At 34.5% G+C, this 72,089-nt stretch overlaps 2 protein-coding genes across 12 annotated transcripts in view; both read right to left on the minus strand.

Moving 5' to 3' along the window:
• Positions 1 to 17,690: 17,690 nt before the first annotated feature.
• LOC134250043 (EF-hand calcium-binding domain-containing protein 6-like) lies at positions 17,691 to 59,929 on the minus strand. Of its 9 annotated transcripts, none has more exons than XM_062732392.1 (24): positions 59,414 to 59,929; positions 46,177 to 46,395; positions 45,113 to 45,186; positions 43,118 to 43,215; positions 42,859 to 42,933; positions 42,555 to 42,621; positions 41,176 to 41,202; positions 36,328 to 36,488; positions 35,121 to 35,255; positions 33,299 to 33,680; positions 29,023 to 29,171; positions 28,405 to 28,512; positions 27,455 to 27,577; positions 27,192 to 27,368; positions 26,506 to 26,683; positions 24,860 to 24,913; positions 24,301 to 24,371; positions 23,985 to 24,139; positions 23,559 to 23,833; positions 22,024 to 22,110; positions 21,759 to 21,844; positions 21,446 to 21,545; positions 19,571 to 19,627; positions 17,691 to 18,483 (listed from the first exon to the last, which is right to left on the minus strand). In XM_062732392.1, exons 1-24 carry the CDS (start codon positions 59,664 to 59,666, stop codon positions 18,265 to 18,267), a joined length of 3,330 nt encoding a protein of 1,109 aa, XP_062588376.1. In that variant the 5' UTR covers positions 59,667 to 59,929; the 3' UTR covers positions 17,691 to 18,264. The 9 variants fall into 9 exon arrangements, with proteins under 9 accessions (XP_062588376.1, XP_062588377.1, XP_062588378.1 ...); XM_062732393.1 differs by having other exon boundaries at positions 23,559 to 23,830; positions 59,414 to 59,927; XM_062732396.1 differs by lacking the exon at positions 19,571 to 19,627 and adding an exon at positions 20,199 to 20,280 and having other exon boundaries at positions 18,323 to 18,483.
• A 5,611-nt stretch (positions 59,930 to 65,540) lies between these two features.
• The window catches only part of LOC134250045 (EGF-like and EMI domain-containing protein 1), an 11,208-nt gene continuing 4,659 nt past the window's right edge, over positions 65,541 to 72,089 (minus strand). Inside the window, exons 2-3 of one of the 3 annotated variants that reach the window (XM_062732401.1) lie at positions 71,237 to 71,306; positions 65,541 to 66,767 (exon numbers count right to left, since the gene is read on the minus strand). In XM_062732401.1, the coding sequence (XP_062588385.1) occupies positions 66,205 to 66,767; positions 71,237 to 71,306 (633 nt within the window). In that variant the 3' untranslated portion in view covers positions 65,541 to 66,204. Of the gene's footprint in view, positions 66,768 to 68,003; positions 68,419 to 71,236; positions 71,307 to 72,089 lie in introns of those variants that run through there. The other 2 variants (XM_062732404.1, XM_062732402.1) reach the window with 2 other exon arrangements.

A 72,089-nucleotide genomic window follows, 5' to 3' on the forward strand; every position in this document is an offset into this window, starting at 1 on the left:
CAATTAGTCGTTCAATATTGTTGCTGCTTACCTTCCAATAAGCCATATAGAAAAGTTTTATTATCAAAATAAAAAAGATGTAGGATACGGAGATAAAAATACTATATAAAGAAACAAAAAAGATTTTGAACAAATACCTTAATGACCCATGGCACATATAAACACCTAAGAATTCCGAGAAGACAAAGAAACTGGTTTTAAGAACATTGATTATGATTTGCTATTATTTCCTTAAGACAAAAATAACTTTAACTAAACGCAAAAAAATATCTTTGGAAATAAAATATGAAGATTACAAACAACCTCAAACTCCGAGATCCATTCAAACAACACAGATCAGGATCTGAACATCATTATTTATAAACACTAATAAGAGTTGAAGTGTAAAGATTAGATGGAACTGGTATATACCGCTATACAAACATATAATCTAAATCACCTTTCCGGAAAGTCTCCTTTTGTGTGACGTCACAGGGTTTTAAAACATTTATAGAAGTAAAGTTCATTGAGAATCACGTTTATTCACGAATGATAGCAGCAGTGAATATAATAGATTTTAATATGCATTAAAGACAGGTTCATACCCGTGCTTGTGTACTTTTAATAGATATTTTATTGTTTTTAAAAAGATGCGAAGATAGTGTGTTTTCAAGTTCAACCCCTTATTTTATTGTTGCTCAAACAAACTTAAATCATTCTACATTTGCTTTTATTCATGTGTAAATAACACTAATTATTTAAAATTGAAAAGAAAACAAAAATGTTGATATCATTAGAAAAATCGCACAACATTCAAGACTTGCAGTTTCTCCCATCACTAAGTCCTCCATAAACACTGTAGACGTACTTTTTCCACGGGGTCATAATATATAATCCGCGGGTAGAAAATTACCGGATTTTCAAGATTGTCACTATATGTCTTACTTTTATATTAACTACGCTTGGACAAATTCCCGCGGAGAATTTGTGACCGCGTACTTAGCGTAAATTAATACCACGCGGAAAAAATTACTTCTACAGTATATCGTTACCTCACTGTTAAGATTCGTCTAGAGACATTTTCTTGTCTTTTTAACTTTTGTATATTAAATATTCTATTAAACTAGAAAGAGAATAAAATTGAATTTCTGGGCAGTAGTTTATGGGTTTTTTTTAAAACCCTATAGCATTTAGAAGAGTTTAACACCGAGCTTGAGTACACGTGAACCTTGGCAACTTTCGATATCACTGGATTTTACAGCGACAAATAACGACACGCAAAAGTCATATAGGAAACAATTTTACATTTAAGAATGATTTTCAGATTTTTATGATGTGAAAAGTAACTCCCTTAAGGGAACCATTGGAGAAGGTTTTTTACTCATTTAAAACGCATAGAAACGATAACTTTATAGAAATAGGAAGATTTACGACACTTTTGCTTGTTTTCTAAAAGTAAATCGATTGCTCATTGAAGGTCTTAAGACAACTTTCAAAAAAGTTCTTTAGTAGAATTTTTAAAATAGATCCCTCATTACATTTGAATAAAAAAAAATTAAACAAGAGGTACACAGGTCTTATCTTGCACATCGCCATATTTCCTTATTGACTCAGTAATTTTTCGCTGCCATCTCACTATTATTCGATACGTTAGAGCATGCTCTACGTATGATCAATTTCTAAAACGAGGTAAATTATTGACAAACAAGTAGATAAAACAAGATCATCAACAGTCTCGTTTAAAGTCATCATTTCGTAAGTTCTATGGTCGATACAATGTCCTTGTTAGCAAATATAATTTATCATTGAGTCAAATGCTGACTGACGTTTTTCATGCTCATTGTTAGTCTATTATTTATACACTGAATTGACGACGAATTTTCCCGTTATTTCCCAATCATGACAAGGAGTACAAGGCAGGTGTGACCCGTCAGCAGGGGATGCTTACTCCTCCATGGCACCTGATCCCACCTCTGATTATTTGAAGGTCCGCGTTTGCTCTGCTCCAATTTTGTATTGTTTAGATGACTTTTGAGCTTGAATACTGTTCGTTATCACCACATATTTCATCCAATAAATGTAAAGATGTATTACTATATTTTACATGTGTTATCGGAAAAGTATCTATACTGGTAATATATAATTATTGTAATTATATTTATTTATAAGGGTATAATTGTTCACCTGTTTTTAAATTCGCATTTCGCAAAATTTTCCAAAAACATTTACATGAGAAGAAAACACATTTTTGTGATATTTATTTCAACATTAATTCATATTCCAGTGTACTTACGACGTTTTGAAATGTACATTTCTATTTATATATGTCGACTCGATATACTAGAGAGCTTTGATGTTTGTTTGAGCTTCCATATTTGGATGTTTTATATCTGCAGACGGCAACGGACAACTAACAACCCAACTGCATGACAAAGAAGATGACTACAGGTTTTCAACCGGCAACATTTATTTTAATTAGTAATATTTCGCTAACATATACTTGTTGTGTTAATATTTCTCAATGTATCCGCTACAATTGTAGCGTGAAACCTAATAATATGATAACAAATAACAGAGGCGGCTGAATCCCCTCAGTTAACTTTCTGAGGACCTGGCAGGTTCAATATATACAAATATATGATTAAGCAATATATATAAATAAATGTTAGACTACTTGTCTTTAATCAATTATATACACAAAATCAGTGATGCTGGCTCATAAGAGATCGGCTCTTGCGGCTCCTACAGTCTCTTTTCTTTGATACTGGCTCTTACAGCGCAGTTCATACAGTTCGGCTCTTGCTGGCTCCTGTAGTACAGCTCTTGCTGGCTCCCACTGTCGCTTTTAATGACAAACAATATCTAAAGCCAGGAAAGACTTGTTCAGTCACGTCTGAAAGCTTTAAATATTTATTTTTTATCATTAACTAAAATTACCTCTCGTAACAAATGGTCCGCTTGTCTTACTCCTTCAGCATCAACTTCGCAATTTAATTAATTTGCCGCTTCACCTTTATTTATAGTCTCTGTGCTAAAATAACGCCACCTAGCGGAACATGACTAAAACAAGACTTGTACCGGAATATCTTTTCCCGGATTGTCTCATTACCCACGCCTCAAAATCCATGCGACCTCGCATGTTTGTTTTTGTTTGTTTTTTGCTTTTTTTTCATTTTTAAATATTATAAAACAATTTAGCTAGCTGCTTTATTGATCGTTACAAGAAATCATTAATCATGTATATACATCCAACAAAAAAAAAAATGAGCATAAACTACAGTAATTTAACAAAGCAACATCAGCTCTTCTTGCACAGAGTCTTGTGTCTCTCAACTTCAATCTTCTTCAACCATAACGATGTTCTCCATCTCTTTTTCACCCTCCTTCCACTTGGCAATGGTCCACTCTACTCTACGAACCTTCCTTTCTGTCTGGGTTCCAGCCTCAGTAACTTGGGGTATTCTTATGGAAGGACGTGCTGGGAGTCCAGAAGATGCAACAAGAGGATCCTTGCGCTTAGGAGCAAATATAGGCATGGGGGTGGTAGGTTTTCGAAAGATTCTCCCAATGTTTGCATCCTCATTATCGTTTTTTGTACTTGGCTCCTCTTCCTTCTCGTTATCTGTCTCGGAAACATCGCCTAATATGCTCCGTAAATCCCCTGGATCTGCTGCTATCCACTCTTCATCAGACTTTCCTCCATCAGTGTCCTGTGAGGTACTATTCTTATCTACTGAAGTCACCTTACTTGATGTTTCTTTGTCACTTTCTTGATTCTTGTATCGTGAAGATGTGATCTGTTGATCATCTTTATTCTGGACTTCCAGCTAAATGTGCCTCTTCTTGTGTCTGGTAAGATTTCCCATCTTATTAGTGGAAAAGCTGCAATCTTCCCTATCACAAGAAAATTTTCTCTCAAGATGTTTCAAGCCACATTCCGTGATGTGCTTGGTCATCTCTGTCATATCATAGGTCTTAAATGGACACATTGGGCATTTTGCTTCTTTTCGAGGCGTAAGTTTAGTTTGAGGCATTGTCTAAAATGAAACAGAAATATTATATATTTTTTTTGAATGGTGCCATAGCATAAGGATATAATATGTACGTCAAAAGATATTAGAGTAACAGACTAAAATATACACAACAATTCTTTCTAGCAAATACTGAGTTATATATCAACAACGTAATCGGAGAGATATCTTGGTTTTCGTCTCTCTCTGCGATTTTCGGGTTCAATGCTACTATTGCTCTCTAGTGTCAAAGTTTCCTCCTCTGGAATATCATCATTACATATCTCTTGAGTATCAAAAGTAGTTACTCGTTCTCCCCTCAACACTTGGGTATTCTTTGGCCTCATACGATTGACATGTATGACCTGAGATTTTCCGTTTGCACCACATTTAACTTTATATGTGACATCTGAAAATCTTTCCTGTACTATGAATGGACCTCGCCAAAATTGTGTAAGTTTAGGAGATTTCCCAACAGCGTATCGTGGAAAATACACGTAAACCTCATCTCCTTTTTCAAATGTCTGCCAACTTAACTTTTTTGTCATGTAGACTCTTTTGTCTGAGCATGGAGCCTATTGAATTGTTTCTCACGAAAGAATGTGCTAACTCCATTTTCTCTTTGAGCTCCCAAACCCACTTCTGAACAGGAATTTCCTTTAAAGTAGATGGCATTTCAAAAAGAATATCCAGAGGTGTACCAACCTCTCTTCCCAACATTAAATAATTGGGGCTATACCCAGTGGTCTCATTTTCCACTGATCTGTAAGCCATTAGGACATAAGGTAACAGATCATCCCAGTTTGACTGATTCTCATCCACAAGAGTTCTCAACATCGTGAGCAAGGTTTTATTAAACCTTTCAACAAGTCCATCACATTCTGGGTGATAAGGACTCGTACGTGTTTTCTTTATATTCAATATTTTACACATTTCAGTGAAAATTTTCCCTTCAAACTGCTTCCCTTGGTCTGAATGCACAGAGCCTGGCACTCCAAATCGTGATATCACCTGCTCAACCAACAGTTTGGCAATAGTGATCGTTTCCATATTTGGTATTGCAAATGCTTCGACCCACTTTGTGAAATAGTCACAGATTATAACTATGTATCTGTTGCCTTCCTCCGTTCGAGGCAATTCTCCCACGATATCAATACCAATCCTTTCCATTGGCATACCAGCTCCCAATGTTTTCATTGGAGCTCTCTTCGTTTTTGTAGGACCTTTAGATCTGGTGCATATTTCACATCCTTTCACATAATGTCTCACGTCTCTTTGCAAACCAGGCCAATAAAATCGTTGTCTAACTTTACTTAGTGTCTTCCTCACTCCTAAGTGTCCTGCCGTTTTGTGATTATGACAGTATTCTAGAACTTTGCGTCTGTCCTGAAATGGAATGATCGCCTGCAAGGTGGTTCCTTTGTCATCTGTCCATTTCCTATACAGCAAGTCTCCTTTTATCTCCAGCATATTTCTTTGTGCCCAAAGAGACTTTGACATGACTCCGCTATAACTTAGATCAGTTTGAGTTGGTTTGTCGTTGCTCATGAGCCAATGTTTCACTAGGCCGATTTCCTTGTCCTTATTCTGCAGATCTTCATTGTCATTAGTTGCACCATCTTTGTTTCCACTGCAGATACCAAGGACTTTATTAGGCTCCGTTTCTATTCTAACCTTAAGATGAGCCTCCCAGTCTGGATCATATTTGCATTTCCCACAGGGACGTCGACTGAGTGCATCAGCATTCTTATGTTGAGCTCCTGGGCGATGTTCGACAGTCATCTCATACATGCCCAAAATTTCAATCCAACGCGCTAGTTGGCCTTCTGGTTGTTTGAAATTGAGGAGCCAACGTAGCGAGCCATGGTCAGTACGAACCACAAATTTCCGCCCATACAGATAGTGTCTAAAATATTTTACAAAAGAGACGACAGCTAATAGCTCTTTCTTGGTGACACAGTATTTTCGCTCTGCCTTGCTGAGTGTTCGACTAGCATACCCTATGACTCTCTCTGACCCGTTCTGGCTTTGTGATAAAACAGCTCCTATGGCCATGTCGCTCGCATCTGTGTCGAGAATGAAAGGTTTACTGAAGTCAGGGAAAGCTAGTATAGGTGCATTAACTAAGAAACTTTTCAATTGATCAAATGCACACTGGCATTCCTCAATCCACTTAAATTTGGCATCCTTGTTTGTAAGCTTGTGCAAAGGTTTAGCAATCTTTCCAAAATCTTTCACAAACCGCCGATAGTAGCTGCATAACCCAATGAATGATCTTACTTCCTTAACAGTTGTCGGTTCTGCCCAGTGTTTGATAGTTTCTACCTTTTTAGGATCTGTTGCCACTCCGGCCTTGGAAATAATATGCCCTAGGTATTCAACTTGCTCTCCGAAAAGAGTACATTTCTTGGCTTTTAACTTGAGTCCAGCTGAATGTAATCTGTCAAAGACCCTCTGCAACCTCTCTGTCATTTCGTCAAAGGTTTTGCTGAACACTATAATATCATCAAGATATATAAGACATATGTCCCATTTGGAGACCACACAGGACTGTCTCCATGAGCCGTTCGAAGGTCGCCGGGGCATTGCACAGTCCGAACGGCATTACCTTGAACTGCTATAAACCCTTCTTTGTAATAAACGCTGTCCTTGGTCTATCGACGGGATCTACTTCAACCTGCCAATATCCCGATGAGAGATCAAGGGTTGAAAACCAACAGGATCCTGAAAGATGATCCAAGGACTCATCTATCCTCGGAAGAGGATAGGCGTCCTTGATGGTAGCGTCGTTCAATTTTCTATAATCTACGCAAAATCGTAGGCTCCCATCTTTCTTTCTGACAAGAACTACTCCTGCAGCCCATGGACTTGTTGATTTTTCTATGACATCAGACTTTAGCATCTCTTCAATATGTTTGTCTATACTGTCCTTCCAATGTATGGGAGTTCTTCTAAGAGCTTGCCGTATTGGTACCCTTGATCCTGTATTAATGGCGTGTTTTACAATATCTGTCCTTCCAAAATCCCTGTCATCTTTGGAAAACAAATTCATATTCCGCAAGAGTAATGACCTTAGTTTTTCGGTCTGTTGCGAATTCAGTCCCTTGCTTGATCTATCGAGCAATTCTCTGAGAGCTTTGGGTAACTCTTTCAGCTGCTTAGTTGGCGCTTTATGAGATTCCTCTACTATGCCATCAACTGGTGTCAAATTTGCAACAACAGTTCCATTACTAATAACTTGTACATCCGGACTAGGATTCATCAGTCGACAAGGAACCGAATTTTGGTTCGTGACAAGTACCTTGCCAATTATCCCCCTTTCAGATTTTAAAAAGTCTGCATCGCCTTCTAGTATCCCCAAACCTTTTGGTAATGGCTCCTTGTCAGGTATACACACGTTACACCTTGTGACTATTTCAGACCTAGGTGGTATATAAATGGTTTCTGCCACAGAAACACGGTAACATCCAATATGGCCCGCTTTATTCAAAGGTGATGGTCTCCCATTGACTTCTAAGTCTGCGTTGTTAAGTCGACAACACATTTGTTTCCGATCAAAAAGTCTAATCCCAAAATGGCATCAACAGTCAATTCTGTAACAACAACTTCGGTGCTGTACAAAATATTACTTATTTGGACTGGAACATTCAGTTTCCCATATATCGTAAGAGGATCATTCTTTGCCGATAGTACTGGCTGGCTGACTTTCTCTAAAGTCTCAAATGAACTGTTGCTTTCGAGAAGTCTATCGTATACATGTTTAGCCAAAAGAGAGACAACGTAGCTCCTGTGTCAACCAGCATGTTTACATCAAAACCATCAATAAATGCATTAACAAAAATACCAGCATCCCCAGTAATCCCTACTTTTTCAGAGGACCCTGTTTTGACTGGCACTTTTGGTTGTTTTGTTCCTCTCTGCGCTGGATGAAATGCGTTAGTACTATTCTGAGGATTTTGTTTTGAGCGACATTCTTTTTTGAGATGCCCTCTCTTGCCACAATTAAAACAAGTAGGGTTTTCTTCCATTCGGGTTTCTTTGTCCATTTGTCTTTTTGTAGATCACCATGTTTTTGTTTAAGCTCTTTCAGCTCCTCAACGATGGACGACATCGACTTTTGAAGATTCAATATGGTACTGTTAACATCTTTTAATTCTACTGCCAACTCATCCCTTGATGTTTCCTGACCAACAGCTCTCAAAGATGAATTCACGCCTCCTAATCTTTGTTCAGTCTTCAGAAAAGCCTCTAGTTCGATTGCATTTCTTACAGCCTCATTTAAATTCTTTGGTCTGGCTTGTTTGATCCTCAGCCGAATATCAGATATGGCTAATGCATCAATAAAATGATCTTTAGCTAGAGTTTCCTTTACATCTGCAGGTACTGTAGGATATGCCAAGTTTACAAGGCGCCTGATTTGTTGGCCAAGTTCTGGTAACGATTCCGAAACTCTTTGTCTCCGCTCTCTCAGTTGAGCTCTATATAAATCTACTTGGTCTGGTGGAGCAAATCTGTCACTCAATGCAGATATCAGCTCTTGGTAGCTCATTTCTTTACCATCAAACAAATTCCCAAGAACTCCTTGAGCACTGCCTCTCAGAGAAACAGACAAGTATAATCCCTTCTCTGTTTCGTCCCAATTACCCAACTTTGCACATGCTTCGAAATGTGATTTATAGTTAAGCCATGACGTGGAACCATCGTACGTTGCTGGTTTTATGTGCTGAGAATGTTGACGGCTCCTAGATTGTTGAATTGGGCTCTGCTCACGTGTACTGGAAGCATACTGGACTCCTGTATTGGGAGACGAGGCTCTTGATTTTCTCCTAAAAGTTACATTGGACACTGGCTCTTCTAGAATTCGTCTGGGCGTCTGCCTCTCATTCTTTATTAAGTAAGGACTAAGGTCAAATTCATCTTTCTTTGATTCCTTTGCAGTGCCCACACGATCCTCGAATCTCACAGATTTTCTTTTGGCTCCAGTTTGTTCCCCTAAATCAACATCATCCACAGTATGTGAGGTTGCAAACCCTGAGTCTGTAACGTGACTATTTTTATTTTCCGTTCTCACAGGTGTTGAGTGGCTCCTTTGTGAAAGCTCTAGCTCAAATGAGGCAATCTGGCTCTCTAGCTCCCGAATTGTAGCATTGACCTCATCAATATTCATGACTGATAGTTATTCTTTTTTTTTTTTTACAAAGAAAACAAATTAATAACGATATCACAAGGAGGATTCCTACCAGGTAGAATCCCACCGCTGCCACCAAAAACATGTAGCGTGAAACCTAATAATATGATAACAAATAACAGAGGCGGCTGAATCCCCTCAGTTAACTTTCTGAGGACCTGGCAGGTTCAATATATACAAATATATGATTAAGCAATATATACAAATAAATGGTAGACTACTTGTCTTTAATCAATTATATACACAAAATCAGTGATGCTGGCTCATAAGAGATCGGCTCTTACAGCTCGGCTCTTGCGGCTCCTACAGTCTCTTTTCTTTGATACTGGCTCTTACAGCGCAGTTCATACAGTTCGGCTCTTGCTGGCTCCTGTAGTACAGCTCTTGCTGGCTCCCACTGTCGCTTTTAATGACAAACAATATCTAAAGCCAGGAAAGACTTGTTCAGTCACGTCTGAAAGCTTTAAATATTTATTTTTTATCATTAACTAAAATTACCTCTCGTAACAAATGGTCCGCTTGTCTTACTCCTTCAGCATCAACTTCGCAATTTAATTAATTTGCCGCTTCACCTTTATTTATAGTCTCTGTGCTAAAATAACGCCACCTAGCGGAACATGACTAAAACAAGACTTGTACCGGAATATCTTTTCCCGGATTGTCTCACAATGATATGCTCTTAGTACGATTAATTTTTGAATTGAGGCAGGCTTGTTACAACGCACTTTGAAAAATTACGCACTTTGAAAAATTTTTCAAAGTGGGTTGATTTTGTCCCAAATTTAACGCACTTTGAAAATATTTTTCAAAGTGCGTAATTTTTTCAAAATGCGTTGCCTCAAGGCTACTCATGAATTAGCTGATGTTACTGGGATTTCAGCAACATGGTTAAAAGTCAGTATTTCGAAAATACAATGGTCTTTATTGTTTTCAAGTGTATATATGAGCAAATATACTAGTAACCATATCACTAGTACTGGGTCGTATTTTGGTTGAACTGTTTCATACCCACTGTTAACCTTTTGTTTCTGTACTTAATTTGACTATGGAAAGTTGCAACTACGTGATCGATATAAAATTCAGTGAAGGTAACTGGTCAATAGAGTATACTCACTCGTACTAAGCACTTGATCCAACATTTGAAATTTTCAAGGGTCCAAATTTATGTCCTGTATTTATAATGTTTTGCTTTTTTATGACTTTATCAATTTATTCATTCTAAGTTCTTAAGAACAATGTCAATTGTTATCTACATGTTGTTTAAAATCTTTGAATTCTAAAACTTTAATACATTATAGATAAAATACCTTGTTTGTTTAAAATAATAAACATATTAAAAATATATAATTTGAAAATAAATATCTTGTTTTTATGGTAATCAAAGGTTGCAATATATGGAAAAATAAACAATTAAAATGCTTTCCTTTTGGTTTTTAGTACAACAAATTAACATTGCAGCTATTACAAAGTTGATTCTAGTACTAACAAACAAAAATATATTTTATTTTTTATATTTACATCTGAATAAATAATTGTTTAAAGTAAGATTTATCAGATGAAATATTGTATATCTGATTTGTATGTGATTGTACGTTTCATTATGGAACAGTCACTTCTCAAGAAATCATAACAGTGTTGTTTATTGACTTATAAACGGCGATAGTTTTCACAAGAAATAAAGGAGACAATATTCAGTGAATGTAAAGATTATATTCAAATCTTTAACTATTTCAAACATTTGATACATCATCGATATAGCATTAGAGAATGTTCTCTTTTTTCACATTTTATAAGACTGTCGTTTTATTTCAGTTAAGCTAAAATACTTTTTACATTTTTGTGTTCATAATGTATTGGAAGTGAATACTAGTAGTTCCTGCTGTTCCTTCAGCGCCGTTTAGTTTGTAATTGAGTACCAGAAATTCAAATGTATTTCATAAAGAAAATTTCAGTGAATGTATATAACAAGTTACGTCATTGCTGTATTTTCATTGAATGTTAAAATTTTACCAAACATGTTGATTTATCTGTGTCTGCAATGGATTTAGATAAAAAAAAATGAAGAAACAATAAAATGACTTAAATGGAGTTATGACGTTTGCTACACCAAGCAGCGGACCACATAAGACGGGCAAAAAGAGAGATAACTCTCTTTTTAAATTTATTTTTTATTATGCTCCTATGAAGGGAAACATAACATAATCAGACTTCTTTATATACTAGCAATGCCCTGTCTAAATGTGTTCTTTCATTCATGATTCAATTAAAGCATTTTATTAAAAAGGCTATCCTTTACATGTCATGTTCTGTTGAGAAATAAATAAATCTATGCATATAAAATATAGATGAATTGAAATAAAAGATACCACGGATGAGTCTGACACATATTTAGATATTTTGCTTGTAAGGGCAATCTTACAACCAAGCTTTACGATAAACGTGATGACTTTAACTGTTCAGTTGTCAATGCAACTTCATTCAATATGCAGCAATATACCTTCAACACCTGCATACGGTGTTGATCTCTCGGTTGATTCCATACGCAAGAGCATCACAATGTTCTATGTATGAACAATTTCATAAACGATATTATAGACAAACAAGTTGATGAAATAAGAATATCGGCAGTCTCGTTATCTTTTCGTAAATTCTATGGTCGACACAATGACAATGTCAGCAAATACAATTTATCATTGAGTCAAATGCTGACTGACTTTTTCTTACTAATTGTTAGTCCATTATTTATATACTCGTTTATATTTCCCGTTATTTCCCGATTATTACAAAGAGCACACTGCTGGGGTGACCGTTCAGCAGGGGATGCTTACTCCTCCATGGCACTTGATCCAACCTCTGATTTTTTGTGGAGGCCCGTGTTTGCTCTGCTCCAATTTTGTATTGTTCAGAGGACTTTTGAGTTTGAATACTACTCGTTATCTCCATATATTTTATTTCAGGCTAAGGAGAGCTATGAACATTGGCTTTAGGAATATTTTGTTCTGGAAGTAGTAAAATAGTATGCTAGGAACACACCGTTAGTAAAAATTTGAGATGGCAATATAATTATTAGATAAACATAAATCGAGAAAACATCATACTTTTGTGGCAATAACTTTACATTTTTTCCGAATGGGTGGCACTGAAATATTTATAACCTAAGGTTGAATTGAAGGCCGTAGTAAAAAACTTTTTCAATAAAAATTGTTTGAATGAATTTTTGCATTTACCTTGAAACTACCCTATATATATATTGGATTCCAAATCTTCATAAACATCCTTACAAAGATACACTGCGGGTTCCAGTAAATGTTCAACCAAGCCTCTTTCTTTACTCCTCACTAAGATATTGACAGTAGTGAAAGAAATCTTCAAGAGTATTGTGCAACAATATATTCAAGAAGTGATGTGAATCAGATGTGGATACTCAAAAACTTCAAAGAACTTTTGAACAATTTAAAATCATAAGAATTTACCAAAATCAAGTTTAAAAACGTACGACTTTTCAACTTTATACAAAGCCATTCCACGTGATGAATTAAAGTACAGGTTTATTGCTATCATTGACATCTGCTTTTTCAATAAATATGGAACTCCTAAATTTACTTACCTGGTCAATGGTCATTTGCAAAATTATTTTGTTAAAACACATTCTGATTGCACACACAAGTACTCTGAAGTTGATATCAAAGAGATGCTTGAGTTTCTGATTGACAATATCTATGTGGTTTTTGGAGACCAGGTATTCTAACAATCTATTGGAATTCCCATGGGTACCAATTGCACTACGTAATTAGCAGACCTATTTTTATATTTATTTGAAGCAGAATTTGTGCAAAATCTTATGCGTAAAAAGAGGAAAACACTTGCTGTGGCCTTCAACTCGACATTTAGATATATCGACGACGTATGGTCAATTAACAATGGTCATTTCCATTGCTACGTCGATACGGTATATCCTGGTTAGCTTGATATAAAAAATACCACAGAGTCTGACGCTTCTGTTTCATACTTGGATATTTTACTTGAAAAAGACGTTAATGGTAATCTAACAATCAAGCTTTATGATAAACGTGATGACTTTATCTTTTCTATCGTCATCTTCCTAGCTTACCTATGCAGCAATATACCTTCATCACCTGCATACGGAGTGTATATATCTCAGTTGATTCGCTACGCAAGAGCATGCTCTACGTATGAACAATTTCTTAAACGAGGTAAACAATTGACAAGCAAGTTGATGAAACAAGAATATCAACAGTCTCGTTTCAAGTCATCATTTCGTAAATTCTATGGTCGATACAATGACCTTGTCAGCCAATACAATTTATCATTGAGACAAATGCTGACTGACGTTTTTCATACCAATTGTTAGTCCATTATATATACACTGAATTGACGCCGTTATTTCCCGATCATGACAAGGAGCACACGGCGGGTGTAACCGGTCGGCAGGGGATGCTCACTCTTCCATGGCACTTGATCCCACCTCTGATGTTTCAGAGGTCCGTGTTTGGTCTGCTCCTATTTTGTATTGTTTTATAGGCTTTTGATATTGAATACTGTTCGTTATCTCCATATCCTTCTTTCATTGTCTATAAAAGTTTGTTACGTCAGTTCAATTAATAATAATGAATAAAGAGTCCATTATCATTACCTTGTTCGATTAAATGTATATTATTATAAGCAATGTGAAAAAAAATCCATTTAACCATAATATTGAAACAGATATTGCCTTTAAAGGAACGAATGGCATGGGATATTAAAGTTGGCATTATAAAATATATTTGTAATTATAAATTTTTAATCATTATTATTACATATAAATTTGAAATCATTGATATTTACTCCACACTATTATAACAATACATGTATTAATAGTAGAACTTCAGGAGTGTTGTCTGAAAAATATTCCATAGGTGTAAATTAAATGTAGATACTATAGTACGTGAAAATTCAGAAGAACTTTTGGACAATTTGAAACCCTGGTCACCACTCTGCACAGTGTACTGTTTCTGCCCACAGCCACTTAATAAAGCAAAGGACTAGATTGTTTCATGGTAGGGGAAACAGGTTATTCCATATCAAAACCCTTTATTTCTCAATTAAATTTGGGTTTTCACTGGGCAATATTTGGCGCATCATAATAAAATGAAGCGTATTTATTGTTTTAAAGCAATTTTTTCACTTTATTAAGAAAATTTAATAAAATTAAGAAATTACAGGTTTAAAAATGTAATTACGATTTTGTATATTTACTGATTTTAAACCGATATTGCAACTGATAGGTAGGTTGATAGTTATGTTATGATAAACTGAAGCTCTTAAAGAAAGGGGTAATAAAAATCGTATTAAAGAAAATGTAATAAACATACGCTCTATAGATTTAAAACATAAATTTGAGAATCTCTCCATTATTTTTACAATGTTATAATATATTTTTTTAAAAATCCTTTGTGTCCGTCATATTTGGTAGTACTCTATAGGAACAGGGAAATTAGCTGATTTTTGGCATTTTAAGATGCTCCTCTGGAAACAAGACGGAAGAATTTTGTGTTTCTTACATATAATGTACAATATAGTATTACTAATCGTATTTTATAGTTTGAGCAAAAAGTATTTGTATAATTTGCTATAAAGTGCTAAAAATTGGCACTTTACTATTATATAATACATGTATAATTCTGTATTTTGAGACGGACCCTTGAAAATACCTGAACAGTAGATTTCCCCCAAATTTAGCATAAACACTAAAGTTAATGTAAACTAGTGCTAATTGTAACGGGAACCGTTACAGATGTTCCCCAAACGCTCCCCAACTCCCTTTTGGTGCCATATTCCCTGTAAGCCTTGTTACATGTAAATAAGACAATATCTGTGCATTTTTGACTTTAACAACGTTTTCCCAAAAGGATACCAATTATATTCAAATTTTAACATTGCACGCGTGCCCATGTGAATGCACGTGCTTAATGATCATATAATCTTGTCTACACTTTCTATATATTAAAATATACTTTTTATGAAAGCATTTATCCAAAAGTATTAAAAATCACTCATTCAAGTGTATTTTCAATTTCACTCGTTCCAAATGACGTGCGTGCACGTGCATAATGACCATACCTTCTTGTAGGAGGCCCTTATATCTATCACTCTAAATCCCATCCTGTTTGGTTGAAAACCAAGGGAATTATAGCCATTTCAAGTTTTGGCCAATCAGATTGCAGCACACGTGCATCCACGTGATTTCAAGAATTTTTTTCTAAATCATGTTGTAGAATATCCTAATGCATAACTATGTTTTAAATTTCAAAGCATTTCGTCAAAAATCAAAGGAGATATGGCCATTTAAAGTTTCAGCCAATCAGATTGCAGCACACGTGCATGCGCGTGATTTCTTGATTTTCTTTTTGTATATCATATTGCAGGATATCCTAATGCATGACTATGTTTTAAATTTCAAAGCATTTCGTCAAAAAACAAAGAAGATATAGCCATTTAAAGTTTCAGCCAATCACATTGCGGCACGCGCGCATGCGCATGCTTTCATGAAAACTTTTATATATCATGCTGTAGATCTTCATAATGTAGGACTATTTTCAAACTTTCAAAAGATTATGACAAGAAACAAGAAAGATATTGAGACTTTAGTTTCAGCCAATCAGAGCGAAGCGCACGTGCATGCGCGTGAGATCTTGCTATTTTGATCATGCCATCTTGTCTATACTACTAATGTATCCTTACATTATGAGTTTCAAAAAAATTCATCAAGAAAAAGAAAAGTTACAGCAATTTCCATTATATGGGTCATTTTTCGTGTTGCACGTGTGCGCTCTTGCAAGCACGTGCGCGCAAAATGACCTTCGTTCGGCAAATCTACATAACATGTCTACTGACCCTAAAAACATTTTACCTTAGTCGGATGTGTAGTTTACAAGATCATTTGGACAAAATTTTCCCAGGAAGAAGAAAAATAATAATAATAATAATAAGAAACAGAGTAAAAACAATATGTTCCCCAACTTCGTTTGGGGAACATAATTATATATGGTATAAAAATGAAGAGATTTACTAGTTTTCACACAATAAAACCCCTGTAGGCCCCCTTAATTCGTACAACTCCGATGCATCAAAGACATGACCGTTTCATATTTTTATTTTTTACTTGAAAAACGCGTTAATGGTAATCTATCAACCATGTAAGCTTTATGATAAACACCATGTAAGCTTAATTCATGAAAAACGTAATGACTTTATCTCTTCAATCGTCAACTTTCCTTACTTATACAGCACCTTTATCGCTTGCATAAAAGATACATTTCTCAGTTGATTCGATATATGCAAGAGCATGCTCTACATGTACGTATGGGCGATTTCAACAACGAGGTATTATATTGACTAACAATTTAATGAAGCAAGAATATCAACATTCTCGCTAAAAGTAACCATTTCGTACGTATTATGGTCGATACAATGACAATGTAAGCAAAAACAAACAATATATCATTTAAGTCAAATGCTGATTGACGTTTATCATAAAAGTTGTTAAACCATTATTTACACACTGAATTATCGACTGGTTTTATCATTATTTCCCGATCATATCTAAGAGCACACGGCGGGTGTGACCAATCGACAGGGAAACTCATTCCTCCATGCCATCTGATTCCACTTCTTATCTTTTAGAAGTCCGTGTTTGTTCTGCTCCAAAATGTGTATTGTGTAATGGACTTTGAGCTGTTTGTTATCCCCATTTATTACACACTTAGTAATAAATACAGGTTTTTTGCATATGCGATATGGCTGACGTCACAATAGCCGTATCAACCCTGCAGGGCTGATATGGATTTGCGGGGCTAATATCCGTATCAGCCCTGCAAATCCATATCAGCCCTGCAGGGCTGATACGGCTATTGTGACGTCAATATCACACCCTTAGTAAATAAAACCACAATAACAGTACTTGTACTCATACACAATTTTTGGTGGGTTCATATTCTCTTAATTTTAACTTTTTGAAAATAATAATCTTAATTTACAAATACATGTAATACTATAGAATATTTTCAAATTACGGATCAAGTGCATTGAAATAGAAATAGAAACAAACCCAAATCTTATAAGACATTAGACTATGTACAGGTATGTAAGAAGTCCATGCATTATTATTTACTTATTTTCTTCTCAACTGTATTTTATTACTAAGTATGTAATAAATATAATAAAACATACCCTTTTCCACATCACATCCTGTATCAGCCCTCGACCAAAATAAAAATCAGCCCTCGGGCCTTCGGCCCTCTGGCTGATATTGGTGTCTCGGGCTGATACAGGATGTGATATGGAAAAGGGTATGTATTATTCTCTATATATTTCATAGTAACCTAACATGAAAACATTAGTAGAAATATTGATCTTTTTAATCAATATTTTGTGTATTCCTTTCTATATATAGAAATCATTTTTTTTAACTAACATTTTAAGATATTCCAATAATCAATCAAAAATAAGATTCATTTTATCTTCCTTTGCTTTATTTTAGTAAAAATCTGGATGGTTATAATTAAATTTTGCAAAATCTATATTCTGAGACATTTTTATATCACATTTTAAAAGATACAATGCAGTATAAAAATAAATCTAAATATACATTTTATGATGCGTTTGTCCACCATGTTAATGTATTATGCAGTTTTCTAAAGAAATGAAATGTCATAAAATGGTATTAATTTCTCTACAATATCCTGATCTAAACAAAAAATACAATAATCTGATTATATAGAACTTAACGATAACATTATCATCTTCTTATCACAGAAATGCTTTAACTATAAAACAGAACAAAATAAAAATAAGTCAATTCAACTTTCAATTAAATAAATTCTATAACAAGGATATATGTTAATTGCTATACATTGTTTAATTGAGCCACGCATTAATTAACAGTCAGGCATTCAATAATATAACCAAAATAAAATTTCTAGTATCACAGGTAGTTGAATTAGGAGAATGTCTAACAGTATAAAATAATCTATAATTTATCTTTCGCACTTTAATTTTACGAGTCTTGTTACGTTAGGACTATATAATCTACAAATTGTCCATGAAGGTAGAGAGGAAATCTGTGTATGACACCAGTCCCCTCATGTCTTGGTCGAATTCACTGAGGATGTGGTAGAAGTCTTCATTTGATACCTGTATATTACAACCTGTCAACGCCCGTCGGAAGTCAGAAACTCCCAGCAGTCCCTGCCGATGGACGTCCAATCTACGAAATGCTCGACGCAAGTTTTTGTGTTCGGCCATCAACTGAAAATATCAGGTTACAGTGTAAAGCCAGGTAAAGGTTTACTTATAAGGCATACATATAATGATAATAAAATGTTTTAAGATATCTTGAAATAGATTTGAGAAACAGAAGCTTTATTTGATGATTTATAATACAATCATATATGATAGTCAAAACTGCACAATGAAAATTAAGACAAGAAAACTACTCACAAAGTCAACAAAAAAAAACAAACAAACATAAAACTCATAGTGATAAATCATACTGAAGAATAACGTTGACAAAAATTCATTTTTTCAGTGAATTAAAAGTCAGGTGAAAAATCTACTGTGCAAACATTGAATGTCACCAGTTAAACATAATTAATTAAAAATAAACAACATAAGTGTATACTGTTTTCTTCATTTTCTTAAGGAACTGTTGGTATAGAAAAGAGTGCAATTAAAGATTGCTTTAGAATTTTGTTTTGGTAAAAAAAAGAAAACAAGCCATGCTGCTATTGGTTTTTAACTTCTTGAACTAAAAAACAAAAAACAAACAAACATAAAACTCATAGTGATAAATCATACTGAAGAATAACATTGACAAAAATTCATTTTTTCAGTGAATTAAATGTCAGGTGAAAAATCTACTGTGCAAACATTGAATCAGTTAAACATAATTTATTAAAAATAAACAACATAAGTGTATACTGTTTTTTTCATTTTCATAAGGAACTGTTGGTATAGAAAAGAGTGCAATTAATGCATGCTTTAGAATTTTGTTTTGGTAAAAAAAAGAAAACAAGCCATGCTGCTATTGGTTTTTAACTTCTTGTGGTAAAGAATAACTTAAAATGAGTAAAGGTTTAATTTTTTTTTTATATTTGCATTGAAGCAACATAAACATAAAGGAAAATAACATATTTAAAATGAATCCTGATCCACATAAAAGGCAATCAAAAATGTTTCAAAATGAGTAATTTAATATATGTATACATCATAATCGTTGTTAATTTAACTTTTTGTTTGCCTGTTAGCTTTGGATTCAGAGAAGAGTGAGCTCTTTTGACAAGTAAGGGAAGAAAAGTCCCCTGAATAATTTATTGCTATGGTAACATTGTATCACCTTGTGGTGTATATTACTGATTACTGATCCTACCGTCGCTGACTGAATATCACGCTGCTGTTTAAAGAACAAATACCAGGGTTAGTACCATTACATCATAGGTCAACTCAATTATTGTATAGAACAAATACCAGTGTTAGTATCATCACAATTGAATCATTAAATCATTGTTGGTCATTTCAAATCTCATACAGCTGTCCAGCATGCAAGGATATTGAGTGTTAGCAGACCCATTTAGTGGCAAATATGTGTACAGAAAATTCCTTATACTGCACATATTATATAACATATATTTAAATCACATTCAAATATTGATAAATACCAATATCAAATAACTTTTTTTATGAATCAAGAAAAAAAATTTAAAGGTATTTTAGGGAGCACTTTTTTTGGCCAAATGATACACTAATTAATCATTTGATGCAATTAAACAAAACAAATGTCAACCACATCATTAAATTTTCACACAAGTTAATTCTTTTAAAAACCTCAAAACAGATTAGTTGTGAAATCAACATGTGTGAGTTTTTTTGTTTATGTTTGTTACCAAGGTAAGTTGTTTGTTTACATGTGTTACTATGGTAAGTTGTTTGTTCACGTTTGTTACTATGGTGAATTGTTTGTTTACGTTTGTTACTATGGCACTGGATGTCTGGGAGATTCCATAGCATAAATGAGGGAGTAGGGGACACACTTAGTCGCCTTGGTAACTGAAACACACAAAGATTTGTTTCTTTTTTAGTCACCTATCTGTAGCATCCTCATTTGAAATCAAAGAAATTTGCTTATCATTACTTTGATGAAAATAGATTCGGTTGTGTTTATTCTTTGAAATGTGCATGACTGTTTCACTGAAATGAGGTAGCAGCTAGGGTACAATGTTAGAAGGGGTATATTCAAATTTAACTTTGCTACTTCCAATAACAAGTCAGTAGTTTGATGTCGTGGTTACATGGTGACAATAACAACAGTCTGTTTGTGCATGTTAACCGGATCAGACTTGTACCTATAAATAGCTATGTGGCCTTCACCTTTGAAGGTCATCTGGATCGCCTTGACCTCTTTGAAGATTTTGGTCGCTGGAATATTTGACATTCAAGTAAAAAAATCACAGCAAAATTTCAACTTTTGTATATTATATGTCTGGCAACAATAACAACTGAAGCATTAGCCAGCAGTATTGACAAGGCGGTGATAGTGTGCTTTATAATGATACACTGCTTGTTGGAGTTTATATGAGGCTTGCTTGTAGCTACATTTTGTGTGTGTGATATGGCAATCAATCACTCATTACTTACAGCATTCAGTTTGCCTTGGAATATAACATCACAAATCATACTCAAGCTTCTGTGTCAAGTTTAAACATAATGGCAAAACTATTATTTTATAATGTGTTCATCAATGCAACTTTGTCCTATTTTATAATTCAAAATTTCACCTTCGTTCTATCTTGTTGGAATAGCATTAAAAAAAAAAGCTGTACTTGAAGTAAATCAGCACTCTGTAGTGATATCAAACTAAAGGACCTCCAACATGCTTAATGTTTGGAGATCAGTAAAAAGGATCTTATGTATAGGGATTTTATGTCACACCCCTAGGACCTATGTAGCCTGTTCTGTAGTACAAGGTTACCTATTACATTAGACCTTGTCTAGCTTTCTTTCCAGTTCATTGCACACCTGGGATTTTATTTTTCTACATTTGACTATTTACTGCCTGTCTATATGATTAAGTTAGCTATAAGATTAAACCTCATTTACCTCTCTTTCCAGTTTGTGTGTTTGTTTGTTGTACACCTGGGATTTTATTATTTGTCTATATTTGACTATTTACTGCCTCTCTATATGACTAAGTTAGCTATAAGACCTGTTTTACCTTTCTCTCTAGTTTGTGTGTATGCTTGCTGTACACCTGGGATTTTGTTGGGTTAGGGGAACTTTGAGAGTAGCACTTCATAAACTCCAGGTAATGAAATCTACAAGAAACATATACACATGTTTTATCAAAATTTATTATAAAAACATGGTCTCTTTTAATTATCAAGAAACATGAATATTTCAATTTTTTTAGCATTACAGAGATGTGCCCCTACACATGCCATTACACTTTTTGTGTAAATACCATCACTGAGAAATTGTTTGAGCATCTAGTTTGTTCCAAATATGCGAGATAGAGATATTTGTGTTACCTCCCGTTTCGTTGTATGTCGAATCTTTGACAGAGGTCTCGCTTCTCATCCTCAGACAATGGAAACTTCATAGTGTTTAAAATATCCTGGAAAAAAAGAGAAGTTCATATTTCAAGACATCTTCTTTCAAGTACAAAAGATTTAAGAATAATCTAATTGTAAAAATGTGCTATTTAAAAGAATTTTAAAGTACCGGTATCAAAACATTAAAAGTTACTTTGGATCAATCAACACAAGTCATATGATTATTCTATCTTGAACAAACCTTCATGTCTGAAATGGATATGGTAGAGCTGCCATTTTTGTCAATGAACTTGAAGACGGTCTTTAATCCTTCCCAATTTCCAATCACCTAAAAAAAATACGCAATTTATATCTAATATAAATAAAATATTGAAAAAGACGAAACTTCCTTTATATTTACAACAATTAACCAATCTAGAGTTTCTCTTAAGGTGGCTCATTACATCCACAGTTTATTTTAGATTTCAATACAGCACCACTTATAATGTAGATGTCAAATATCCAGATGGGGGTATTGATATCATAAATATTTTTTATAGAATTTTTTAGTTTTTGTTTTATTTTAGTGAAATGTTTTATTTCAGGTTTATCATTCACAGAATTTCAGAACTTTCAGTGTCAAATAATAGGCATCTTCTTAAGACAAGTACATACAGTGAAAATACCTCATAATACCTAATAATAATTTTATTAGAAAAAATAATTTTCTCCTAGAAAACAATTAATGTCATTATCTTTTTAATCTATGCATAAAACATTTTAAAAATGTGTTCTGAAGAGACAAGGAATGTATTTCAATGAATTACATGTGTCAAATTGAATGAAGAAAGTTTAAACGAAATGAAAAATCAAATTTAAAAAATATTTGGTATAGAAAGTCCACTTTCAAGAGTTATCTTTCCTAATTAGCCAAGACTCAAAACACTATGGAACGTTTGATATTACATTTAAAATTCAGAATATAGCTTTAAATTGCCAGAGTATGCATTTAAATCAATAAAACAAATACATGTATATAAATTAACACCAACACAGTAAATAGCGCAATTAAATAAAATTTTAATTCCAACAAGGTTGAGATTTCCACATACATACATGTCAGTGATTGATAGAGTTCGCTGCATGCATGGCTATGAAATTGACATTACTTGTTTGGCGAAGATTTGACTGTTGCTTTCTTTTGTTTCTGCCTAAAAGCAATTCTTCTTGGTTTATGCATAATGAATCTGCTACTTTGTTTTCACTGTTTACAACACCGCATGTTTCATCTATTTTTAAAGCGTTTTAAAGGTCAGGGTCATATTATAGAGGTAAGACAGCAAACCGGTCGACACAATGGAGGTTTATTTTTTTGTGTAGTACGTCATCAAAAAGTGGTGTAATGAGCCTCCTTAAAAGGACCAATTCCTCTTAGTGCACAACTTAAATTTCTACTCAAGAATCATAAACTATTTATAGGCTAACTCTCTGTAGCCTCAGGTGACCTTGACAAGGTCATGACACATACACCAGTTAAGGTCAGATATGGGTTGTTCTCATTTAGAAAAGTAGGAACCAGACATGAATTTCGTGCATCAAGTTGTTTCACATGATCTTGGTTTAATTTCAAAATACCCTCAAGGATCATAAACATTCTCTGTCTCAAACTTCTTCTGGCAGTAAGGGGCTTAATTAATCAATCTGATGAAATCTGAGGGGAGAAGGTTTAACCTAAGAACTTATTTGCAAGGCAAAAAACTGGAGACACACAGACTACCTAGAGTGTTACAGTCTCACCTTTGCCTTTATTTTGTTGAGTAGATCGCGAGTTTTCTGGCTTTTATTGGACTGTGCCGTCTGTGGGGGTTTCTCCTGGACCACACCATTAACTTTTGTGGTTTTTGTGGCGGTCTCTGTAGAAGACACCACCTCAGTGGTTTTGGTGGTGGTCTGTTCCCCGTTATTAGTCGAGGTGACGGTGGTGGTGTTCCGCTGTAGGGATGACATGGTCCTCTCTCGCCTCTCCCTCTGGACTCGCTTGGCTGTCTCTATTAATTCCTTTGTGTCACCTACTGTTAAAGCAACGAGGATCAAATACATTTTTATTTTTGTTTGACTTTAGTCTATATTATGTTTGACTTTAGTATATGTTATGTTTTACTGTAGTCATATATTTTATGTCTGTGCCAGACAGAACCCTCCGCTGACTGGAGGTTAACCTACCATTACTCTGGTCCCGTTTCATCTCCTGACTCTGACTGACCCTGTTCTGAGCGAATGCCTTGATTAAGGACTTGTAGCTGTACATTCCATCAGCAGAAATGTTCAGTCTGGCCCACACTCTGTCTAGCTCAGAGTTTGTTAGGTTTACTCCAGACCTGTAATCATAGATAGCATATTTAATACATCATCAGCAGCAACTGATGAAATAAACTTACAATTTTAAGAGAGCGTCTGATGAAAAAATTTACATTTGTAGGAGAGCACCATATGAAATAAATTTACAATCGTAAGAGAGCACCAGATGAAAAAAACTTACAATCGTAGGAGAGCACCAAACTGCCACTTGCTCATTCTGCCGGTCTTACGACGGTCCATGTCCTGGAAGTGCTGGAATCCAAGACAAACAAACTGTATAACTCTATAAATTTTAACATGTTTCCATGGAGAAGCTCATTTGTTAAGATTTCTGGTTCAGATATAAAGGCAATGATGAGAACTAATAATAAATACTGGTATATCTCACATAATTACTGTCCATGAAACAATGTACAGGACAATTATTCATTAGAATTTAAAGCTAAATGTGGATAATGAAACAAAATATTGATTGTATTGTTGTAATTGGCCATTCAATTAAAAGTGTTCACAATAAAACAACAAATTAACAAAGAGAAGTAAACATCATTTCTGAGTAAATGTATTAACTTTCAAACAGAGGTTTATTGTTGCTTTTGTCAACAACTTCAAAGAAATGTGCAATTATTTGAACAGCCACCCGCAGTTATCATCAAACATAATACCTCCCTTTGGTTTGATATACATGAATATAGTAAAGGTTTCCTGAGCTATGATACACATAACAATAAATATCCTACCTTGTCAAAGGTGTGGAATCTATTGCGGAAGAGATCCTCTAGTATTTTCATCACCTACAATGTACCACTGATCATTAAAATCAGTATTTAATTGTAAATATCATCTACAATATACAAAACCAGGACAAGAAATGATGAGACAAGAACTTAATTATTATCCTCATGTAGCGGATACTGTAACATTTTATATCAGCTTCAAAATCAACAGAATGAGAAGGGTTCAATTCAGTGTAGTAGATCTCAGTTAAAAAACCATAACAATAAAGATGGAAAGATGGAGCTCTATTCCTTTACTTTCTAGATTAACGGAGATTAAGGACTGGAAACGAGATTTAATGGTTTGCAAAATAATTAAATTTGTACCCACAGATATCAAATGAATAAAACAGACTACATATAAAATGCAATTAACATAAAACTAGCTTGTTATTGATATAGTAAGAGGGAATGGGATACATAGTATTACGTGTACTGACTTCATTTCATAAATCTACAATATTCTTGACCTCATCAATCATGTAAATATGACTCTTTTTCTATAAACTCTGTCATTAATAAAAAAAATCTGTAGCTAAACTCAATGTTTATAAGTAATGACAATTTAACTTGTTTCTTATAGTTACATACTGTTCACATGTACACTTATTTACAGAAGATTGATTGAGCATTGAACGGCTTTTCCCTCTGTCCCTTTCCAGTGAACATTTAATGTATGATTACAATAAATTTGCATAAAAATATTTAGAAGCATATATATAGTGCAAGAAGTCATATTAATACCAATGGTGATCACACATAATATGAAAGCATCAGTTTAAAACACAGTGTTGTAATGTTAGATCTGGGTGAGGTTTAAATATACAAGTATTCTATCCTATCTTTCTCCACGGTGAATCAAACATAGTAAGGTTTGTATACATTAGAAACAGACCATTATTTGAATCCATAGAAATTTTTAAAATGTTATGAATTGGGTATCTTAATTAAGTGTGTATTCAGTTAAAACCAAAAATAAAACATGCAGTACCTCCCCTGGGGATCCCTGAAAACCAAATTTGAGTATATACATATTCATTAAATGCACAAAATATAAATAAATCATTAATGAAACAACAACAATGATAGCAAATAACAAATCGAATACCTGAGAGGTTTCATGGCATGGAAAATGAAAAACTATTTCAAAAGAAGATTTTCATCTTTATATACCATTCCTCTCTTCTTTTCTAACCTAGGCCTTTTTCTTTAAATTGTTGTTGTTGGAGGGGGGTTACTAGGAATGAATAACTTAGGTCAGCTTTTGTTCTGATATTATTTAATTGTGGTATACCCTTGATCAATCATTACAAAGTTTAAGAATGACTTACATCAGCTATAGTTCTGACATTGTCCTGTGGTGGTAATATTAAGCCCTTGATTGTTATGACGTTTAATAGACTTACGTCAGCTATAGTCCTGACATTGTCCTATAGGGGTGGGCTGGGGGTGGGGATAACAATGATAGACTTACATCAGCTATAGTCCTGACATTGTCCTATAGGGGTGGGCTGGGGGTGGGGATAACAATGATAGACTTACATCAGCTATAGTCCTGACATTGTCCTATAGGGGTGGGCTGGGGGTAGGGATTGGAATGATAGACTTACATCAGCTATAGTCCTGACATTGTCCTGTGGTAGTAGACCCTCTACTTCTGTCTGGGGATGCATGAACGTCTTGGCTTTCTCCTTGAGTCGGTCGACCGCGGAGGAGTGGACCATTGTCGTGGGAATCACCTGGTAGACGTCCAGGCCACCCTCCTGTCGCCTGTTCCAAGAGCCGGGTCTGTAACAGGTTATAGGTTACTGGTTACAGGTTATAGGTCACTGATAACAGGTTAGAGGTAACTGAAAACAGGCTAGAGGTCACTGATAACAGGTTAGAGGTCACTGATATTATTATTATACACAATACTGGAGTAAGTATCAAGCAACACCCTCCAACAAAGATTTTTTTCTATGGATAATTGAACTTTGGCATCTCAATGACCAATTTCTTCAACATCATAAATACACACCCACATTATAATTTTTTGACAATTCTATCATATTCCATCATGCATGTACATTTATCAAAATGTAAGTTGATATTTCGATCAATATTCTTTCTCCAAGTGCAATGTATTTTAACATCATTATCTTATATCCTCTATAAACTAGTTTTTTCTCAGCCCTTTCAAGTTTGATATACATGTAATGCTGATTAACTGAGACTGTGGAAAGGGACTAGATTACTTACAGAATATAATACATATGCAGGAATTAATGTAAGAAATGAGTCAGTGTTTACTTACGGAACATCAAACATCTGTAAGAATTTATTGTATGGAATCAGTCCATCACTGTCCTGCCCTACATCAGTCTTGAGTTGTTCCCACTGTTTCTCAGACATGGGGTATCCTAGGCGTTTCTCTATACCGCTACGGAACTCGTGTGGTGTAATGACACCCAGGCCATACTTATCACAGGACCTGTAAAAAGATAAAAAATATTATTCTGAAATGTTACAAAAATTCTATGTACACTATATACTACAAAATATCATCCTAATACTTACTTGAAATAGCCGATTAGTTTGAGGAAGTCCCCATGCAGTAAATCGACCAATCGGATGTCAAGTTGTTCTGAGGTTAAGGTGTTTTTTGGAAGAGGCCATGAGGGCAGTTTGTTATCCTGGAACCTGGAAATAAAGAAATTGTTTTAATGTGTATATAAGAAATTTGTATGACATTCTTTAAAAGATACCGTACAGAAAAATTATGGCAATGCTGTTTTAATGTTACAATCAATACTGGATACATATATTATGGTAAGTGTTCTTTCAGACAACTACCAGTTCTGTGTTACTTAATGCTGACTGGTTCAGTAACAATGCCATTTGTTAAGTAATACTGTTGACTGGTTCACTGTTACTTATTCTTATACCCTTATAAATAACTTTCTATATATTTATTACTAATAAAAAGTCCAACAAAAGAAATGTTTATTACGTCAGTCCAACAATTTCACTATTGACCGGCCTGCCGGTCCAACATAAGAATTGTTAGACTGCAACGTCACTGCTACGTCACAATTCATCATCGTTCAATATCGGCGACACGGAAATAACCGAAGTTAAGAGCTGCAAGAGTTGTTGCTACTAGCAAGGAAGAAGGGAAGAGTATGTTTTGTGATAAATATCTTTTGTGATATAATAAAAATTAATTTTGTTTTTTCTCAACTATTTTTTTATATTTATTGATTAAGCCATAATTGTCCATATTAAGTAATTGATAATATAGTGTGTATTGATAATATCTTAAGTGAGCACTGAAGGGTATAACAAAACAGTTACAGACTGGGTATGAGGGCAACATATGATTTGTTGAACCTGAGGGTGAAAATGTTGCCCGAGGCCGCAGGCCTCGGGCAACATTTTCACCTTCAGGTTCAACAAATCATATGTTGCCCTCATACCCAGTCAATAACTGTATATTGTTAGTTACGTATTACTTAAGTATTACTTACTGTTGACTGCTGACCACTTTATTGGTGATGCTGTTTTCTGATTTACTCTGGAACTTGTTAAGGAACTCCTTGTAGTTGATCTGACCACGAATTGTTCTTACACCATGTCTGTTAAAAATAATCCAAAACTGACATCAACAGAACAAATTCTGAATTAATTTGAAATTAATAAGTTAAAAAAAGGCATCTGGGTTTGGTGTCCTGATATGGCAATTTGCAAAAGTGTTATTTGTTAGAAACAAAGCCCAAGCATGATGTGACAATGAACTGTTAGCCCTAGTGTATTGTCACTTGCAAAATTGTAACAACACATTAGGAACAATTTGTAGAGTTTTAATTGACACTAGAGTACTGTTACACTTAATATAAATGGTCTTAATGGGCACCATGTCAAACTGTATCTATTTGCCATTTAGATATACCAAATGCAAGTATCATTGATTTGTTGTGATCATTATTTCAAGAATGGTGTTCTTAAATCATGAAAATGAAGGGAAATGTCTATGGCTAACTCTTAAAAAAACATTGAACCTATAAAACTGTAAACCTCACAAAATCTCACTTTTCTTGAAAATCTCACATTACATAAATACAGATTTTTTTTTTTCATTTCCTTACCTTGCTAAGAAGTTATCGAGATCAGTAACTGAGATATTGAGACCAAACTCCTGTAGAACCCGGCGAAAGTCGACTCGAGCAATGTAACCATCACTCAGATAATCAAAGAGGTCAAAGGCTGCCAGCATTGCATTGTATGACTCCTCAAACTGAAAAATAAAAGAGTAAAAAGGCTCATATGCAAAACAGCAACAAATAACAACATAGGTAGATATTTCACTCAGCCAGATAATCAAAGAAGTCAAAAGCTGCCAGCATCACATTGTAGGACTCCTCAAACTGAAAAAGAGTGAAATGGCTGTTTATATAAGCATAGGATGCTTTTAACTAACAAGATAAACATTAAATGACTTGCAATCATACAACAATTTTAAAAAGATGATGGGAGTAAAATGACCGATTTAGGTAACTTAAATACAAACATCAATGGTAAACTAGAGACTCAACAGAATAACTTGCTCTATATAAAACGGAAAGAACTACATGTATAGTTAGTTATGAAAGCAGTATCTGATCTCATGCCATTAAGAACTAGGTAACGTACATACTTTGATATTAATTTGAATTCAAACGTTGTCAGTTTTATCGACTTGTTCACATACCAAACTATAAAAATGCAGAAAGACTGGGTCTTTCTAAAAATTACCATAAAATCAGGAAATATACTTTCTAATGATACACTGAGAATATTTTTGTCAAGCGCAAAAACGAATGTAATTCAATGGAGTATGTCATTCAAACCAATCAGTTGTTTTCCTGTTCACTAATTTGTGATCTCAGTGAAAACTTGATAAATTAAAACTCATATGATATCAACGGGTAAATGTACTTATAAAGATAAATTAGGGAAGATTTGTTAAATTGTGCTTTGCAGTTTAACGTTAAATTTCAAATAAAGACTCATAAATACAAGTATAACTTAGGTTAAACAATTAAATTCACTTCATTAATATTTTCCAAATTTCCTTTTGTCAACTCAGATCCTGTTTGATTCACATCCAGATATAATTATTCATGCATTATAATTTACCAAATGATTTCAGATTTTTTTACAGGGTAAAAAAGTGACTGACTTGGGAAATGCCACTAAGCCATAAATTCTGGTATCATACATGGTCAGTACAGCATATTACTGACTAATGTCACACGCCTCATTGTGGTCTATTGTTTCAGGCTTACCCTCGTAGAAAATTTTCTTAAACAATGCTTATGAGCTTGTCTTCTCCTTACTATACGTAAGCAACATATTTTGTACAGGTCAAACACAGATCTTACAATACGTAGGCTGTATATATCTCAGACCTGTTCAATAGTGACAGATTTTTGCCACCGATTCCACATTTTTCCTGATGACTCAGTAAGCATATACCTCATAGTGGTCAGTGACAGAGCGCGTGATGGACAAGGAGGTCTTACTCCGGACATGGGCAGACTTTGGCCGCCCTCGTTCCTCCCTGATGCCCATTGAAGTGTGACAACGGAATTCGGTGCTGGTCGTAGTGGTGCGCTGATGCATGGCCTTGGAAAATCCCACAATCTCCATCATACTGACCAGGTGTTTATCTCTCAGATTCAACACTGACTTATTCCAATAAGAAAATATCCTTTGATATAATCTCCTTTTCTCCTCTCAACACTTAATTTGCAAATACATGCACACTGCTTTTTAATATTTCAATTCCAGGTCCATATGTATTTTGAGAAATGATAATCACAAAATCTAATGAAATATATCCATGAAACAACTTATGTGACCATTGTGATATTTTTATAATGAAGTGATCTTGGTCATTATACACTGAACACCTTCTCTAGTTCCACTCCTGTTAAACACACACGTCCCCAAACACAGAGTTACTATGCCTATATAAACATTGATTTTCCGTGAGAAGATCAATCTAAAAATTCCACAGCCTGGCATTTAATGTCATATCTTCTAACACTCTTCACTTTTAAAGTCCAGGGAGGGCTTTAAATGACCCGGAACACTGAGTTGCCTTCTCTACCTGTCTCTACCTGACAGGTAAGATTATTTACACCTGTTGCTATGATGCTGGGAAAATCCTCTCTAATGCCATATATAGAAAATTGATTTATCTGTAATCATTTCATCTACAAAGTCATGTGTGATCAACCTAGATGTCTTCATTAGTTATGTAAATGTCGCAATATTGTTTCTATTTGTTCACAAGTTTGAACTATCTATTTACATTGACTCAAAGAAAAGATTAAAGGAAATTTAAATGCTTTCATACAAATTTCTCATAAAGTTGTACTGTATCAGATTTCAGTTTGAGTAAAAATGCCTTTTTGATGTTACTGACTTTAAATTTTAAAGTTCTACTCATTTAAAAAAAGATATCTTTTTTAAATGTAATTTTGTTTAAAAGTTGTCAAGGAAGCATTTGTGTACTAGCTACAATAATGTAGCCTTCTCCCTCCTTGGTGGTGATGGGGGGGGATATCAAATTAAAAAAAAGATCGAGAGAGGGCTACATTATATTTGTATTAGCACTACAGCAATAACTTATAATATCATTTTTTAAAGATTAATTAAAGAACCAGTAACTGAGCATCTGCAGAAGTTAACTCCCTTTAGAAATCCCCAGCTTAAATTATCTAAGCTTTCTAGAATTTGTTTTTGAATATTAGTCAGGATTGCATTTCTTTATACAAGGAGTATGAAAATATTGACCAAAGCAAGGAAAGCACAGTCGTAAAATGAACTTTTATGCAACTTTTCAATACTTGTAGCTACTAGAGATGGGTATCGCAAAAAAAATTTCGTATCGCGATATATCACAATTTTTTCCCCAAATATCACGATAATATCATGATATTTTTGCAATAAATTTTTACAATGATTTTTTAATGAACTGTCATTATTTTTCTTAAAAATATGCTAGAAAAACAAATTTTCGCTTTTTTGAGATTTTTATGTACATTAAATTAATCATGTTTGGATGGTAAGATGCTGTTCTTTTCACCTTTTACAATATTTTTAAGACTTTCTATAATTTTAATTTGAAAGATGAAACAAATAAATGAATAATTTCTGGACTTTATAATATGTACCTAAATACCCCTATTTAGGTCTCTGTATCACGATACGTATCACGCAACTAAAAATCGTGATATACCGGTATACCAATAAAATCGCACATCCCTAGTAGCTAGCTTACAAAATATTTCTTGTTTACTGGTAATTTCTATTGTTGATTTTGATGGAACAAACACTATCATTGCCGAACATGATTTCACAGCATAGAGGCTTAAATATTCAAGATAACAACAATCTAATGTGATCAAACAACCATGGGTAGGAGAGAGCTATATGAAGCGTCCAAACCCTGGCTAAAATGAGATAAATAAATGTAAAGCTTCCATACAGATCTGTGATGTAGAGAAAACACTGAAAACTATCATAACATCCCATACAGATGATTATACTTTGATACCTGGATTCAGTGTTCAAGTGTCCAATACAAAGGAACATATGTATAATAAATACCAACCCTGATAAATAACTGAAAGGGAATATTGCAGCCAGCTTTATAGTAAAAATGTATGTACCACTTTTAATGACTGTCACAATCCATTGTTCTTAATCAAGTTAATTCATTGTACCAGGATTACATAGAAATCATAATTAAATTTCGAGGGATATGAAGAGACCTAAGAATTCAAGACATGTACCAAATGTTACAAGTAATGTACCAGTACAGTTAGTATATCATATATTTTCTTCAACAAAACAATCAAAACCTTTGAACTAATACATTCCTTTAAATGACAAAAATTTGACTTCCTAGCTATAAGTAACTTTAAATTATATCAAGCACTTTGTCATTCAAAAATCATAGTGAAGGGCATTTGTAAATACTAAACTAAATGAAGTTAGACCAAAATGTACTCATTTCTATGGACATGTTCATGAATTACCTCCCTTTTTACCTTCATTACAATATAGTATAACTCATCAAAGGCATAGATCTTTGTTTAATCATTTATACAACAAACATTTTACTATGCAGATTTAGATACAAACAGACACAATAGCCTGAACATCTATCAACTGTCACTGTAAACAAGTCCATGATGGTAGCTAATCACTCCAGGCAAAATGACTCAATTTGAGGAGTGATCTACATTCACAGAACTATTTTACTGACATTGAAACAACCTATAAACCTGTACTGCTGTGAAAGTTGTTATCTTTACCCTGTATACATGTAAAGTGCCTGGTGGTTCTAAATATTTAATAAACAACCCTTACCCTATAGTGCAGGCAGTCTATGATGTTCTCCAGCTTGGGCTGCACCTTCTTCTTACGATTGACGCTGACTTTGATGTCCTCACTCTTGTCTGGTGCCCCTGTATCTTTACTGGTATTCTCTCCCTCGGTTTTTTCTGTAGCCTTATCAGTGCTGACCTCTGTCTTGTTCTGTGTTGTAGTATTCACTTCCTGTTTAGTCTCTACCTCCTGTTTAGTATCTACTTCCTGTTTGGAGGGGGTGACATTGGCCTCTGATTTAGGTCTGATTTTGAGTTCTACGACTGTCTTACTGCGATGTGAGTAGGTTTTGGGTCGAGTGTCGATGCCCGCTCTCTTCAGAAACAAACTAGTTCTGATGGCACCTAAGCCCTCCTTGTCATATCTATTGATGAAAAAAAAATCAAATTTTAGCCCTTTAATCAGTAAATATCAGTCACTAATGCTTTGCATTTTTATCCTTCAGAATAATTCACTCAATCTGATTGATTTTTAGCAATTACGAGGGCCTTTCAAAAATTACACGGACTGTGCTATTATTTACTCTTACAGATGTCATATAGTTATGAAATTTCACAGAAATATGTATCCTAAAGATTCCAATAAATTTTAGGCAAAATTTTTGCATTAAAATTCTACGAAAATTATCGGTATGTTGATATCGCTGATGGAGAGGTACTGAGCAAGACAAAAAATATGAAGCAAAAGCATGCGGAATCTAAAATTTAACTCATTAATTTTCTATAATCCGCGATATTTTTTGACAATTTTCTCAAATGTATCTTTAAATTGGTCTATTATTGACAGTGAAAATGACATCTCCTGAATTGACAGCGCACCACACTTCTGTAAAATTACTTGTACTGCTCAAGATATCGCCAACATAGATCCAAAATATGCATAATTCATGTAGTAAACTGGACATTCGTCCAAAAATAGCAAAATGAAATTTTAGACCATTAGACCACTGTCAAAAGCCTATACGGGAGGATGGGAAAAAGATTATCGACGAAAACTTTATCTGGACTGTAAAGAACGTAATTGAGAGTCACACTATATCTCATAAATACCTGCAGTTTTTGGTTTTTAAACCAAAAAAGAATATTCTTTACTTGTTTAATAGATTTAAAGCTTGACAAGAAATGGTGTTTAGATGTTGATTAGATAAGATAACTCAAACTGCAGGTACTCTTGGGAAAATGTTGAGAAAATGAAAGCTCAATCACATATTTTTTATAATGCCTGTGATGTCGAAGATTTTGCTGCTCCGTGACTTGATGATATGTCCCGAAAAATCACTCAAAATTGATACCAATTTACAACATTTTGATAAGAAATTTTGAAGACCATATAAGTAAAGATTCTTTTATATTATGTGTGATATTTTGCCCGATTATGTCGTCAAATATTTTTTCTGTGCAACAAGTCTGCGTAATTTTTGAACAGCCTTCGTAAGTCCCAAAATGGGAGACAATTTGTGATGTGTCCCTCAAGCACATGGTGATAAACTTATTATCTCCCTTTGGATGGCAATGAAATACTGCAAGGAGGTATGTAGAGTGATACCTGAGTTGCCTCCCATTAGAAAAAAATTAAATGATGTAAGTAAGATTAATTATAATCTATAATTGATTAAAGTATACTATACAATATATTCTAATGGTGTTATCCATGTAGTCTGTTCACATATGTTGAAAGTATTGAATCAAAGAAGTGTGGAGAACACAAGGTTTGACAGATAGTTTATCTAATCTTTTTTTTATCATTATGACTTGGCTACAGTTACGGTAATACTTTGTTTTATTGACAAAGAGAAGACACCCACCGTTGCCATAGTGACATGAACTCCGCGTCCTTCATGAAGATCCCCAGCTGAGCGTGGGCTTCCCGGAGCTGTGGGGGGACAATCCTCCCGTTGGCCTGGAAACACGCTGGAGGGAAAACCTGACGTGCATCCTCTCTGTAACAATAAACAAGAAATCATTTTACAGTTAATTCTCGATAAACCGCCACCTTTTGTAATTTAGAAATCATGGCGGTATAACGAATTTGGCGATGAATCGAATTTCCCGTCATTTAGGAAACCAGAAGTAGAGTTACCGTTCTTAGAAATACCATTTAACGTTTCTATTCTCATTATAACATGTACATGTACATATAAAAACATATTTCTAAATTTTAAAATACTTCAAGTAATTTTTTATGTACAATTTTGCTAAAACAAAATGTGCAGTTATGAAATAAAGACAAGTACATGTGGATGCATGTAAATCTGCACGACTGATATTGAGAAAAAAAAATGCTGAGTCGATCATCATGATATATTGATGATAATACGTAAAATGAATTCTTGAATAAATTCATTGTTTAAGGCATCATTGTTAATAAAATGTTCACAATATATACCATATAATTATTTTTTAAGCAAATTTTGCATTGTTTAAAGCAGAGATCATCAAAATGATATCGTTATCTGTGTTCTTAAACAACGACCGCTTTCGTGGCAAAGCCGTCACTAAAATTAATGATTTTTATTTAACAGAAAACAAAATTATCATAACAGTTCATGTAAAAATCATTGTTTATTTAATTCTTATTTAATTATTTAATTGCTTGTACCTTGCCTGGCTTTGCACGCTTTACAACAGGGATAGCGTCAACCAATTAGCCGCGCTTCACTGACCACATGCACCTGTGGCGGTATATCGAGATAATTGACACTTAAAAATGGACGTTTGTTGTGAAAACAGGGTGGCGGATGGCGGTATGCGAATTAGGCGTTATAAAGAGAATTTTATATAGCAGGAAAAACGTTCTTGGCAAATCATGGCGGTATTGCGAAAATGGCGATGAATCGAATGGCGATAATTCGAGAATTGACTGTATTTCGAAAGACAGTTTTTCTTGAAATCTCTACTATACATAATGCTTAATTTTATACTGTTCTTACTTATTGCAAAATTTTCCTTATATTTATTTTGTACTTACATATTGCATTATTATATATTTCACTTGTATTTCTACTGTCTTACATATTGCGTATTTTCTCTCTAAACAGCGTGTCTGAGTAAGGTGCGGACAGGAAGGGGTTGGTTACGATGACGTCGGTTCGTCTGAGATCAGACTCGGGGTAATGTCTCGCCTTCTCCATCTCCAGCTTCATTGATGGACTCACCCACTCCTTCTGTACAGTCTACAGTTAAAACAATGCTTTATAATCCAAGTGTTAAATATTTTATTTAGTGGTTCTCTGAAACAGAATAAACCCTACCTCTGGAAAGAGGTATTAGCATACCTGATTAACAAGTGAAAGGTAGCAATTCTGATGCTGTTATGATTTGCAAAGCTCAAAATCCATTATCTTAAGGTCAAGATCTAGTAAATGAAAGGTGCCTACAGATTTACCAAACTTGAGAAATAAATTCTTTTATTGATGCTTTACAACTTTAGATTGGTCAAATAATGTGTTTCGGGGCATAATTTGTAGGTAAACAAGGTGAAAAACTGTATTTTAAACTGTCATTTTCAATAAAAGATTAAGAAAACCAGTCATGAATATGGGAGTTTTTTTAATATTCGACAAAGGAAATGTATCCAGATTGCCTACAGTCTCTCAGAAAACGGTAATTAGCATGTTCATGGCCTCTTCTTCAAATCAATATCAAATTTAATATAGGTATCCGGTTTACTTTTCATATGAATTCAAATTGAATGTCAAGAAAATACCCTATTTTTTATATAATTCTGCTAAAGCCGTAAAGTACGGGAAAAAGAAAGTTGAAATTGATTATGACGTCATAATGAATCTAGCACCAAACCAGAAGTCTCTGTCGAGACTGAAGCTCTACTGGTTTGAACTTATAGCAAAGGAAGAGAAAAGTACTTAAGCAGCTGGGATTTGAAACTAAATAGAATAATGATCGTTGATAAAGTCTCTTTATGTTCTTAGTGTAGTCTACTTGTGTGCCAAGTTATACTGAAATCAGACCAAAACTGTAGGAGGAGTAGCATTTTGAAACAATTTTACAGACATTTCTATTTTTAGTAACCACGGCAACACCGTTCATCAAAATTAAAGTTCGATACACAGAATTATGTATCTTAGTGTATTCTACTTATGTGCCAAGTTATATTGAAATCAGACCAAAACTGTAGGAAGAGTAGCATTTTGAAAGAAGTTCACAGAAATTTCTATTTTTAGTACCCACGGCAACACCGTTCATCGAAATCAAAAACTGATACATAGAATTATGTATCTTAGTGTAGTCTACTTGTGTGCCAAGTTATAATGAAATCAAACCAAAACTGTAGGAGGAGTAGCATTTTGAAAGAATTTCACAGAAATTTCTATTTTTAGTAACCACGGCAACACCGTTCATCAAAATCAAAAACCGATATACAGAATTATGTATCTTAGTGTATTCTACTTGCTTGCCAAGTAATACTGAAATCAGACCAAAACTGTAGGAGGAGTAGCATTTTGAAAGAATTTCACAGAAATTTCTATTTTTAGTAACCACGGCAACACCGTTCATCGAAATCAAAAACCGATACACAGAATTATGTATCTTAGTGTAGTCTACTTGTGTGCCAAGTTATAATGAAATCAAACCAAAACTGTAGGAGGAGTAGCATTTTGAAAGAATTTCACAGAAATTTCTATTTTTAGTAACCACGGCAACACCGTTCATCAAAATCAAAAACCGATACACAGAATTATGTATCTTAGTGTAGTCTACTTGTGTGCCAAGTTATATTGAAATCAGACCAAAACTGTAGGAGGAGTAGTGTTTTGAAAAATTGTTTACAGACAGACGGACAGACGGACAGACAGACAGACAGACGGACAGACGGACGGACGCCGGACGCATTACTATCGCATAAGCTCTTCTGGTCTCTGACCAGTAGAGCTAAAAATTAGTCTAAAGTTATTTACTAGATCTTGACCTTAAAGATCTTTAATGAAGAATATTGATAACTGTAAAAGGGCATTTTTCTACATACATTATAATAATGATTCATAATAGTTATACATAATCATATTTCACATAAAATAATTCTTCGAATATTTATTAAATGATTTTGAGATTCAGAAGATAAAAAAACAACATGATAAGTATGCAAAAAAAGGGGGGTGGAGGGGGAGGATACATAGGATTTAACTGTGAAAAGAAAATAGAAGGCAGGGTGTTTTGTTGGTGAATTAAGCCTTTTTTCTACTCAGCTACACAACATCAACATTAACAAGCAGTCTATAAGCCACAGTACACTGTAGATCACTAATCCTTCATGAGAGCTTTATTTTTGAGAGATTGTTTTATCATGATGGCATAATAAGTACCGGTAAGCCAAAAATTTCAGAAATTTTAATTACTGTTACATATATATCAATAGAAATTATGCAAAAATAAAGTTCACGAGTAAAAAGTGATTAACAGTAAGCAGCTCAGTAAAGGTAGAGGGAGAGAACAAGCAGAGGACTGGGTACCAAGCAAAGAGAACCAGTTAAAAAGGACTGGATACCAAGCAAAGAGAACCAGTTAAAAAGGACTGGATACCAAGCAAAGAAAACCAGAGGCCTGTTCAGCAGAGCGAAAGTTCGCGAGTGCTCGCTAAAATTCCTTATACCTCCAATAGTAATTTTGGCGAGCGCTCGCGATTCGCGAACGTTCGCTCTGCTGAACAGGCCTCAGTTAAAAAGGACTGGATACAAAGCAAAGAGAACCAGTTAAAAAGGACTGGATACCAAGCAAAGAGAACCAGTTAAAAAGGCAGTGGAAGAAAATTACACATGATACTGAATTTTGAGAGCAAAATGTTAACAAATTTATTGATTTGAAGAGATTAAGTTTGAGAAAAATCTCCCTGATATTTTAAGTGAAAACATCTTTACAAGAATTCAATTGATTGTATGCTGTTTATAATGTGTCCCATTTCAGTATTTATAATAAAAGCACATAATAATGTCACCTACTTTAAGTGAAGTGCCTTGAATTTGTATCATACATGGCCCTTTAATTATGTCAATGCCACCTATAAATTATGGGACCCTGATTTTGAAGGTTTCAGCCAAAGGACTCAATACTTTTACTTCCAGGCACTTTGCAAATGAACAGTCATAATTAAATGTCTTTAGGTTTGATGCAGCTAGCACAAAGAGCAAAAAATCAAATCCAGGACCACCCAATAGTGAAGCAACCATTGTTACAACGCACTTTGAAAAATTACGCACTTTGAAAAAATTTTTCAAAGTGCGTTAAAATTTGGGACCAAGCTAACGCACTTTGAAAAAAATAATTTTTTTTCAAAGTGTGTTAATATCGACCATATTAACGCACTTTGAAAAAAATGTAAAGATTGATCAATATTCCTTCATATAATCGGTGTGATAAATAACAGATCCTGGTTTGATAACTTTTTTATGATAAAGTCACTGTAGGACCTGAGATATTAACGTTTTAAATATTTAAGGTTTTGATAAAATAAAAGGGAAAATTAAAGGGTCTTGAAAAAAAGAGTGACCATTGTTTAAGTTCATTAATTCGTTTCTTCTTTTTTTTTTAATTCTAGTCTTTGATAAGTAGATGTAAAGGTGTATAGGGGGCACTAACAGAGGACAGCTTCAAGCAACTTAGCATTTATCATAATAAAAAGGGGCCAATTTGATTGTTCAAAACTATGAAAATTCTTTCTCTCTCATACGTTTTACTGTACTTAAAAATTTCTAGTTTTCATCTGTTTTAATTAACTCATTTTTATTGAAAGTTTTCAACGTCATACCAGTTAGGTAAATACATAATTATATGAATGCTTTGAGTATAGCATAGACATCGAGACTGGGCGAAGGGCCAGGGGAGGGGAAGGGGGGCTAAGCCCCCCACTTATTTTGGAAAGATATATACATCGTATAAGCATTGAAAATGGAGCGTACCCTTTTCAGGTTTATTGCTCCCCTCCCCCGTTTGTTACCGACACCTACCATATGTATTGGAAAGATGAAGATTTGGACTTAGGGATCTTATACCCCTATTTTCCTCTTTTCGACGGGAGTAAAATCAATTCATTTTTGAGGTTAGGGTTAGGCTTAGTTTTTTGAAAGATAAATAACAAATAAAATCTTTCCATGACTAAAATATGACTTTTTTTCAAAGTGCGTTAAGTGTCTCCATGGTCAAATATATTGATGTAGACTCTTAACGCACTTTGAAAATTTTTTTCAAAGTGCGTTGAGTTGGTCCCAAATTTAACGCACTTTGAAAATTTTTTTCAAAGTGCGTTGATTTTGTCCCAATTTTAACGCACTTTGAAAAATTTTTTCAAAGTGCGTAATTTTTTCAAAGTGCGTTGCCACAAACCATTTGTGAAACATATTTCCTGATCAGTTGCACATCTTCTTTTCACTGTTGCAGCAAATGATTGCATTTTTGAGAGGTTAATGATGCACAATGGCTGCAGCATGCACCCCCTCCCCAAATAAAACAATAATTATTCATTTCTGTCCGTGATAAATATTGATGGAATCTCTGCTTTAGTTGCTAATACATGGAATCAAAATTATCAAACCAAAATTTACCCTGTCTGACTGGTTGCCAAAATTCAATTTATTTGTTATTTTGCAGCTGTTACAGGAATTAATGTTGGGAATTTTCAAACATGTAATTAATTTATCAGTCAGGTCATATCTAATAACAGGTACAACATTACAAATTAATGGGGTTTTTTTTATTCTGTTACATGGGGAATTTTTTAAGCTGTTACAGATTACCACATTTTAAATTAAATAAGGAATAAAGGAGTTCATCATTTAAATAGTTATAACAACATCAAAATGAGGCTCTATCACCATGGTAACACAACATATCCCAGAGTTCCAAACTTACCAGGCGAGGTAATCGTCTCTTTACAACCTTACAGAAGACAATTTTAATGTAATTGAAAGTCCTCAGGTGACTAATATTATTTACGATATTGCTTTCTGTTTCCATCCTACATAATCCTGATTTGTACGTTGGGATTCTCCTGCTGCATAGTTGTATGGTAATAAAAACTTTTAGTTACATGTACCCTTAGGGTGAATTCTAGCCAACACAATTGATATTGCTGAGTTTTTAATACAGTAGGCAACTTTACCAGCAAGCAAATTTTGATACTTATATTTCTAACAGGAATGAAGCAAATGTATTTACCAGGCAAGACCTTGAATCTAACCCAAGTTCTATTTTTTTTTGCCCCTGATAGGACTTTTACCTAGAAGTCCAGGGGATAATAAAGGTCACCAATTTGTAACAGGAAAGATGCATGGCTGGACTGGGACCCTAACCCAGGATTCCTGCAGCACTAATCAGATGACTGACCAACAGAGCTACCCAGACCAATGCCCACAGCCCAAGCCACTGCATTAATTTATATAAATGTGACACTGTGAGGGTAAATTAATTTCACAAGGTTCTCGTGTATGCAAACTACCTACAACATGCAAGCATTTGAAAATTTAATTAAATTTCTGAATTTCAATCGTAAATTTTACTAGAAGTCTATTCAAAATCTTGATAGTGTTTTTTTTTTTTTTTTTTGATTTTAAAAATCTTCCTAAACTTTTTGCTGAACATAGAAGGTGTACATTGATGATGAAATGTCCTTTGTGCACATATCGGAAGTGACTACCTACCATAGAGTTACTCTTTGGTATGACTGCATTAAGACATAAAGCAAGACAATATTACTGACAGACCATTTCACTGCCCACTATAACAACAATGCTTTGGCCTTACTTTGTGTAGGACACTGTTGTTCACATGATACACATAAAATAATCATACATTTTACATTGAGATTGGGATCTTACATTAAGAGTGCTGATAAAAAACTTTCTTTTACTGGATAACTAATAAAACTGAAATTTGTTAATACCATAAACATTTTCTTGCCTTTCTGTATAAAATTACTGATGACTTTGGATTTCTATATCTACTTGGGAGATTGAAAATAGCAGGAAAAATTAGAGCTTTAGGAAAAATATAACTAGGAATTAATCTAGCTCTAATGAACTTGATGATTAGTCCTGTTTATAATAATGAAGAAGAATCCAATAGGCAGTTAATGTATCTCAGAACTTGTTATAGCTTCCCTATGGATGGATATACAAGTAACTGTATGGGTAGCCCAAAGAGAGAAAACAGTACTTGTAATCTATTGAATCCCATTCTATTTTGTTTTTCAGAAATCAATGTAGGAGACATCTCTATAGATCTCTACTAACCTCATTATCCTTAAAACAAGCCACAAAACCATCAAAAGAAATGTGATCTTTTCCATCCAATCCATTCCTGTTATCAATAAAATAAATTATTTTACTGCACATATATATGTGGTCAAAGTTATGGCATCAGCTAAACTTTTCTAACATAGGTTGAAAAACACAGATATCGATAACTTTGTTTGACAAAGTCTGAAGAGCAGCCAATTATCTCCTTTCTAAGTGGTCTGTGTCACGGCCTCATGTGTCCTCCGGGGCACAGAGAAGATAAGTAAGTAAGTAGTAAGTGGCTTGTATACTAGCTTACCCTTTTAGGAATTTACTGTACTGCTCCTGTGTTATGTACCCCACTAAACTGTACAGAATTCTCAACAAGGCCTCCCTGCATTAAAATAATGTTAACAATGTTCATTGTACGCTCATTTCAGTATACATAGGTTTATTTAAATGTACATAGAGGAAATTGAAGTTCATTGATCACATTTCTTTTTTATGTCAAATTTTGATAGAAAACAGTGTATCTAACATATTTATGTAAGCATATATTTATGTTTTTATGATTTGACCTTGACACGACCCCTTTCCCTGTAGGATCATTGGCCTTGAACATGTGTCGCAGTCCATAGTATCCAGTGGTCAGTCTGTCCTTGACCTTCTCTGTCACCTGTGGAGGGTAAAAATAGATTAAAATGTGTGTAAATTAAGGCAAAAAAAAATTAATTTCATTTTCTTGGTTCTCAGGCCCTCCCTCATCTCTTCCAAGGGTGCCTCATTGACCCTTTTTATTGCCAAATCGATAAAATAAAAACACCAAATCACCTCCCTCATCATTTTTTGTGGTTTTGTACAATGTAAAAAGCTGCCTCATCATGTTTTGGGGGCAATAAAAAAGAAAAAAAAATGCCTCCCTCCCTCATCATATTTCTTGGAAAAAAAGGCCTGAGAACCAAGTAATTAATTTTGCATGGCCTAAAATACATTAAAATATCAGCATAACTGGTGATACTATGAGGACTAAGTTTACAATATCATTACTCTCATTGAGCATAGTAAGATTGAAAAAAATTCCATGTTTTGCTACGTGAAACCCTAAATATTTGTTTGTTCCTATTATTGTTAAACATTTGTAACGTTACTCAGTGGTATAGGAGAAGTTGGAGATAAGAGATGGGTATCTAAAGTGTCAAGGACAGACAACCCATCACTATACACCCCTGGATTTTCAAGCGAGGGTAAATAACTCCACAGCAGTTCCGGGTGATTACTGTACATACCTCCTCACTTGTTCTTGGTGTGGGGTAATTCTGGGTAATTTTATAGTAATACATACCTCCTCACTGGTTCTTGGGATGGGGTAATTCTGGGTAATTTTATAGTAATACATACCTCCTCACTTGTTCTTGGTGTGGGGTAATTCTGGGTAATTTTATAGTAATACATACCTCCTCACTTGTTCTTGGGGTGGGGTAATTATGGGTAATTCTATAGTAATACATACCTCCTCACTGGTTCTTGGGGTGGGGTAATTCTGGGTAATTATATAGTAATACATACCTCCTCACTTGTTCTTGGGGTGGGGTAATTATGGGTAATTCTATAGTAACACATACCTCCTCACTTGTTCTTGGAATGGGGTAATTCTGGGTAATTTTATAGCAATACATACCTCCTCACTGGTTCTTGGGGTGGGGTTATTCTGGGTAATTTTATAGTAATACATACCTCCTCACTTGTTCTTGGAATGGGGTAATTCTGGGTAATTTTATAGCAATACATACCTCCTCACTGGTTCTTGGGGTGGGGTTATTCTGGGTAATTTTATAGTAATACATACCTCCTCACTGGTTCTTGGGCTGGGGTAATTCTGGGTAATTTTATAGTAATACATACCTCCTCACTGGTTCTTGGGGTGGGGTAATTCTGGGTAATTTTATAGTAATACATACCTCCTCACTGGTTATTGGTGTGGGGTTATTCTGGGTAATTTTATAGTAATACATACCTCCTCACTGGTTCTTGGGGTGGGGTAATTCTGGGTAATTTTATAGTAATACATACCTCCTCACTTGTTCTTGGGATGGGGTAATTCTGGATAATTTTATAGTAATACATACCTCCTCACTGGTTCTTGGGGTGGGGTAATTCTGGGTAATTTTATAGTAATACATACCTCCTCACTGGTTATTGGTGTGGGGTTATTCTGGGTAATTTTATAGTAATACATACCTCCTCACTGGTTATTGGTGTGGGGTTATTCTGGGTAATTTTATAGTAATACATACCTCCTCACCGGTTCTTGGGATGGGGTAATTCTGGGTAATTTTATAGCAATACATACCTCCTCACTGGTTCTTGGGGTGGGGTAATTCTGGGTAATTTTATAGTAATACATACCTCCTCACGTTCTTGGGATGGGGTAATTCTGGGTAATTTTATAGCAATACATACCTCCTCACTGGTTTCTTGGGATGGGGTAATTCTGGGTAATTTTATAGCAATACATACCTCCTCACTGGTTCTTGGGGTGGGGTAATTCTGGGTAATTTTATAGTAATACATACCTCCTCACTGGTTCTTGGGGTGGCGGATGTTGCATCCTGTCGCCCTCGTGATTTATGTGGCCCCTGACTGTACTCTGTAAAACATTAAAGTACAAATGTTACAGCTTTATATTAACAAGAAATGATCAAGGTTTGAAAGTTTTAATTATCACTGAGAACACTATAGAGATCATTTATGAAATGCAAATATACATGATGTACATGTATATAACATGCAGTCAAAAGAATATAAAGATATCCTGCAAAAAAAAAAAATTGAATGAGTCCTTTTTCAGATTGGTGAGGATGGGTAAACTGAAAACATTTGATAACAGGAATTCTATGAATTGTGAAGGTTCCAGATTGAGGTTTAGAAAACCATACAGAAATAAGTGGAAGAGCGTAACTTTTAACTCAGTACAAAATTCTGTGATATTCATTAAAATACTGAAGATCAACTGAACCATATCATTTTAGTGACTTCATAGGAAAACAAGGTGAGAGACTTTTCAAAAAATATGTTTGACATATATCGAAATGAAAAATATTCAACTGAAATTGTTTGAAAGAAAAGCTGGTTTATGGTATTCTACAGTGATAATGATTTGACCTGGGAAAAAAATTCACATCATAATATATATGTACAATACAACTGAATAAGTCAAGTTTAATAAGCACACACAAGTTCAGCATTGAAATATATGATTAAATGCAGTTACTGTAATCAGAGAAATAATGATATACTTCTGGAACACTGTCACTCATGTAAGTATAAATATTAATACATATACAAATAAACACCTTTCATTCCTCCACCAATACTTTTGCGATTAGAATTACCGAAATCCTGGGTAATAAAGTCATAACATTTCACTGATAGCTACACTGTCCACTTCAAGTGTAACCCTTTCCCTGTTATTTCCACAATGCTGCTGAAAATTCTTGTTATTACTTTATATTCACTCAATGTATATCATGATTAAGAAAAATATACCGTGATACATATAAATTAATTAGAGCTCAATAACAGCTGATTGATTAGAGCAGCTCGTTATCAGCTGACGTATATTTCACACAGTAGAAACCTGTCTCTTCTTCAGTGATGGCGTCTAACACCAGGTTCAGTGGAGGAAGTTTTACAACCTCTGTACATTTCCCTGAGCCGTGATCTGCCGGCTTTGTCTTCATCTCAATCTGCGGCAGAATTACGGGTTTCTTTTTCTTGTGGACAGACTTTTTTCTAGTGAGTCCCATTCTCTCTGTAGCTGAGTGGCGGTACTTAAATGGGGGAAAGAATTCGGTCGCTGAAATACCACAGAATTTTCAACCATACCCCTTTCGACAGATACATACTATACATAAGGTCCATATAAACATTCATTTCCTTACACTAAAACATCATAACTCTGTGCAAACAAAACTTACTAACTTATCCAAATTATTCCTAAATTTTACAATAGATTTATGAACAACGTTAGATTATTATTTTTTTGTTCATTCCATGTTTATAATGTGTCTCATAACTTGGCATAAGATTGGTCAGTAAAAGAAAAAAAGTGAGCGTAGGTTGGCACATTGTTACATGGGATATTTTTAAAGAATATCTTATTAATTTTCACAGTGACCTAGGCCCTATGTACAGATGTATTCGTACTAACAATGCTAACGTTAGATCTTTGCTCAAGTTGCTGTTCTGGTAACGCAAACGGTTAAAAGTCCGCCACGCAGCTGTGGATTTCTAAGATAGTGCGTTTTAGTTTAAAACTGATGGAACATACTTACTTTTAAAAAGTCGTACAGCAGATATATACATGATGCTCGATCCATCTACATTTTTAATTTATCAAATACAAAGCAAAATCGCCTGTTGACAGTTGGCGCGCTACCGGAAATAAAACATTTAATGTAAAAATTAACAAAAGAATCAAATCCGATCAAGTTCCGGAATTGTACAACCAAGTTCTTTCTACATGCATGGAGTAGGGCCTACTGTCTGTACGTGGAAACCATAGAGAATAGGCCCTATTACTATTTTTGTTAATTGTTCAGATTGTCAGAATCCCCCAACATTTTTAGACCTAAGTTAGATAAAATGTTTATTTGTAACAAAGGGTTTTTAGTTAATTTGTTTCAGTTAGAATGACCCCCCTCCATTCCCCTGAAATAAAAAAAATAGATCAGCGCATACAAGGCACCAAGAAATCACAGGTAATATTAATACTGTATTTCGATGGAATTTTTTAACGAGTTTTTAAAACTCTTGATAAAATTATTTGTTTCATTTTCAGCTAAAACTTCAAATGTTGTTTTGAGTTTATAGGTTTATAGAGATCTCGGCAGAAAGCTGCATTTTGATTTAACTGAATACCTCATGAGATGATCTTTAAAACGTACAAAAACTTTGTCTACCATAAAAAAGGAACAAAGATAAAATGATGCTGATAAAATGATGAGTTTCATTCATTCATTCACTTATTTATTTATTTTTATTAATTGATTTATTTATTTATTAATAAATAAATTAATTAATTAATTAATTTATTTATTTATTTATTTTTATTTATTTATTTATTTATTTATTTATTTATTCATTCATTCATTCATTCATTCATTCATTCATTCATTCATTCATTCATTCATTCATTCATTCATCCATCTATTAAGAAATACACACGCTAACTCTCGATTCCCGCTTACGTTTTGGAACCATTTAATTCAATATAAATAGCAATTTGGCCATAAAATCTTTGTTTAATACAAAGAACAGTTCAATGGTAATTGATGAATTATCTTAATATCAGCGCTAAACAGTAATTTATCCATTATTCCAGCTCTTGAAAAAAGGGGGGTAGACGATATTTTCCATTGAAATCGGAGTTTCAAGCATCACCATATTTTGAAATAGTCTTGGATATGATTAAATGTTCCTTATATCTTTTCTTATGGATTTGGCAAATAAATAAAACATAAATATAATGTTTCAGTTGTAAATCGCTTTGAAATTGGTGGAAAATAAGCATTTTTATCGTTTTTTGTCAGTAAAACATATGTCCCCCCCCCCGTGTCACACAAAAAGCTTCGGTATGAATTTGTGAAAAAACATTCCATATTACTTGTAAAAAGGAATTTTTGTGACACGGGGGGGGGATGTTTTAAAAATGTTTTCCGTTGATTTCTATAGTGAAAAACACAAGTTTTACCAAAATTTTAGAGTTATCTCTCTTTGTTTTCCGAAATATGTAATGTTTTATGTAAATCCATATATTTATCTAAAAAAAAAAAATATATTAAAAATTCATCGAATATGTTAACTTTTGAAAATTGACTTGGAGGTAGGCGGGAGAACAATACTATCGTTCGCAGTTCTTCATTCATTCCATAATATACTTGAGTTAATATTGTGGGTTTTTTTTAAGACGGGTGATGTGTTAGACATTAAACATTTTGGGTTACCCGGTTCATACTTCATGTAAGAAGTCACGAATGAGATGAAATGGGTTGGTGGGTGGGGCAATTGTCCAAGACAGTGCTTCTGGTAGAGTCAGCGGCATTTAGCGGCATTTGTCCAGCACAGACCTTCTGGTAGAGTCAGCGGCATTTAGCGGCATTTGTCCAACACAGACCCTCTGGTAGAGTCAGCGGCATTTCTCCAAGACAGACCCTCTGGTGGAGTCAGCGGCATTTAGCGGCATTTGTCCAACACAGACCCTCTGGTAGAGTCAGCGGCATTTAGCGGCATTTGTCCAAGACAGACCCTCTGGTGGAGTCAGCGGCATTTAGCGGCATTTGTCCAACACAGACCCTCTGGTAGAGTCAGCGGCATTTAGCGGCATTTGTCCAGCACAGACCTTCTGGTAGAGTCAGCGGCATTTAGCGGCATTTGTCCAACACAGACCCTCTGGTAGAGTCAGCGGCATTTAGCGGCATTTGTCCAAGACAGACCCTCTGGTAGAGTCAGCGGCATTTAGCGGCATTTGTTCAAGACAGATCCTCTGGTAGAGTCAGCGGCATTTAGCGGCATTTGTCCAAGACAGACCTTCTGGTAGTCAGCGGCATTTCTCAAAGACAGTGCTTCTGATAACATTTAGAGAATTTGTTTAACAAGATCGAGTGCTCTAATTCCTTTCTCCTTTATTTTCAGTAAATTCCTTTATCTTGAAAAAGATATAGGACTCAGGAATGAACAAGTCCATAAATACTGTTTTGTATAGATCATAGATCTTAATTACAATTTAATCTGTTGTTTTTCCATGGATTTAATGATATACAGTAATTTAAAGAGAAATGGTTTACAATTTTATGTATGAAAGACACTTAAATAGTATAATATTTGTTTTTCCCTAATGGCAGGGACTTGCTCAATTAGTAATATTTATATTTTTTTCATTTAGTTTGATGGTATTTCCATTATTATTTAAAAAAATATTACCCCGGTAATTAAATATCAGTTTAAATTGTACAAATAATGTTTTGTACTTTGGTAGTATCTTTGAAAATAATTCAATTAACAGCTTTATCCTGCTCAGCACTAGCCATATTAAAGTATCATGCTGATTAGCAATTTGCAGTTATTGATATCTTGCAGTCAGATACAGACAAAATTACCACCAATATAACAAAACAGAAGATGATTAGGGAAAAGGTGTTAAACATCTGGCTTCATGCATTTGATATTGCTCGGTTATGTGATAATGACTATTAAATTTCAAGTACCCCATGTATAACATATTAATTATTAAGTTATATTTATGAAAATATGTCAAATAAAATACTAAATAAAGAAAATAATGTAATTACTCCATAAATTATAGTAACAGAAGAAGCTTTACTTTGAGAATGTTTCAAAATTATCTCATTATAAGTAGCTGTGTCTTAATTTATTCAACAAATAAACCCTATGAGCATTGTATGCAACTGTTTTAAACTATTTTTATCAATGAAGTTAGCAAAAAAAGGCTTTCAGAGGCACACCATGCAAAGTTGAATTTATTTTTTTCAAGACCGATTTGTAAAAGTCCAGTAAAGGATTCTCTACAAAAATTTTCAATCAGGCCATAATTTTTTCTCATTAGCTTTTTAAACCAAATTTTACATGTTTTATAAGCATTATTTAATTTGGTTTTTAAAACAAATATCCATGTTACATGAAATACCAAGACAAGTTTCATTAAACCATTAAAGCAAGTAGCAACAAGCACATGACAGAAATTTAGTTTCATTTCCAGAATTATCTCAAATTAACATGCTCTGATTTTAAAGGAATACATTGTTTATTGATCTAGTCATGCAGCTTATTCCGTAAAAGATATAAAACTGGGATAGGTTAACATTTTACAATCATGCAGCTCAAGCCATAATAAATAAATTGCTAGATTCTCATCCAATCTAAAAAAAAAAATCAAGGTGGGCGGGCGGCTTTTATTTTATACTTTTTATTTTTTCAATTTCACAGATTTTATCTACAATACCCGAATAAAAGTCATAGTGAAGGTTCAATTATCTCTTACTTCACATCATCACCAATCTTTTTTCAACCAATGACCCTTGTTTAAAATATATACGTATTACAGCAATTTTTCAGCCGTCAAAAATCATGTTTAAAACGAAAGTAGAATGGTAGATGAATACCGATCCCGATGAGAATTAAGACGAAGAAAAACAGAAATAAGAAGGTATTAATTCAGAGTGGGCAGGGATGAGAATCTAGAAATATTTTTATTATGGCCAATATTCAGTAAAAGATATAAAATTCGGATAGGTAAAAATTCTGTAATCATGCAGCTTATTCCGTAAAAGATATAAAATGCAGCTATTAAATTCCGTAAAAGATATAAAACTAGGAAAGGTTAACATTTTATATTCATGCAGCTTATTCCGTAAAAGATTTAAAACTAGGATAGGTTAACATTTTGTAATCATGCAGTTTATTCCATAAAGATATAAAACTGGAATAGTTTACCGTTAACATTTTATAATCAATGCATGCAGCTTACTCCGTAAAAGATATAAAAATTGGGATAGGTTAGCAATTTGTAATGATGCGGCTTATTCCGTTAAAGATTTAAAATGCAGCTTATTCCGTAAAAGGTATAAAACTGAGATACATTTTATAATCATGCAGCTTGTTCCGTAAAAGATTTAAATTTAATGCTGCTTTTTCCGTGAAAGATATAAAACTGGAATAGGTGAACATTTTAAAATCTGCAGCTTATTCCGTGAAAGATATGAAACTGGGATAGGTTAACATTTTATAATCATGCAGTTTATTTCGTAAAAAATTTAATTAAAATGCAGCTTTTTCCATAAAAGATATAAAAATGAGATAGATGAACATTTTATAAAGATTTGAAACCGGGATATTCTAACATTTTATAATCATGCCCTTTCTTTTCGTAAAAAAAATAATAACATAAAATGCAGTTATTCCATTAAAGATCTATAATTGGGATAGGATAACATTTTATAATTATGCAGCTTAATCCGCAAAAGGTATAAAATGCAACTTGTTCCGTATAAGATTTGAATCTGGAATAAGTGAACATTTTAAAAATCATGCTGTTTATTCCGTAAAAGATTTTAAATGCAGCTTATTTATGAGTCAGTGGATTGAGATTTATTAGGTAAATTTTAACATTTAATCATCCATTCCAGCCCTCAAATCACGTTCATATGAACTTCGGGGAATCGAAACAGTATGATATTGGGTTTTTTTTTTCATTTATACAGCAAGCAAACATATCTATCCGGTAGTGATAATAAACAATTTTTTCAAATGAAAGGCTTATTTGTATTTGTCAAACATAAAAAAAAAAACTACATATTTGCTTGAGAAACATTATAAACACCCAGCTAACACAAAAACATTTTAAAAATGTTTTTAAAACATTTTCAAAATGTTGCGAAAACATTTTTAAAAATGTTTTAATCACGTGATTTTGTATGGTTTTTTAAACGTTTTTAAAACATTTTAGTGAAATATTTCAGCAAAATATCGTCAGAACATTTTCTTAAAATGTTGCAAAAACATTTTCAATAATGTTTTAATCACGTGAATTTGTATGGTTTTTTAAACGTTTTTAAAACATTTTAGTGAAATATTTCAACAAATGTTTCTGGAACATTTTCTTAAAATGTTACGAAAAGATTTTTGAACAATGTTGTAATCGCGTGATTTTGTATGGTTTTTTTTAATGTTTTTAAAACATTTTACAAAATATTTCAACAAATGTTATCATAACATTGTTATAAAATGTAACAAAAACATTTTCAAAATGTTTTTTTCACGTTTAATTTGTTTGGTTTTTAAAACGTTTTCAAAACATTCACGTCGAGGTTACAAAAGTATTTTTACTAAATTTTACTTTTCTCATTAAATAATGATATATTTATATTTTAAAAGAAATAAACACAAATTATATTAATTTTTGAACCTTTAATACAAACCCATATTCAATATGTTAATCACATTTAAATTCCATTCTGGGTACAAGTTTTAATTTATTTTGTTTCAAGTCACCGGGTTTTTAAAGGGTGAAAACGGCGTCTAATCCATTCACTGAATTTTAAAAGAACAGAATCACAGAAATCCTATGTTCACAGTATAGGTAGAACAGAGCGGCGGATCTATAAGACTGTTAGAATCACATACACTGAAAAGGCTGATAAGGAATCCGCCCCTCGGAACGAATAGCACAACCTGTAAAGATAAGGAAAGTTGTGTTTGTATCAGCGTTCTACATCTAATGTATCTTAAGATGATCAATGAAAATATACAAAAAATATTTTAAATAATTATATCAAATTTAAGTTCTTTCCTCATTTGCATTGAAAAAAGCAGAAAAATAATTACTATGACAATATTATTGAAGAGTAATAGTATTTACGTACACCTTTGCCTTCACCAAAGGCGGGTCTTTTGAATGGGGGAATTTGAAAATACGGATGATGCAACAATCAACACCATGCTGTAAAGAAATTTCATTTTTAAATCAAAATATTGTTTGATGATTTTAAAACATTCCACAAAGACAACGAATACTTGAATCAAGGATATAATTGTGTTGACTTAAGAATGAAATATTCAAATCAAATACTCAGTACATGTGTATAACCTTAACGCTGTGTCATTTCTTAATGCTACATACATTTGTACAAAGTTATTGATCATGCACTGGTAGTATAAAAGTCATTTTTAAATGATCTTTTAAAGTCTATGATAAAGGAATAATTCTTACCATTCAAAGTTAATAAATCCCGAGGTTATTATTGTTGTTTTGTGGTGCAAAGTCTTCTCATTCAAATCGGCACGGAGTAAGCGCGCACATCTTGTTTACCAGAATTCAAAATTTGGCCTAGATAAGCTGCAAACCACTATACTCTGTAACGCGCTGCCCAGCAGGAAAATTGCATAATAGGTTATCATGACACTGGAACTGACCAGTGTGCCAATCCCTATCTTATGCCTCAGAGTAAAATCCTGGGAGTGGATCACAGATTTGATTAAGAACATTTCTAAAAAATACATTAAGAGTTTTATCAAATGCTTAAATGATTTTTTACATTTATTTATATTTTAAATTTTGTGTTTGCCTATCCTTTCATTTATTGATTTTTTGATTTGTTTTAATTAAAGGACTTTATATATGTCTGCTTAATCAATAAGCCAAAACTAGAAATCATTATAAAATACCGGAAAAATCTTTCAATTAAAAAATTACCACAATTCCTCATTTCAACACTATTCTTTCTATAAATTTCCTTTTTTTTTCTTCATAAACTAAATTTTAGGAAAATCGCAATCAATCATTATTTGTATGTTTTAAGAACATTTTGAAAATTACATTTAAAAATGTTGCAGCAATAAAAAATGAAGTCTTTAAAAAGGGAAAAAACATTAAATTGAATGTTCTAAAATTATTCTCACAACATATTCTTAAAGTTAATAAATGATTTTAAATTGTGCCGCAATTACATAAATGTTTCAGAAACATTTTGAAAATGTTTCCAAAAAATGTTACAAAAACTATAAATGTTTCAATTGTAGTGAAAATAGTTATTTTAGTTAATGTTTTAAATAAACATTTTCCCTGCCTAGGCCGAAAAATATCCGGATTTAATGTTTATAACTAACAGCGATATTAAGAATGTTTTAAAAATATTTTTAAAATGTTCCTTACAATTTTTTTCAGAAACGTATAGGCAATGTTTCCGTTTTACAGAAAAAGAATGTTTCATTTCATGTTTTAAGAACGTTTTTAAAACGTTTCATAAGATCTTTAATATTTGGAAGCTATACATACCCTTAGAATAATTTTAAGAAAAATGTTCCTTAAATGAATTAAGAATTTTTCAAAAACATTTTGACAACGTTCCTTCCAAATGTTTCAGAAACGTATTCATGCAATGTTTCAGATTTATGGAAAAGGAATGTTTCATTTCATGTTTTTAGAACGTTTTTAAAACGTAATATAAAAATCTTTGATATTTGAAAGCTAATCATACCTTTTGAAACATTTTAAAAACGTTTCAAAAATATTTTAGAAAAATGTTCCAAAAGGATTTAATCATACTAGGGATGTCAACGAGTACCCGGTTAACCGGGTACTCGATCGAACGTCCGAGTATCGAATACTAAAATTGGTACTCGGTTACTCGGATGTATATTTTTAAATATTTCTAAGCTTATTTATTAATGCATTAAAACATCGGTTTTAAAACGTAAAATGTTCATTGCACTTGTACATACAGTAATTAGGGTTTCCTATGCCTCTAAATGACCGTTATCGCCTGTGGCAGTGTTTATACAGTAATTATCGTGACCAAACACCTGGTGTACCTACCCGGGCTTTTCTCACCTTCGACTGTCGTCTTCCCTTATATTTAGTTTGCTTTAATTATTTGTTTTCACTGAACATCGTTTAAGGTCCATTATATTTAAACAAATTAAATAATTTTGTCAATTCTCCAAGAAGTCGTAAATTCTCGGGAAAGAGACTGACGATATTGCACGTGCGATTGTTGATTTGGATGCATTTGATTACATGCCAATTAATGCAAATGCTTTAAAAATCTTATGTCCATCGTTGCTCTAAACTACAACATACCGTATCGTAATTCTATGAAATCTAGGATCAAAAAGTGTACGAAGATCGTATAAATCCGCTCTGTTATAGGATAACTTGATCAAGTTTATACCGTACATATAGCTCAGACAACTTATCACTTGGACATCAAACGCACCAAAGCGTTACACTACAATTACGAAACAGATTATTTTTTAAACAAAAACACTGTGAACCATGTCTGATTTTATTTCTCGTATTTATCTGATAAATAAATTGAACTTAAAAAAATGTTAGATTAAATTTCGTCGGTTACAAAGTGGTCATAATTGTTACAACGCATTTGCAGGTAATCTCCCATCGGTTTTATTTCTACAAGAGTTTACAATGTTTTACAGTTATCAATTAACTTGTTCATATTTATTTACACTTTAACCGAGTACCCGGGTACTCGATCGGAAAAACGTCCGAGTAACCGAGTATTAAAAATTGACCGATTTGACATCCCTAAATCATACTCTTCTTGAAAACATTTTTAAAATGTTTTTAAAATGTTATAAAGAGAAGAGGAAATGTTTTAAAAATGTTTTCAAAATGTTTAGTCTGAAATGTTTCGAAAAAAACCTTTTTACAACACCAATAAAATGTTTTGAAAATGTTTTGTGCTACCTGGGTGCATGCCTCTAGGAACTGAGTAATATTCAACTATTTTCCATTTGCTTTGATGGTATTTCCAGTATTCAAAAAAATATAACCCCGGTAATTAAATATCAGTTTAAATTCAAGGCCTACAAATAATGTTTTGTGCTTTGGTAGTATCTTTGAAAATAATTCAATTAACAGCTTTATCTTGGTCAGCACTAGCCATAAGCATCATGTTGATTAGCAATTTACAGTTATTGATATCTTGCAGTTGCAGTTTGATACAGACGAAATTACCACCATTATAACAAAACAGAAGATGATTAGGGAAAAGGTGTTAAACATCTGGCTTCATGCATTTATTACTGCTCCATTACCTTATTTTTACTAATACATTAGAAGTACCCCTGTATTACATATTAATTATTAAGTTATACTTATGAACATATGCAAAATAAAATACCAAATAAAGAAAATAATGTATTTACTCCATCAATTACAGCAAGTTGCATAAGAAGCTTTACTTGGGAATGTTTCAAAATTATCTCATTATAAGTAGCATTGTCTTAATTTATTCAACAAATATGAAGAACTGCTTGGACAAATGCTGCTGACTCTATCAGATGGTCTGTGTTGAACAAATGCCGCTAAATGCCGCTGACTCTACCAGAGGGTCTGTCTTGGACAAATGCCGCTAAATGCCGCTGACTCTACCAGAGGGTCTGTCTTGGACAAATGCCGCTAAATGCCGCTGACTCTACCAGAGGGTCTGTCCTGGACAAATGCCGCTAAATGCCGCTGACTCTACCAGAGGGTCTGTCTTGGACAAATGCCGCTAAATGCCGCTGACTCTACCAGAGGGTCTGTCCTGGACAAATGCCGCTAAATGCCGCTGACTCTACCAGAGGGTCTGTCCTGGACAAATGCCGCTAAATGCCGCTGACTCTACCAGAGGGTCTGTGTTGGACAAATGCCGCTAAATGCCGCTGACTCTACCAGAGGGTCTGTGTTGGACAAATGCCGCTAAATGCCGCTGACTCTACCAGAGGGTCTGTCTTGGACAAATGCCGCTAAATGCCGCTGACTCTACCAGATGGTCTGTCTTGGACAAATGCCGCTAAATGCCGCTGACTCTACCAGAGGGTCTGTCTTGGACAAATGCCGCTAAATGCCGCTGACTCTACCAGAGGGTCTGTCTTGGACAAATGCCGCTAAATGCCGCTGACTCTACCAGAGGTCTCTCTTGGACAAATGTCGCTAAATGCCGCTGACTCTACCAGAGGGTCTGTGTTGGACAAATGCCGCTAAATGCCGCCGACTCTACCAGAGGGTCTGTTCTGGACAAATGCCGCTAAATGCCGCTGACTCTACCAGAGGTCTCTCTTGGACAAATGCCGCTAAATGCCGCTGACTCTACCAGAGGGTCTGTCTTGGACAAATGCCGCTAAATGCCGCTGACTCTACCAGAGGTCTCTCTTGGACAAATGTCGCTAAATGCCGCTGACTCTACCAGAGGGTCTGTTCTGGACAAATGCCGCTAAATGCCGCTGACTCTACCAGAGGGTCTGTTCTGGACAAATGCCGCTAAATGCCGCTGACTCTACCAGAGGGTCTGTGTTGGACAAATGCCGCTAAATGCCGCTGACTCTACCAGAGGTCTCTCTTGGACAAATGCCGCTAAATGCCGCTGACTCTACCAGAGGGTCTGTGTTGGACAAATGCCGCTAAATGCCGCTGACTCTACCAGAGGTCTCTCTTGGACAAATGCCGCTAAATGCCGCTGACTCTTCCAGAGTGTCTTTCTTGGACAAATGCCGCTAAATGCCGCTGACACAACCAGAGGGTCTGTGTTGGACAAATGCCGCTAAATGCCGCTGACTCTTCCAGAGAGTCTGTGTTGGACAAATGCCGCTAAATGCCGCAGACTCTACCAGAGGGTGTGTGCTGGAGAAATGCCGCTTAATGCCGCTGACTCTACCAGAGGGTCTGTCTTGGACAAATGCCGCTAAATGCCGCTGATCCTACTTGAAGGTCTGTATTGGACAAATGCCGCTAAATGCCGCTGACTCTACCAGAGGGTCTGTCTTGGACAAATGCCGCTAAATGCCGCTGACTCTACCAGAGGGTCTGTGCAGGATAAATGCTGCTAAATGCAGCTTGTCTGTGCTGGACAAATGTGTTGGTATGATGTTGTTGGCCATGATTTTCGTGACTTCTTACATGAAGGAATAGCCGGGTTACCCAAGCCTTAACTTTCAGTTGAAATCTGAATTTATAGATTTATAAATCTATAAATCAATATCTATCATGTACACGTGTATGAAAGAGTAGCATTCACCAATAAATATTTTAATAAGCTTAACTGTCATTGATTATGACGTATGTCTAAGTATCTTATCTAGTAATCTTTAACTAGCGATTGTAGGCTAACAATGGTGCGTTTAGTTTACATGTGTTTTATCTTATCGTCGGCTATCTGTTATAGACCGGGTAACGATCGAGTTCGCCTTTATTATCGATGACAGCTCCCTCTATTGTTTGGTGACACGCCGAACCCAACTTTGAATTCAAATGATTCTGCAGAATAGCTGCCGTGTTCCAAAGCTTCAGAGAAATGAATATTTTAACTTGAAACAGGATTTACCGAGCTCACCTCAACATGCTAGCATAAAATTACCATCAATGCAACAAAAGATCACATAAAAGTGAAACATTGACGAGATTAAATCTCAGTTCGTATAAAAGAAATACATGCATTATTAATGAGGCAGGGTAGATAGTCATGAGGAACAAGTAGACATACAGTATTTATATAAAATACACTGTATACATATTGGAGCGATTCCATTCTGAAAACTTGTCAACAGAGGATTATAGAATCCTGGCAGAGAAATATGCCCGGAATGTAGAATTAAACTATCTGAGCTAAAATTAATTAACAATCCTCTACAGAAAATTTCTTGTCATAAAAAATAAAGATTTAAGATAAATTTCCAGACCCCATTCTACAATTTATACAAATACACACAAAAACTTTTCTCCGATTTCGGCGATTTTATTTTTTTCCCTCTATTTTCTCGAAGATATGCAACGCAAAATCCTCAATAAATCTCTAGAAATATGTAACTTTACAACCCCAGTTAATTATTCCTGGGAAATCAATATGATGAAAACAAATATTGAATTAGAAGTGAAAACAAATAGCTATATATACTAATGAAAGGTAAAATATTCACAGTACATGATAGAAATTGATTTATTGCATGAGGATATATCGGACTTAATTTATAAATGTTTAACATAAAGTGTTCAAGTATGTTCAAACAATAAAAATTAGATAGTTATACACTTATTTTTCAATACTTTTCAAAAGACTTGTACTTCTTACAGGCTCTGGTGTCAAAAATTATGAATGACAAAAAGAGTCTAGATCGAAATAAAAGACACCCAGTCCCTATCATAGGCAGTTACTGCATGATTCCATTGTGGATCTTTTTTTAAATAATCTGTGAATTTTGACTTGACCTGCAGAAAAACTTATAGAGAAATAAAAAAGGGGGACTGTTGGTAAGGTATTGAACCCCTCCTCACAAAACTGACAATATTTATAACTCGTTACCTGGCGGCCACTGAAGGATCCGCTCCGGGGCGCTCGCCCTCACCGTGGTATTGGCTGACGGATCTCCCGCCCCAGAATGCTGGAACTGGAGCGACATCTTGCCGGCCTGACTGGCACGAAGTCCACTGGCGGATCCAAGAATTGCTAGGTCCTCCTGATTACTCAGCCTGGACATGGGGTGCTGGATTACGGGGAGGTTAGGGAACCTCTTGGGTCCCGCGGAGACCCGGGGAACTGCCGCCGTGTAGGCCATAGCTGTCCCCCTCACTCTGACCGTGTACTCCAATCAATATATGAAAACAACACTTTGTACGGTTGGTCGTGTTTACATACCACTGTTTTAAATACCACAGTGTAAGCCCGCCGCCATTTTAGTGTACATAATCTCCATGGGAAACCACCTGACAGGTAAGGTCTTTCACGGACCACTGATTGTCACCCGACCATGTCTACAAAAGGTGTATTCCCTTAAAAAAATATCGACGTTTTTAAACCCCTCAGTATAGAGCTGATAAACCCCGACACTCAAGGACTGCATGGAGAACACTAATGTGATTTATAAAGGAACACATTAATCTCCTTTTAAAGTGATTCAATACAGAACGATGAAAATTATTGAAAAAAAATAAATGATTTATAATTCTTATATACTAAAGTATAATTATGTTTTAAGAATAAATAAAATATTTTTCACGAAAGTTTGATGTGATTAAATATCTACAAAGCAACGTTTTGAAAATGACTTAACAGCATGCTGATTTTCATTTGATACTAGTAACTGTTTGCTGTTGTCTACCTCTCACATTTAGTTGACGTTTGCTGTTGACTATCTGTCACATTTAGATGATGTTTGCTGTTGTCTATCTCTCACATTTAGTTGACGTTTACTGTTGTCTATCTCTCACATTTAGTTGACGTTTGCTGCTGACTATCTCTCACATTAAGTTGACGTTTGCTGTCGACTATCTCTCACATTCTTTGACGTTTGCTGTTGTCTATCTCTCACATTAAGTTGACGTTTGCTGTCGACTATCTCTCACATTCTTTGACGTTTGCGGTTGTCTATCTCTCACATTTAGTTGACATTTACTGTTGTTTATCGCTCACATTTAGCTGACGTTTGTTGTTGTCTATTCCTCACATTTAGTTGACGTTTGGTGTTGTCTGTCTTTCACATTTAGTTGATGTTTCCTGTTGTCTGTCTCTCACATTTAGTTGACGTTTCCTGTTGTTTATTTCTCACATTTAGCTGACTTTTACTGTTGTCTACCTCTCACATTTAGTTGATGTTAGATGTTGTCTATCTCTCACATTTAATTGACGTTTGCTGCTATCTATCTCTCACATTTAGTTGACGTTTGCTATTGTCTATCTCTCACATTTAGTTGATGTTTGCTGTTGACTATCTCTCACATTTAGCTGACGTTTGCTGTTGTCTATCTCTAACATTAAGTTGACATTTGCTGTTGTCTATCTCTCACATTAAGTTGATGTTTGCTATTGCTTACCCCTCACATTTAGTTGACGTTTGCTTTTGTCTTTTAGTTGACGTTTGCTTTTGTCTATCTCTCATATTTAGCTGACGTTTGCTGATATCTGTCTCTCACAATTAGTTGATGTTTGCTGTTGTCTTTCTCTCACAATTAGTTGACGTTTGCTGTTGTCTATCTCTCACATTAAGTTGACGTTTGCTGTTGTCTATCTCTCACATTAAGTTGACGTTTCCTGCTGTCTATCTCTCACAATAAGTTGACATTTACTGTTGTCTATCTCTCACATTTAGTAGATGTTTACTGTTGTCTATCTCTCGCATTACGTTGATGTTTGCTGTTGTCTACCCCTCACATTTAGTTGACGTTTGCTTTTGTCTATTAGTTGACGTTTGCTGTTGTTTATCTCTCACCTTTAGATGACGTTTGCTGTTGTCTATCTCTCACATTTAGTTGACGTTTGCTTTTGTCTATCTCTCACATTTAGCTGACGTTTGTTGTTGTCTATCTATCACATTTAGTTGACGTTTGGTGTTGTCTGTCTTTCACATTTAGTTGATGTTTCCTGTTGTCTGACTCTCACATTAAGTTGACGTTTGGTGTTGTCTATCTTTCACATTTAGTTGATGTTTCCTGTTGTCTGTCTCTCACAATTAGTTGACGTTTCCTGTTGTTTATTTCTCACATTTAGGTGACTTTTGCTGTTGTCTACCTCTCACATTTAGTTGATGTTAGATGTTGTCTATCTCTCACATTTAATTGACGTTTGCTGTTGTCTATCTGTCACATTTAGTTGACGTTTGCTATTGTCTATCTCTCACATTTAGTTGATGTTTGCTGTTGACTATCTCTCACATTAAGTTGATGTTTGCTATTACTTACCCCTCACATTTTGTTGACGTTTGCTTTTGTCTTTAGGTAGACGTTTGCTTTTGACTATCTCTCATATTTAGCTGACGTTTGCTGATGTCTGTCTCTCACAATTAGTTGATGTTTGCTGTTGTCTTTCTCTCACAATTAGTTGACGTTTGCTGTTGTCTATCTCTTACATTTAACTGACATTTACTGTTGTCTATCTCTCACATTAAGATGACGTTTGTTGTTGTCTATTTCTCACATTTAGTTGATGTTTACTGTTGTCTATCTCTCACATTTAGTTGATGTTTACTGTTGTCTATCTCTCGCATTAAGTTGATGTTTGCTATTGTCTACCCCTCACATTTAGTTGACGTTTGCTTTTGTCTATTGACGTTTGCTGTTGTTTATCTCTCACATTTAGATGACGTTTGCTTTTGTCTATCTCTCACATTAAGTTGACGTTTTCTGCTGTCTATCTCTCACAATAAGTTGATATTTACTGTTGTCTATCTCTCACATTAAGATGACGTTTGCTGTTGTCTATCTCTCACATTAAGTTGACGTTTGCTGTTGTCTATCTCTCACATTTAGTTGATGTTTGGTGTTGTCTATCTCTCACATTTAGTTTACGTCTGCTGTTGTCTATCTTTCACATTTAGTTGACGTTTGGTGTTGTCTGTCTCTCACATATAGTTGACGTTTGCTGTTGTCTATCTCTCACATTTAGCTGACGTTTGCTGTTGTCTATTTAGCTGACGTTTGCTGTTGTCTATTTAGCTGACGTTTGCTGTTGTCTGTCTCTCACATTTAGCTGATGTTTCCTGTTGTCTATCTCTCACATTAAGTTGACGTTTGCTGTTGTCTATCTCTCACATTTAGATGACGTTTGCTGTTGTCTATCTCTCACATTTAGATGACGTTTGCTGTTGTCTATCTCTCACATTTAGATGACGTTTGCTGTTGTCTATCTCTCACATTTAAATGACGTTTGCTGTTGTCTATCTCTCACATTTAGTTGACGTTTGCTGTTGTATATCTCTCACGTTTAGCTGACGTTTGCTTTTGCCTATTTCTTATATTTAGCTTACGTTTACTGTTGCATATCTTTTATATTTAACTGATATTTGCTATTGCATTCCGCTCACATTTAGCTGGTATTTGCTGTTGCCCACCTCTTACATTTAACTGCCGTTTGCTGTGGCTTACATCTTACATTTAAGTGACGTGTTCTGTGGATAACTGCCTCTGCAATTTAGCTGAAGTTTGCCGTTTTTTGATTGGATGACCACTAACTGTGATCAGCGGTTATCTCCCGCAAACAAATTTCCTGCCTCTATCTATAATGGCAACTTCTGGTAATTTTCGACTTTTGTGGTATGCCAACCTCTCACAATAACCAACCAACTGCCCTATTCAGGTCTTATGTTATGGCTTTTGTATATTCTCAGCTATGTGCCCTCCGCATCTGTATGCCTTATTCAGGTCTTACTACAAAGTATAAGAAGACACACAGCTAAAAACTATAACAAACACCGTCTCTAGATAGGTTTCAAAACAGTATGATACAGAGTGTATTATTTCAGTGCAGTCCCAGTACATTGGCAGTTACAAACTACAAGTTTAAATGATTGTAAAATTAATATTTTTTGGTGTTTAAGAATTGAAACGTAAACGTAGGTCTAACATTTTATACGACACTAAATCACAAAACCAATTTCCGTTTCAGGATATTTTACTTGAAAAAGACATTAATTGTAATCTAACAACCCAAGCTCTGTGATAAATGTGATGACTCTAACTTTTCTATCGTCAACTTCCCTTATTTATGCAGCAATATACCTTCATCACCTGCACAGTTTACATATCTCAGTTGATTCGATACGCAAAAGCATGCTCTACGTATGAACAATTTCTAAAACGAGGTAAATTATTGACAAACAAGTTGATGAAACAAGAATTTAAGCTGTCTCGTTTAAAGTCATCATTTCTTAAGTTCTATGGTGGATACAATGAATTTGTCAGCAAATACAATTTATCATTGAGTCAAATGCTGACAGACGTTTAACATACTATACATGTAACTGTTAGTCCAATATTTATTCACTTAATTGACGGCGGATTTTCCCATTATTTCCCGATTATGACAAACAGCACACGGTGGGTGTGGCCGGGCGGCAGGGGATGCTCACTCCTCCATGGCACCTGATCCCACCTCTGATGTTTTGGAGGTCCGTATTTGCTCTGCTCCAATTTTGTATTGTTTCATGGACTTTTAATCTTGAGTACTGTTCGTAATCTTTATATATTTCACCTGATCACAAAGTACGCATGCCAACATTAATCCTGGTTTCTTACACTAGCTATTTTACGATTACGATCAGAAATTTGCACATTTCTTTCCACGTATAAACAATTTCTAAAACGAGGTAAGCTACTGACAAACAAATTGCTGAAACAAGAATTTAAGCAGTCTCATTTAAAATCATCATAATTAAGTTTTATGGTCGATACAATGACCTTATCAGCAAATACAATTATTATCATTAAGTCATACGCTGTTAAGTCATATGCTGACTGACGTTTTTCATAATGATTGTTAGGCCATGATATGCACACGGAATTGTCGTCGGTTTTTTCCATTATATCCCGATCATGATCTGGAATAGATTACGGGTGTGACCGGTCGGTAAAGGATACTCCCTCCTTCATGACACCTGATCCCACCTCTGATGCTTTGGAGGTTCCTGTTTACTCTGCTCCAATTTTGTATTGTTTTATTGACTTTTGAGCTGGAATACTGGTCGTTGTATCCACGTATGAAACATATGGAGAAAACAAACAGTATTAAAAATCAAAGGTCCATAAAACAATACAAAATAGGAGCAGAGCAAACGCGGGCCTCCGAAACATCAGAGGTGGGATCAGGTGCCACGGAGAAGTGAGCATCTCCTGCCGACCGTTCACACCCGCCGTGTGCTCCTTGTCAGGATCGGGAAATAACGGAAAAATCCATCGTCAATTACTGTTTAAATAATGAACTAACAATCAGTATGAAAAAACGTCAATCAGCATTTGACTTAATGATAAATTGTATTTGCTTACAAGGTCATTGTATCGACCATAGAACCTAAGAAATGATGACTTTAAAGGAGAAAGATAAAATTCTTGTGTCATCAACGTGTTTGTTAATAATTTACCGAATTTTAGAAATTGTTCATATGTAGAACATGCTCTTGCGAATCAAATCAACTGAGATATATATAAAACTCCTGTCCTCGTATTTCCCACCATATGAAGAAACTGTATATTGATTGCATGCTGTTAAATGTCCCTCTTGAGAATTTTTCACTTATATGGAGACGCCACCACTTGCCGGTGCAGAGCTGCAAATTTTGTCCTACACCCGAGTCTAAGGGCCATTGGGCAGGGAGGGATTTTTTCGTGCCAGCACCTTCTGTAACATGGGACCTCAGTTTCTACTGTCTCATCCGAAGGACCAGTCTCCACGTCCCACAGTGGGATTCAAACCGGCGACGTAAGGATCAACGTAAGGAGCGTCTGCTCTAACCACTGCGCCACGCAGGCTTGTACAAGTCAATATTGTCAAATCATTAAAGTCCTCAAAATTATTAGAACACAGATTAATATCTGGAAATCCCATGAATTCCTGCATCGTGTAGCAATGCATCCATGGTATTAAGAGTTACCTCTCCTAATCTGATTTCTTAAAAAGCAAGATATTTTATGGAAAATTTTATTTATAAATAATAAAAAAAAAAGGAAAAATTTTCAAAAAACAACTGAAAATTTTAAATATCAAATAAAATATAATAAACATGATGCGACAATTATAAATATACATCAGTAAATAAAATACCTGAACACAAAAAGCAAATATAAAATATTGAACACAATGTATAGAAAATTAAGCATAAAAATACAAAATCTGTAAAACTTGTAGTACCTGGTATATCATTTACTTATCAAACAAAATACAGTGGGTATCCAATTCGTATCTAGAATTTTAATACTGTAATCACACAGCAATTCATGAGAGCATTGCATGCAAGGTATTGTGGGGAAATATTGGTTGCTTGTGTTTTGTTGTGGTTTTCTATTGCTCAACTTTTACAAGTTATAGCCGAACATAAAGTAATGGTCCTTGAGTACAGTTTTAACTAAAATAAAATATATAACACAAATTAAAAAATAAACTAGTGTTCCCTTATTGAAATCATACCCAGAACATAGCTCTAGCTTAAACATGTTAAACCCTGACGAAAAATTTGAATAAATTAACACGTGTACTGAATATAAATGAATGATTTCTGAAGGTTGCTTTTCTGCATTGTTCAGCTTCATTCTATGAGACTGGCACAACACTTATGTCTAGATTTACTGCTGCTGGTTCACATTATAATAACACTTCATTAGAACCACACATCAATCACTGATGTTCGACATTTCCTCGTCTCTTTCATCCTCCATTTCTTCTTCTTCTTCTTCAATGCTTGATGATTGCTCCAGTTCAATAAGAGACAGAATTTCCTCCGCAAGCGAGACAATTGCGTCCCGATCAACTTCCGGTGTAATCACATGACTTATATCACTCTGTTGAGACTCTAACGAAGTCTCACTTTGGTTCTGCTCATTAACACCCACGTGACTATAATTTCCGCTTATATTTGTGTCCTCAATACCCGAATCATTGGGATCAAAATCGTCTACCCTTGAGTAGTAGTCCGGATTGTTCTCTAAGTTTGACAAAATTCTTTGTACATTGAGTGCACGTTGCTGCTCGTATAAATGTTTCTGAAGTCCTACCACTATAGGATCATCCTCGGCAAACCGCTCTACTTCCACGAGGTATCGTAAAGCTTCCGCCGCGCAGTCTCTGTAGCCTGTTAGAACTACTTCCGCTTGTTCCAAGGGAGATAACCCTATCATGGCCGGATGTTGTGCTGTTTGTCCTGACATCAGAGAAGGGCTGCTAATAAAATCTTCACCTACAAAAAACGGGATCACATGTTACTCAGGATTTCCACTGTTCAGCTTCATTTATTTAGCATCTTTCTACATGTAAGTAATAACAAACCATGGAAGAACAGTTTTATGTTATTTTATATACATGATGAGTCATTGGTATAACATAAAAAAAACTGTAATATAACGAGTATAATTTGAACAATCGAATATTACCTAGCTAATCGTGGACCTCTCCAATATGTGCCATGAGGCTAAAATTCCACTTACGATTGAAAAGTTGCAGTGCATAGATTTACAAAAATCAATATATCTCCATGATTACCAACCAAACAATAACTGAATATTTTATCTTCTAATCAATGACGGATTCAAAATACTGAGGAGGGGATTTCGATTATTTTATTGTTTTTAATTAATTCTTAATTTATAAAGATAAAACAGGCAAAATGCGTTTGATTAGGAAATATCATGCTTAATCTTAATTTTGACAGTGTGAAATACTAAACAAAGTAACACTGAATGATGAGGATATCGGGTAGAAGGGGTGGGACGGGGAAATAAGAGGTATGGAAAGATACGCGCTTAATTAGAGTTTTATTCTTTTTTTCTGAAACTAGAGAAAATAATCAATTACCCAATTACACCATGTTCGCTTGAAAATGTTTTATTTTTTTTAGACCTTAATACAAAATCACTCGCAAGCCTGGAATTTTTTATTCTTTGCGTTTATCAGCAATCATAAATTGTATTAGTTAATTCGTTGGACTGTTTTACATCAATTGGTAAAAACCAAAAATATTTATAGATAGTTTCCTTTTTTATCTTTTAACTACCAGGCCTTTTTTATCAAAATGGTTAAGTGATCTCCAGTAGGGCTATATATTAACACCATCTTCCGGAATCTTGCACAAATGCCTGGTATAATATACGTCCCAAACTTGTACTGCTGTATACATTTTTGAGGACTCTGTGTTCAATGTTTTTGAAAAAAGGCTAACCTTATAATGAATTACTACCGGAGTATCCGAGGGAATAAATACTTTATGCTATTGATATATTTATCAACGACTTTATGCAAAATTCAGCTAACCCACGCCCCACCCCTTTTCCTCTCCCTCGTGTAGACATTTTCAGTGATTTTATCATACAGATTTGTCTTACATTCTACAATTATTCAACAATATTTTAGATTTAAAAAAATAGAATAGAAAATATCAAAGTTGTCAATAACTATAGCCCGAACAAGAAATACAGACCTGTAATATGCATGTTTAAACACTGAGTCCCCCTCATTGTACGGCGATTGTCACAGTTATATTATACAGAGAGATTCGTTGTTATATGCACCGTGACTCCCGACAGTTTGTGTCTATAGCCGCTTCATAGCTTACTAACCCCCGAGTCTGAGCTCTGTGACTATCTCACCCTACAGGACAGATGGTCCCAGATCCCACACAATAAATTTGTCCCATTGTTATAGAGCCATGTGTGAATCGCGCCACATGTGTCGGAATGTTTAAGGGGCGGGGTCACGGAGTCGTGATCGTTCTAGCGCACTATCTGGTCACACATGTATGCAAACAAAGTACAGGTAAACAGCACACACATAGGTATAAAGGTAGAACTCGACCCACGCGCCCGTGTTTGTTCCGAGGCGACATGTGGCGAATGACAAAAGTTTAAACGGCCGCTCACCCCAGGTAGAAATGTACCAGTCATTGTCTGGGGTACATTATTTTGTATACTCAGGGACGTCAAACCAACAGCTTGTGAAACGGACTGACAATTTTCACACGTTAATTTAAATGTTATTGTTCTCAGAAATAAATGCTGAATTACGTTATTTCAGATTATTTTAAATGTAGAAAATCATTTTAATATCAAAAATTTATTGAGTAATTTTACGAATGAAATTACTAACTAAAGGATCATTTATAAGACTTAAAAACTTGTAATACTGAAATTTTTATTCGTCATATGCAATCCATCATTAATTTACTTAAGGACATACTGATACGCAACTTTGTTTGAACTTTTTGCTCTTTTCCAATTCTTGAAGGAACTGCGCGCGATATTTTAATGTCTATATATGGTGTTGTGCACTTCTTCTAAAACTATATTTGATAAAAGGAACAGCTAGAATATATGTTTAGTATTTTCTATACATTTTTCTTTGAATCATCCAAGAATTTTTATTGACTGATATCTCTCAAAAACCCCTGGTAATACATGCTGATTTTTTGTCTATGAACATCTTGTGACACTATATTCTTAATTTAGGAATATCTAGGAAATTTATCAGTAGGTAAGATACGTTGGGTATGTCCTTAAAGACAAAAAATCAGGTGAATTTAGGGCACCTGGCCAAAGAAAAAAGGTATATGTGCATGTACAGTACAGGGATGTCAAAAATATTAGGGAGGGAAACAGAGAAAGGAGGTGTATAAGATAGAAATTAAATACTTCTTAATTCAAAGCATCCATTGTCAAACGATTTTTGATTACACACACTGTACAGGTGATATATCTATAGGCATATATGGAGAAAAACTTGACTTTGGGGTTTAATTACTAAAACTGTCTAAGACCCTGGGTCGGTTATAGGAATGTTCGCGAGGGGTGGTGTGGGAGTTTACTTCTTGGTGACAAGCTAGCGCTGCTTTCTTCAATTTTTCAGTTTTCATCTTTTTTATACCTGGTATAAAGGGATCACTATATGGGCTACTTATTTCAATTTTGAATTCAAAGGTACACTTTTAATCGCAATGATATTTTCCTTTCAAGCTCGGAACTTTATCTGGAATGGAACCAGCTGAATCTTAAAACAATTTGAATACCTTCACTCGGTGCCTAATAGTTACAGAGGTGATGACAGGACCAAAACAGGATTAGTTTTCTGTACGTGGTGATAATGGACTCTTTATCGTAGGAATGAGGAAAACATTATCACCCCCAGAACACTGACATGGCCTGCCACAACGTAACCCCCCGATATCAGATTGATTATCGACAAACTTCAGCACCCGACCTGTCAATATTGTGTAAGACGGCGAGTAGGTTATTTTATAAGCCGGAATCTGACAATTAAAACTCGCAATCTGTGATCAAGCTTCTGTCAAACTAATCGATATTTGATTTTCCGACTTAAAATTTCAATGCAATTCCAAGGCTGGACTGGTACACGTATTTGTCTGTTTCTCTTTTATCAGACCTGTAATTGTAATATAAAAATTGTAATATAAAATTGTAGAAGGGGTATATAATTTTGTTACAGATTATTGGGTTGTTTTGTCTTCAAACTTATTTTATTTACAACCTTGTTACTGAAATATTTTGGTTATGGTTTCACAAAAGAATATATTATATAATTCTCCTTGAGAGAGCTTGTTTTTCTTCAGGTAAACAAAGCTTATATTATTTTTTAAGGTTTACTCTGTATGCTTTAAAAGCAAAAAAATCTCTATAAAATTAAAACAAAATGGAAAAAAGACAAGTCATATGCCTGAACATCAGGGAAAATTTTATCGGAATTTGATCCAACTAGACTGGAATATCATATCTACCGAGTATCGACTTGATAAAATTTTCACGTTTTTTGCTTGGATTTAACAAGAATAATGATGCATGACTATATATAAAATGAGGGGTTGGGGTTAGTCATTGGACCTGGTGCTCATACGGAAGATAAGGGCAGGGGGTGGGGGTGGGGGTTATAGCATTAAACTTCCGTATCTAGTCATTTTCTGTTGATAGATACATGTATTGAGGGAAAAAGGGGGGGGGGGGGGGTCAGGGAAACTTGAAGATGAATCGTTTATCTTCAAAACTGAGTTGCTCAACAGCTGGTAGCATACCAAACCATGAAGCAAAGTCACGGAGTATAACATCAATAATAATAAATATTTACATTTGCAAATGTTTTCCTTTATTTAACACTACTGAAAGCAAGCGTTTTTATAACTGTATATTTACATTTGCAAATGTTTTCCTTTATATAACACTACTGAAAGCAAGCGTTTTTATAACTGTTTGTCTTTATAAACGAGTAATATCTTGCTCAACACGCGCGCTGGTATAAACATTTCACACTTTGAAAGTCACAATCATGAAGCAAAGTCACGGAGTATAACATCAATAATAATAAAATATCCCAATGGAATTCCTGTTTCAAATTTCATCCCAATAAAACTCAAAAAATGATACCTTATTTCTTAATTAATACAGGCACGGGGTCAAGAGGTCATAGATGTTCGTATGGATAAACGTTCGACGAAATTTTGGAGAGGAATGTAAATATATAAAATTTTTTTAAATGTTTTGACCACACACCCCCCCCCCCACACCCCACTTCTCCCAACCCCCTTCGTACCGTAGCCTTACATGCAATAATCTTAAATTTCCAATGTTCGTCCTTAATCAAAATGACAAAGGGGCGTATACTTAAAACCTAGCAGAGTACACGGAGTGCTCTAACTCTATAAAACCTTACCGGGGACCGTGTCTTCTGTGTTACTTTGTCCGTTACTCTGCCCGTGTAGCTGTTCAACATATTGTAAACTCTGAAATAAAAAAATATACATATATTCCATGATAAAATTATATATTTTGGTATTCAGCTTAATTACCAAATAAATCAGTTCTGTGGGTTTTCTTTGATATGACCAATTAGATTACTGAAAAGAATTTCATATGCTTGAAAACAAAGATTTTTCTGTCTTTACAATAAGACTTAACTGAAAGCATTTTCTCAAGCTAACAATTTGAAATGCTCAAATTCAAACTGCATTCAAACAATTAAAAATGATTAAATTCAAATGAAAACACTGTTGAATGATAGCACATATCTACCGCTTTCTTTAGACAATCTACGTCCATATTCAACTAGAGACTCCCTCAAAACACATTCAAATACAGAGGGAAAAATGAAATAATTAAAATAAAACTGTACGAGTGCGCGTGAGCCAATGAAATGATGAACTTTGATGCAGGACGCGCGTTCTCCGCCATCTGTCGCGTGCGGCGATAGAAGTTTTTGTAAACAAAAGCGGGCCTTCACGGGTGATTGATAACACATATGGTGATTTCCAGTTCTATCACAAACCATTAATTTTCATCTTATTCCTGTTTTATATTTTCATATCTATAGTTTCTTATTTTAAACAAAGACTTTGTAATTTTTTCAAATTAATTTCAATTAAATGAAAGTCATACCTTCTTAAAGGCTAGAATTGAAAATTTCGTTGATCTTTTTATCCTTTAATGATTAGGTTACATATATTGGAATTTTAATCAAATTGCATCAAATTGTTAAAATTCTTCAAAACTGGCATTATCAGCAATGT

The sequence above is a fragment of the Saccostrea cucullata genome, unplaced genomic scaffold (genome assembly GCF_032062105.1).
Source record: "Saccostrea cucullata isolate Sc308-1 unplaced genomic scaffold, CSIRO_AGI_Scuc_v1 ctg990, whole genome shotgun sequence".
Classification (NCBI taxonomy): domain Eukaryota; kingdom Metazoa; phylum Mollusca; class Bivalvia; order Ostreida; family Ostreidae; genus Saccostrea; species Saccostrea cuccullata.

Coding starts and splice junctions, on each gene's coding strand:
- LOC134250043 (XM_062732392.1), bottom strand. CDS start 59,666: ATGGCCTACACGGCGGCAGTTCCCCGGGTCTCCGCGGGACCCAAGAGG. Junction 29,172..33,298: donor TAGACTGCCTGCACTATAGG/GTAAGGGTTGTT, acceptor TTTATTTTTCAG/TTTGAGGAGTCATACAATGC. Junction 22,111..23,558: donor TCAACAAAATAAAGGCAAAG/GTGAGACTGTAA, acceptor TATTTTTTTTAG/GTGATTGGAAATTGGGAAGG.